The 72,089-nt window shown below is 40.7% G+C and overlaps 1 protein-coding gene and 1 long non-coding RNA gene across 2 annotated transcripts; both read right to left on the reverse strand.

Moving 5' to 3' along the window:
- Nucleotides 1–3,784: 3,784 nt before the first annotated feature.
- On the reverse strand, nt 3,785–35,840 carry LOC137288108 (uncharacterized). The gene is made up of 4 exons (XM_067820544.1): nt 35,207–35,840; nt 8,540–8,840; nt 5,170–5,477; nt 3,785–4,305 (listed from the first exon to the last, which is right to left on the reverse strand). Exons 1-4 carry the CDS (start codon nt 35,838–35,840, stop codon nt 3,785–3,787), a joined length of 1,764 nt encoding a protein of 587 aa, XP_067676645.1.
- A 4,833-nt stretch (nt 35,841–40,673) lies between these two features.
- Nucleotides 40,674–42,612, reverse strand: LOC137282116 (uncharacterized). Its single transcript, XR_010956791.1, has 3 exons — nt 42,571–42,612; nt 41,170–41,301; nt 40,674–40,884 (listed from the first exon to the last, which is right to left on the reverse strand). It is a non-coding gene; the product is annotated as an uncharacterized lncRNA (long non-coding RNA).
- Nucleotides 42,613–72,089: the final 29,477 nt, after the last annotated feature.

Here is a 72,089-nt window from a genome sequence, read left to right on the forward strand (position 1 = left end):
ATAATGGCAGAATGTCATTCATTTAGTAATTTACACCTTCAACGGATATAATTCACTGGATATATTTAGTCGGGTGGGTTGGCTCACAAGTTCAACACTGATGAAGTCTTTTCGAGTCTCCAGATTTATGAGGGCCATGGTCCATTCTGTTCCGGGTATAGTTGCCTTATGGACGACAGTAAACATATAGAGGTTGATAAGGGTTTCGTAAAGTGTGGAGAGAGGAGTCAACACTAAAGTACACTACGTCTAAAGCTTCGTGCATGGACACCCATAGTAACCTTCGTCGGAATCAACTCAGTATATATACCACTAAATGTAAACCTACTACATATACTTCCAATACATACAAAGAGATGACATGCCGAGCTAAAAAACACACGTGGAGCTTTACCAAATTGCTTCATATTGCAGTATCATGTCCCATCTCTTGTGCATTTCTGCAAATATATAATAAGTTGATTTTCAAGCACAGGCAAGACAGTAATTACGAAAGAGTGATACTTATGTTAGGATGTTAGGAGCAGGTGTTTGACATCCAGATCCATTGTTCTGGAGGTTTCGTCTCTTTCTTACGGAAGCGCTGAAGGGACATGAGTATGAGAATTTTTGTTAATATATATCGTGCGCACGAGATACTATAGCGTGCGCATGATATAATATAGCGTGCACACGATTTACGAAAGCGTGCGCACGTTATACAAAATGAAAGGAGACACGTATTTTTAAATGTTAAATCGTGCGCACGAGATACTATAGCGTGCGCACGGTATAGTATAGTGTGCGCACGATTTAACAAAACGTGCGAGCGTGCGCACGATTTTACATAGCGTGCGCACGATATGATATAGTAATTTAACATTTAAAAATACGTGTCTCCTTTCATTTTGTGCGCACGCTATGTTATATAGTGCGCACGCTTTATTATATCGTGCGCACGCTTTATCATATCGTGCGCACGCTTTGGTATATCGTGCGCACGTTTTCGTATAACGTGCGCACGCTTTCGTAAATCGTGTGCACGCTATATTATATCGTGCGCACATTTTAGTATCTCGTGCGCACGAAATATATATTAAAAAAATTCTCATACTCATGTCCCTTCAGCGCTTCCGTACTTTCTGGAATCGTTTACAGTGGAAAGTGTTAAGCAGTACTGCAGGAATCTCCCCAAAACACAATATTCAAGTATTGGTCTGCCCAGTCCATAAGAGAAAAAGTAGACATCGCTTAATGTATATCATTGAGATACACGCTCAGCAAAACCGTCACGGCTGCCACCCCATCCTTTTAGTCGTTGAATACTACAAGCTCTAGTAATTCTTGCAGGCACTTTATAGGAACTATACTGAACCGCAAAAGAAACGCAAGTCGGTTTTCAAAAATCTTACACTGCTATCTTGGGTACTCATAACCTTAATTGATTGAAAAAACAACAGACACATGATTGATGATGAAATGGTGCATGATTTCTGATGGAAAATTCATCTCTGGTAACAAAAAAATAAGCACCCATAAACAGTAAAAATGACAAAACAGAGTCTCGTAATCAGTAACGTGTGTGACCGCCATTGCTGTCGACACAGGCAGTACAGCGACGTCTAATCGAGTCAACAAGTCTCTGGAAGAAGGCTTGTGGCAGTTGATTCCATTCCCTTGTCAACCGTGCTTCCGAATCCCTCAGGTTTTGAGGTGGACCAGCTGTGTGCATTCTTCTTCCAATTTCTTCCCGCACGTGTTCTATCGGTGCCATATCGGGGGACAGAGAGGGTCAGGGCAGCACAGGAATGCTGTTAGCTCTCAGAAAGTCCATGGAGACCCGTGCCGTGTGAGGACGACCATTGTCTTGCTGGAAGATTTGGAGAGGACGCTGTGCTTGGAAAAGGGGTACAACGTGTTGTTGGGAACTTGATCTCTGTAAACGACAGCAGTCACACGTTGACGAAACACAGGTGGTGTTCTGTGGTGGTAGCTGAAGCCTCCCTAGACCATCAGACTTCCTCCTGCCTAGCGGTCAGCCTCCACAACGCAACGTTGGCGTCGTCTCCATACACGTACTCGGCCGTCGGCGTGAGACATGTTGAACCTGGATTCCTCAATTGTTGACACTGCAATTGTTGACGCCGCCATCGTTGATGTTGTCTGGCCCACTGCAAGCGTTGTTGGCGGTGACGCTAAAATCGGCCTTACATAAGGACGTCGACATCTGATGCCTGCTGCCCTCAGTCGACGACGAACGGTGTCTGCAGAGATGTGGTGACGTGGTCCTTGGATGGTTGAAGCCGTCTGCGTCGCTCTTTGTTGTCGGTTACGAAGGTGAGTAACCCGGATGTGGCTATCTTGAGTTGGCGCTGTTACTCTCGGCCGTCCAGATCTTGGTCGATCCTTAATATTTCCCGTCTGTTGATTCCTTGCCGAGAGCCTTGTGATTGTCGCAATGTGACATTGGAAGTGCCTGGCGACCGCAGTTGCTGTGGATCCGGCCTGCAACATCCCAATGGCGATCCCTGTTTGCTGTTGAGTTACACTTGGCATCTTTTCTCAGCTATCTCCCGTTACATTTGGTAATGTGCGATGTTTCTGAATGGCGTACCTTATAAAGGGCCCATCAAGCACGAAAAGCACATGTTTTGTGAGCAGCACGAAAATGTCATGCAAAAAGCAAAAATGCATCTCTAAGGTCGCGTTTGCGCAATTTCACCAAGAAAAAACGGAAACAACATTAAAGTCATCGTGGGGACCGTGGTTTGATAATAGTTTAATATGCTTTACTGCGAGAAAAGTATTGAACTGAATGTTTGCAATAAAATGAACTTGCGTTTCTTTTACGGTTCAGTATATTTTCTTAGTTCGTAACGAAATAGCTATTCCCTAAGTATGACGCGAGTGACTCAAAACGTATACTGTTTAAACAACGTAAATTGTTTCCTTCCAAGAACGTGTCCTGTCTTGCGTGAAGACTCACTATCCACCCCCACCCCACTATACACCCTACACAGATGCATCCCCAACTCTTACGTTTGTATGTATTGCTAAGGACCATCCCACTTCAGACACTTATATCTTCTTCACTGGTGTTCACTACCATATCAGGTGTTGTGCAAGGTGCTGTGACGGACAATCACAGACTATAAAACTACAAAAGAGCAGGTCGTTCGTTCATTTTTGACCCTGATACCGGTTATCTATCCAGTTAACTGATATTACGAAAACAACTTTCGTAATTTCAACAGCTGTCAGCTACTTTGGCTGGCAATCAACGAACCTAACCACACGATTCATGAAGTCACCCCTGATCACAGCATTGGGGTCTCTGGTTAGTGTGTAGTCTATACTGACAACACATGACATATATCTACACCTACATATGTACACCTGCACAATGAAGAAACAATCTGACCCATGTATATGGCCAAGTATTGGTAACCAGAATAACTGACATTATTTACATCATAAGGAATTCCCAACGTATTTCACTGTACCTACAATCTTACACGGTGTGGCTTTTCATTCCATGACTATACCTACAGAGTAATGAAACCATGTCCCTATCTAACCTCGCAATGTTCCTGCAATATCACGGTGGGCGACACCAGAAAGGGGCTTCTCGGATTTTGGGGAATCGAACCCTGGTCTTCAGCGTGACGAAAAAACTGATAACCACTAGGCTATCTCACTGCCCCTCAATTCAGTAGCAAAAAGATGAACTAGATTGAAATTTAATTGAATTCCGAAACTTGAAACAGAGCAAATCATACTGTTGATGCAATAAAATGATGATTTATCATACTGATGTAGTATCACTCATTGTTGTCGTATACTCCAGCTTGTTTACAGAGGCATAAAGTTCATTAACAAATGTTTGATCATCTTCTGGGACAATCTTCTGTACAATGACACCTATCTCCTTCTTAGGCCTATCTGCAGATAGTGCAGATAATTCAACAGATTCATCCTTTGGTGGCCAAGGAGATGTGTGTTCACCGTTAGTGACGACATCTGCGACACTAGCATAACCTCCTGCATCGATCACATCTACCTTGTGGGATCGACCTGGACCAGATGGTGGTTGTATAGAGTTATTCACTTCCACGACAGCATAAGCAGCACATGTGGGTTGCCCCACAGTTATGTATGGAGGCGAACAAGATTGAACTGACGAGCGTGGTTTTATACGATTTACCTTTCTCTTAACGACAAACACGATGACGATGGCGACGACGACGATTAGAACCAGACTGCCAACTACAGAAGCAGAAATGATTAGCACTGAGGATGTCGCTACTTGGTCCACTGGTTTTCTTTCTGTAACATAGGGGAAGTTTAAGTAAGAGCATGATATATAATTTCAAATAGACCCAAAAGTGATATGAGATGAAATGTGGAAGAGGTTGTGGTTCACATCACATCAAAATATGATCAACACGACGAGGGCACCCCGTGGCAATGTTAAGGAGTATATATAAACATCTGCTACACTAAGCCGTCACCCGAGAACCACCCGCCGTCGCCGCATATGCAGAAATTGGGACACGCGACCGTGTAGTCGATCGAAAGAAGGCAAGACATTGTGATGAAGGCAACGTAATAAATATGAATTGTTTTGTAAATTGGCAAGGACTGATATGAAACGTGACAGTGAATTGTTGTAAGTAAAGTCACGCCATGGAAATACGATTTTTTAATTAATACACGCAGCGTCGTGTCCAAGGGTTGCGAGGATAAGTTGAATCAGATTACTGTGTTATTCATGCACAATGAGTACAGTTATAGTACGTGGGCATCGTACAGTTCTGAGCCTACAATACTTCTGGTATGTGCAAGGTAAAAATCATCGTTTGATATTGAAAATAGTTTTTATCATTCACACAAAGGTAATATTGACATGTAGGTTTGAATAAATAAATTATTTTACAATATCATGCAATTACGTTCATAACGCACAATGGACACAATGTGTGAAGCCCATCTCCGGTGCCCAGCATTTAGATTCTGGGCATGATGTAAGGATACACTGCACATGGAATACAATTAACAACAAACCAAATAGTGACAGGATAGTGGTAACCCGTGGCAGGATATCGTTACATATAAGCATTATTGTGTTTTGGCACGGGACATATGTTTGTGGTTTTAGGATCTCTCACTCAAGAAACACACATTACTCACTGTTGTTGAGTCGGGTCACACCGCCGCAGCAGAGATTCCAGTGCTGCACTTGACAGTTGAATAGCAGCCTTACCCCACCCAAGTGTGTTTCAGTCACATTGAATGTTATTGGTGAAAGACCCCGGTCACCAGCATGTAGTAATTGCGAGACGTCACCTGTCTGCAGTGTGAAGTTTGAATCTACAGAACAGTAGGAGCCCCGGATATCGTAATACGCAGTAACATCCACGGTCAATGTCACTTCCTCGTGCAGGGTTAGAACCTCTGTGTCGTTGTCACTGGTGATGTTACATTCCGGTTTCTTTTGGCTGTTAAATGAAATGGCTAAACTAAGAAGCCACGATAGTATAATACTGACGTTCAGTACATGTTGCTATAAGGATGTAAACATAAAATCATATATCTATGGATATTTACTACCCATAAATTGAAAGATTCAAGATGTTTATATGCACGCATGCATATATAGTATGTATGTATGTATGTGTGTGTGTGCGTGCGTGCGTGCGTGTGTGTACCAAAACACAACATATATGTATACATATAGAGACCATTTTGAATATGACATAGGTACTGAAGATGTGACGATCGCTAAAAACAAAAGTAACTTCACACCTAAAGCTGGTAAAAATAAAGCCCCTGATAAAGTCCTTGAGCAATATAAGGAATTGCCTTTCACAGAACATTCTTATAAAGGTAGATCTAACATTTCAGGTAAAAACAGAAAGCCTTAAACTCGTTCTCCAAAATGAATTCATTGTGAATCAAAAGTCCGATAAAGACGGAGCCTGTGACAGTTTTCATGGACACTAACTATTAACTGCAGCTGTCACTAGACATTCTTACACATGGTATATATTAAGCTTCCAGAAAGCTCGGAAAAACCAGTAATCTTCAATCTTAAAAAAATATATATATACTTGACTCCTATTCCAGTAAATAAAAAAAGATTACTTGATTAATTTCGAATCAAATGAATGTATCTTCTACAGACTTCCTCAAATTCACAAAAGTGCGGTTATTAAGTTCAGTAAAAGTCTATCACCCAATCTGCGAATGATTTAAAATTACGACCTATTATTGCGGGGCCACAATGTCCAACACATAGGTTAAGCAATTTTGAAGATATATACTCTCTCAAAAACGAAACGCACCTAGGTTCATCTGGGAACAAAATATCGGTATTTTGATCACAGTAAATAAACCCCTCACAGATATCAAGCTTTGTATGATGAGAGTCAATGGGAAGCTTCCCCAAATGAAGGTACGTTTATGTCACGACAACCCCAGCGCTGCACCGGAACCGGCTTTAATGTCAGTGCCGGTTGTGACCTCCGTTTGCTTGGAGCAATCATTGGGATCCCCTGGGCATACACGGATTAAGTGTTCGGATCCGCATCCAGGGCTTTCTAGTCCAGTCATCCTACAATGCTTGCCGTAGTTTGTGAAGCGTCTGACGTCGTTAAAGCCGTCGATCAAGATAATCCCAGAGGTGTTCAAGTGGTTTAAAATCTGGGGATACAGAGAGCCATGGAATCACGGTTATATTCTGGCTGGTGAAGAAGTTCATTGTGATGCGTACTGTATGAGGTGTGCCGTTATCCTGCTGAAAATTTTGTATCTGTTCGTAAACGGGAAAGATTTTACCTCTTTAATGAATGGCGGTAAGATTTCCCTCTATAAGCATTTAGTCAGTTCTTTGGGTTTTAAGAAAACATTTTCGCCCACACCGTTGCCCATCCAAATCTGTCAACCTACGTGTTTATGATTACTGTTTTTACCAGGTGATGTGTTTTGGTGACTACTCATTTAAACATGTACTAGTATTCAATATAATTTGGTGTCATAATATTTTTATAGTCTGACTGGGACTAAAGTGGGTTGAAAAATTACCCGTGCGTTTCTTTTTTCACCCAACACGTCAAAACCCATTTACAGTTTAATACTGATTTCCTCAATAGTCTCCCCAAATCAGTAGAGGGGGGAAACTTGGTAAGTTTTGTTGTTAATCTCTACACCAATAGTCCACATGATCTAGGAATATAAGCTATGAGCTACTGGCTACAAAAACGTCTGTCTGTGATTCCAGATCGAATACCTAAGCAATTCATTACCGAAAGAATAAAGCTCATCCTGAACAATAGCACTTTTCGTTTTGATGGTTCCCATTATAAACAAGTTAATGGTACTGCACAAATATGGCTCCTACCTATGCAACCTTTGTTCTAGGATACTTAGAGGAACTATATTCTAAAATAGAAGAGACGTTTGGCGAACTATTTAATTTCAACATCAATGAAGAGATTCTTAGATGACTGCTGTTTTATTCTCTGGAAACGAAGTGAAAGTGATTTGGAATTTGATTTCCAACATGCTACACAATTTACACCCACGTTTGTCTTTTACGAGAGAGATAAACAGTAAACATCTTCCTTTCCTTGATGTGCACGGTTCAATATCAAACAACATTGTAAAAGGATATACAATATATAGTAACAGATTCAAAACAGTATCTAGACTACAACTGATGTCACCCACGCCACACAACAGACAGTGTTCTTTACTCTTTAGCGCGAAGAAAATGCAGCATAGTTTCAAATCCAGACCGTGTAGACTTCAGGCTAAATGAATTAAAAGTTTTATTTAACACAGAAACAACGAGACAAGTAGTGAACTATTCTCTTGCTAAAGCAAAACAATTGAACAGAAGTGAACTGCTAAACATTAAGGAAAAAATCATGAATTGTCCTTCCAATTGTATACACCTTAAACCCTCGAAATCCTTAACTATTTACTAACGTTTGTGAACCTCGCCTGTCCGTACAAAAAAATCGACATTTTAAAAGATAAACTATCAGAGGGCAAGTTGATTAAAAGCAATGGTCATGGAAAGATTATCAAGCAAATTTTGAAGATGGCAAACTTTGTAAAAGCCTTGTTAAAAAACATAATCTGTAACAAAATGCGAGAGATCACATTGTGATACACGCCAATATCTAATAGAGGGAAATGTATACCAGTTCAAAACTTATCAAATCTTCGAAGTACATGAAAAGATGACAGGCGCACCTCAGAATCTCATATATGTCATAAAGTGCACCGGATGCGGCGAGGGGTATATCGGACAGACGGGAGATAAACTGCGTTCAAGAGGGAGAGTTCACAAACAGTAAATTCTTGACCGACAACTAACAGTACTTATAAACAGAATAGAATGTATTGCAAAAATCTAGTTTAGAACAGTTTACTGAAGTGAGAGGATAGTAACTCAAAACGTTTGATGGTTACTACATTATTTTCCTATATTTAGAAGCTAGATCAACAACAGCTTATACACTTGGTTATATGTCTCTTTTGGATACGTTAAGACTAACCGAATTTAGTCACCCCAGCACACTCTATACTCCACTGACTGCTGTCACATCTAAACAGCAGTCCTACTTTGCCCAGATGGGAGTCCGTCACATTTAGTGTTACTGATGAGGTGTTATCCGTGACACTTGGTACAGAGTCAGCTTCCGTCAGCAGGGTTGTTACATTTCCGGTCAGGAGGGAGATGTTGTGGGCGGTGGAGCAGTGGTAGTCTCGAACGTCCACCATAAGGGACAGATCCTGGTACTGGACAAGTGAGTTAGTGTTCTGCTTTCTGGTGATGCTACACGTTGGTGTCTCTGAAACATTCAAACTTTAGAAATGATAGCATAGTTTGAATAAATGAAAGTAGAGTAAACAAATTTAATAAATGTTTCATTGACATTTATCACTGAAGTATATGAACTGACCATTCACAAACGTATTGAAACATGTACTTAGCAAACCCATTGCTACAGCCTTCGCGTGTTCATTTGTGTCTTGTGACACCAGTGGCAAACAGCATTTGTGTTAAATGAACGCGAATTTTGATTCTAGTTTGGAACAGACACGTCAGTTATTGGCACATGTGCCGTCATCAGTCAGGACATTTCGGGTAGTATCGAGTACTTAAGACAGTTTGGCACCCGTGGCGAGCCACCTCCTCATGGTGGGTGCTGGGTAACGCCAAGAGCTCGCCGACACCCCCGTTGTGGACCCGGGGGGATATTTGGTCCACCAACCCGTTTGCCGTGGGTTGCGGCCCTGTGTCGGCGGAGGAGGGGATCCTGGTGGTTGAGGGCAATAGGGACCTGTAACCGTGTTCCTCTTGCTCAATATACCACTTTGGCCCTGACTTCGCCTAGACGGGTGGTCGAATGGGCCCGGTTCGACCAATCGGCTGGTCATGCCAAGCCCTGTGCATGGACTGTGTATGTGTCATTGCACAAATATTATTTTGAATTGTTCGAATTTTCTTGGCACTACTTTTGATCTCTAACGTTTTGGATTGTGAAATATGATAATATGAATTTTGCCTAGAGTCTCATGCCCGAAGGCGGTGGCTCATGGGCCAATCTGGTAGATCAATTATTTATAATTCTTCTGCTGGAGTATATCATCTGAGTATCCTTGGTGCTGCAAGTCGGAGGCCCACTTTTTAGTTTTTAGCATTGTCCTTGTGATACTCCGTGGTGGGTGGGGAGCTCAGATGATGAACCATATTAAAGTGACTATGGCTTACACAACCCCCATTAAAAGAAACAAGCGTCAACTTGACAATGATGATGATGAACTACGACCGTCTATTCCGTCCGTTGAATACTGGCCACGATTTCTAGTGATCGAGACTCTTGACAAATCACCTTTCAAATTAAACCCATTTGCGGTATCTAAAGGTATACATGGCATAGCAAGTGAGGTACGAAATATCAGACGACTGCGTTCAGGTTCCCTACTTGTAGAATGTAGCAGGAAACAGCAATCAACCAACCTGTTGTCAACTGAGCTCTTTGTTGGAGTCCCGGTTTCAGTTACTCCACACAAGACTCTGAACACGAGCAAAGGCATTGTTAGAGACCGAGATCAATTGTTTGCAGATATGACTGAGTTTGACATCGTATCAGAAATGAAAGATCAAGGGGTGACTTTTGTTAAAAGATTTACAACTCGGATAAACTCAGAAACAAAACCTACTAACACATATCTCTTCCACTTCTCTTCTCCAAGTATTCCAAAATCAGTAAGAGCAGGATATTGTAATATCAGTGTTGACACTTACATCCCCAACCCGCTCAGGTGTTTTAAGTGTCAGAAATATGGACACGGTGTAAATACTTGCACATTGTCTGTTGTGTGTGCTCACTGTGGTGAGAAAACACACACAACAGAAGATTGTGACAGTGACTATAAAAAATGCACCAACTGCTCAGGCGATCATTCGTCATTTTCTAAACAATGTCCAATTTGGAAAGAGCAAATGGAGATAAATAGAATAAAGTTTACTCAAAATATCTCCTTTTCCGAGGCAAAAAACTGGTAAAGAGATCTGATCTTCCAGAAAGTTATGCTACAGTAGCAAAAACATCATCTGAGTCAAGCTCAAAAAGAACAAAATCATCCACAGGCTGCCAAACTACCTTGACATGGGTGAATTGCGATTCTCCACAGCTTTTGTACCCTGCTATATCATCTCAGACTGAGGAATCACTTCCTAGTACCTCAAAGTCGTCTTCTGATCACAAATCATCATCATCTCAGTCACTCTCGAAGTCTAAATCGACAGCTGACAGTCAGCAAACTGTTAAAAGTAAATCTAAGCCTAAGTCTGATGCCTCAAAACAACAAAGTGGCAGAGCTCCTAAAGGGTCACAAAATAGAATTCAATTGTTCAACAAATATGGGTCTCTTGAAGACATGGACGTTTCTGAAAACGTCCATTCTAGGGCACATAGCTTGTCGCCCTCCAAAAGAGTGCGGGGTAGATCCCCAATAAATCCCCCTAAAAGATAGTTTATTCCAATAATATTGTACAGTGGAACTGCAGAGGACTGAGGACTAATTTACATGAATTGCAGTTATTAGTCCAGGATTTTACACCTTCAGCGTTATGTCTCCAAGAGACATATTTAAAACAAACAGATACATTTGACCTTCGTCATTTTAATGCATATCATTGTTTTTCACCTCCGGGTGATAGGGCCACTGGCGGATCATCCATTCTAGTCAAACAAAACGTTATTCAAAGCCCTGTTTCACTTAATACTAATATGCAGGCTGTTGCAGTGAGAATTACTTTACATGTAGCGTTTACGCTATGCTCTCTCTATATTTCACCATCTTCAGCTTTTGCCAAAACTGATCTGCAAGCTCTACATGATCAGCTCCCGAAGCCCTGTATTATAATGGGAGATTTAAATGGGCACAACCCACTCTGGGGTAGTGTAAATACAAACACTAGAGGTAAATTGTTGGAGGACTTTTGTTCTGACAATGACTTATGTATTTATAATGATGGTTCCAACACATACTTACACCCTGGTACAGGGACTTATTCTGTTCTCGACTTGTCATTGACAAATTCCGAACTATTAAATGAATTCGAATGGTCAGTCCACAATGACCTGTGTGGAAGTGACCATTTTCCTACTATATTAAAAGCTGTAACTCCATCCGATGTTCCTCCATCATCAAGACGAAATTTTAAAAAGGCTAACTGGGCTTTGTATCAAACACTGTGTGCTGAAAAACCTAAACCTGAACGTTTTATTGACGTTCCTGATGCTATTAAATGTTTTTCTGATGAACTGAATTCCATAGCTGATGAGTGTATACCAAAGTCCTCTGTAGTTCCACACATAAGAAAACCATGGTTCAACGATGAATGCAAACAAGCTAGGAAGGCGAGGAAAAAAGCTGAACATTATTTCCGTCGCCATCCTATGGTCCATAATTTCAATAAATTTAAGATCTTAAATGCTAAAGCAAGGCGTACTTTTAAACAGAACAAACGCCAATCTTGGCAACATTATGTATCCAAAATAAATTCTCGGACACCCATGTCCAAGGTGTGGAACATGGTCCAGAAAATAAAAGGCAAAGGTACTAAATCTACGGTCCATCATCTTAAACATGGAGATCAATTACTTACTGATAAATCAGATATTGCGAATAAACTGGGCGAAACTCTTGCTAAACATTCTTCCTCTTCTAATTATATACCTAAATTTCAGCAATATCAAAAACAACAAGAAAAGAAAACTATTAATTTCAATTCTGATAATGGGGAAGATTATAATGAAACATTTTCTATTCATGAACTCCATACTGCTCTTGATCAAGCTCATGATACTGCTACAGGAGCTGATAACATACATTATCAACTCCTGAAGCACTTACCAGAATCCTGTTTAGAGACGCTCTTATCAATATTTGATGATATTTGGACTTCCGGGAAATTTCCTTCTTCATGGCGTGATGCCATAGTAGTACCAATACCTAAACCTGGACGTGATCATACGGATCCGTCCAATTATCGACCTATTTCACTAACTAGCTGTGTTTGCAAGACCATGGAACGCATGATAAATAATCGACTTGTTTGGTACTTGGAAACAAATAATCTTATCACAGATATACAATGTGGTTTCCGTAAAAACAGAAGTACTGTCGATCACTTAGTGCGACTGGAATCATTTGTGAAGAACGCACTCATTAATAAACAACATGCTGTGTCTATCTTTTTTGATCTTGAGAAGGCATATGACACAACCTGGAAATATGGCATTCTGAGAGATTTACATGATTTCGCTTTGCGAGGTCGTTTGCCTGAATTCATTGCTAATTTTTTAAATAACAGGCAATTTCAAGTCCGTGTGGATTCTACCCTGTCTGATCATTATAATCAGGATCAGGGTGTTCCACAAGGCAGTATTTTGTCTGTCACTCTTTTTAGCGTCAAGATCAACAGTTTATCTAAAGTTTTAAACGATTTAATCGATGGATATTTATTTGTGGATGATTTTAATATTTTTTGCCGCGGTAAGAATATGCATACTATTGAACGGCAACTGCAGCTGTGTTTAAACAAAATAGATAAATGGTGTCTTGAAAACGGTTTTACATTTTCAAAATCAAAAACCAATTCTATACACTTCTGTCGTAAATACAAACCCCATAAAGAACCAGAGTTATTTCTCAGTGGTACCCCCATCAAAGTCGTCAAGGAGGCCAAGTTCTTGGGACTTATTTTCGACTCACATTTGACCTTTTTGCCACATATTAAATCCCTTAAAGCCAAATGCCTGAAGGCACTCGATTTATTAAAGGTTGTTTCAAATTCAAAATGGGGAGGGGATCAATCTACCCTTCTTCACTTATATAGATCACTGATCCGATCTAAACTTGATTACGGCTCCATCGTATATGGTGGAGCTTGTCAAAGCAACCTAAAACTACTTGATCCTGTTCACCACCAAGGCCTAAGACTTTGTCTTGGTTCTTTTAGAACCTCTCCTATCGACAGTCTATACGTCGAAGCTGATGAGCCTTCTCTCAACTTACGTCGTATCAAACTATCTTTACAATACATTACAAAATTAGCTTCTAATGAGTCTAACCCAGCATTTAATTGTGTTTTTAATCCTCTCTATGAGGATTTGTACAACAAAAAGTCTTCCCTTGTTCCGCCTCTTGGGCTCAGAATTAAGCCATTTCTTGCTGCTTCCAGCATTGAGCTGAACTATATAGCTCCTTCCCGTCTTCTTTCTTCTCCTCCTTGGCAGTTGGTTAGGCCACATGTTGACCTAACATTAACATCACTTAAAAAATCAGAAACGAATGAATTACAGTATAAACAAGAATATAATCAACTGAAACATAAATATAGCAATTATAAATCCTTATTTACAGATGGGTCCAAGGACGGTGGCGCAGTCGCTTGTGCCACTGTCACTGGATCCAAAACAATATCTTCTAGGTTACCAGACAATAGTTCTATTTTTACAGCTGAAGCTAACGCCATATTAACAGCTCTAAAATATATTCAAAGACACCCTAAACGTAAACAATATATAATCTATTCTGATTCTCTTTCTTTCCTTCAAGCTATTAAAAATGTATCATGTAAACATCCACTTTTAATTGAAATAATTGAATTGTATAATAACCTTGCTACTGGCCAGTACGACATCGTCTTCTGTTGGTTACCAAGCCACGTAGGCATTTCTGGTAACGCAATGGCTGATCTTGCTGCCAAGGCAGCACTCAACAAATCTGTGACACCACTTCTTATTCCTTACAGTGATTACAAAGCCACCATTAGATCTTATATCCGTGGTCTGATGCAGAAGAAGTGGGACACCCAAGTAGGTATCAATAAATTACATGAAATAAAACCGTATATTGGTTACACCTACTTGGGTTGTCAGTCCAGATTTGAAGAGGTTATTTTAAGATGATGTCGTATTGGCCATACTAGATACACTCACGAATATATACTTCAAGGTGAGGATCCTCCGTTTTGTATCCCTTGTGATGAAGGAATCACAGTCAAGCATATCTTGCTTGACTGTATTGATTTTGCCATCACAAGGGATAAATATTTTAATGTCAAAACAATGAAGGATCTTTTTAATGTTAATTATCATTTAATTATTGAATTTTTAAAGGAAATAGAATTATTACATAAATTTTGAATAATATGTTTTGTAAATAGAAAGCTGATATTTTAACCATGGTGGTAAGAATTGTCAACTGCGATTGTTCGTGGCTGTACCCTCAAAGGGGGTTAAAGTAGCGTAAAATTATTGTCCCCCTGAGAGGATACGTAAGTCCCAAAACTTTCAAAGTGAAATCTAAACTGACCAATTTTTAATCGTAGTATTTTTGTCATTTTAAATTTCGGCTACATTTTCCTACAATCACCAACGGCTGAGGGGATGGTGTAAATCCAGCTAGGGTCCATGCAGGTAGCAAAATTAATGTAAGTCCCCATGGTCCCTAGTACGGTGATCTACCTTCAGTTGTTGGCGATATACAGCCCGTATTTTATATTGTATTGTCCAAATAGTGGTATTCGTTTTAACTCTCCACACTAGTTTTAATTGTAACTGTGATATTCTAGTTGTTTTACTGTCCTTTGACGACAGGTGTTTATAATGTATACATATTTCATTTCAATATAGAAATGTTCTCGTCACGATATGGCTGCAATATTGCCGATGTGACGTTAAATATTAACTCACTCACTCACTCACTCCAAAATCATTGAAGGCTGGTTACTGCAACATCAAGGTTGACCTGTACATTCCGAACCCGCTGAGATGTTTTAAATGCCCAGAAGTACGGCCATGGTGTAAATACTTGTACATTGTCCGTTGTGTGTGCTCACTGTGGTGAGAAGACACACACAACAGAAGATTGTACTAGTGCTCAGGCAACCATTCCTCATTTTCTGAACAATGTCCTGTTTGGAAAGAGCAAATGGAAATAAACAAAATCAAATTTACTCAAAATATCTCTTTTTCTGAGGCCAAACTTCTTGTAAAAAGATCTGATCTTCTAGAAAGTTATGCTGCAGTAGCATAATCAGCAACCGAGTCACGCTCTAAAATAACAAAATCATCCATAGGCTGCCAAACTACCTTGACTTGGGTCAGTTGCGATTCTCCACAGCTTTTATACCCTGCTATATCATCACAGACTGAGGAATCACTTCCTAGTACCTCAAAGTCGTCTTCTGATCAGAAATCATCATCATCTCAGTCACATTCAAAATCTCAATCGACAGCTGATAGTGAACAAACGGTGAAAAGTAAACCGAAGCCACAGCCTGATGCTTCAACACAACAAAGTGGCAGAGCTCCTAAAGGATCACAAAATAAAATTCAATTGTACAATAAGTATGGGTCTCTTGAAGATATGGACGTTTCTGAAAACGCCCATTCTAGGGCACATAACTTGTCGCCCTCCAAAAGAGTGCGGGGTAGATCCCCAATAAATCCCCCCAAAAGATAGTTTATTCCAATAATATTCTACAGTGGAACTGTAGAGGATTGAGGACTAATTTACATGAATTACAGCTATTAGCCAAAATTTTACACCTTCAGCGATATCTCTCCAGGAGACATATTTAAAACAAACAGATACATTTGACCTTCGTCATTTTAATGCATATCATTGTTTTTCACCTCCGAGTGATAGAGCCACTGGCGGGTCATCCGTTCTAGTCAGACAAAACGTTATTCAAAGCCCTGTTTCACTGAATACTAATATGCAGGCTGTTGCTGTGAGAATTACTTTACATGTAGCGTTTCCGCTATGCTCACTCTATATTTCGCCGTCTTCGACATTTGCCAAAACTGATCTTCAAGCCCTGTGTGAGCAACTCCCGAAGCCCTGTATTATAATGGGAGATTTAAATGGGCACAACCCACTCTGGGGTAGTGTAACTACAAACACTAAAAGTAAGTTCTTGGAGGACTTTTGTTCTGACAATGATTTATGTATCTATAATGATGGTTCCAGCACATATGTACACCCTGGTACAGGGACCTATTCTGTTCTTGACTTGTCATTGACAAATTCAGAACTACTAAATGAATTCGAATGGTCAGTCCACGATGATCTCTGTGGAAGTGACCATTTTCCTACTATGTTAAAAGCTGTAACTCCATCCGATGTTCCTCCATCATCAAGACGAAATTTTAAGAAGGCTAACTGGGCTTTATATGAAACACCGTGTTCCAAAAAAATTAAACCTGAACTTTTTGTAGACGTTCCCGATGCTATTAAATGCTTTTCTGATGAACTGAATTCCATAGCTGATGAGTGTATACCAAAGTCCTCTTCAGTTCCACACAAAAGAAAACCATGGTTCAAAGATGAGAGCAAACAAGCTAGGAAGGCAAGGAAAAAAGCAGAACATTATTTCCGTCGCCATCCTATGGTGCATAATTTAAATAAATTTAAAATTTTAAATGCTAAAGCACGGCGTACTTTTAAACAGAACAAACGCCAATCTTGGCAAAATTATGTATCTAAAACAAATTCTCGGACACCCATGTCCAATGTATGGAACATGGTCCAAAAAATTAAAGGCAAAGGTACTAAATCTACTGTCCATCATCTGAAACATGGAGATCAGTTACTTACTGATAAATCAGATATTGCAAATGAACTGGGCGAAACCCTCAGTGGTACCCCAATCAAAGTGGTCAAGGAGGCCAAGTTCTTGGGACTTATTTTCGACTCACATTTGACCTTTTTGCCACATATTAAATCCCTTAAAGCCAAATGCCTGAAGGCACTCGATCTATTAAAGGTTGTTTCAAATTCAAAATGGGGAGGGGATCAAACTACCCTCCTTCACTTATATAGATCACTCGTGCGATCAAAACTTGATTACGGCTCCATCGTATATGGTGGAGCTTGTCAAAGCAACCTAAAACTACTTGATCCTGTTCACCACCAAGGCCTAAGACTTTGTTTCGGTTCTTTTAGAACCTCTCCTATTGACAGTCTATACGTCGAAGCTGATGAGCCTTCTCTCAACTTACGTCGTATCAAACTATCTTTACAATATATTACAAAATTAGCTTCTAATGAGTCTAATCCCGCATTTAATTGTGTCTTTAATCCTCTCTAGGAGGATTTGTACAACAAAACGTCTTCCCTTCTTCCGCCTCTTGGGCTCAGAATTAAGCCATTTCTTGCTGCTTCTAGCATTGAGCTGGAATATATAGCTCCTTTCCGTCTTCTTTTTTCTCCCCCTTGGCAGTTGGTTAGACCACAGGTTGACCTAACATTAACTACATTTAAAAAATCAGAAACCAATGAATTACAGTATAAACAAGAACATAGTCAACTGAAACATAAATATAACAATTATACATCCTTATTTACAGATGGGTCCAAGGAAGGTGGAGCAGTTGCTTGCGCTACTGTCATTGGATCCAAAACAATATCTTCTAGATTACCAGACAATAGTTCTATTTTTACAGCAGAAGCTAACGCCATATTAACAGCCCTTAAATATATTCAAAGACACCCTAAACGTAAACAGTATATAATCTATTCTGACTCTTTTTCTTGCCTTCAGGCTATTAAAAATATTTCTTGTAAACATCCACTTTTATTTGAAATAATTGAATTGTATAATAATCTTGCGACTGGCCCATACGACATCCTCTTTTGTTGGTTACCCAGCCACGTTGGCATTTCTGGTAACACAATGGCCGATCTTGCTGTAAAGGCAGCACTCAACAAATCTGTGACACCACTTCTTATTCCTTACAATGATTACAAAGCTAGCATTAGAACTTACATCCGTGATCTGATGCAGAAGAAGTGGGACACCCAAGTAGGTATACATAAATTGCATGAAATCAAACCGTATATTGGTTACACCTACTTGGGTTGTCAATCCAGATTTGAAGAGGCTATTTTAAGACGATGTCGTATTGGCCATACACTATATACTCCTGTATACTTGTTAAAAGGTGAGGATCCTCCGTTTTGTATCCCTTGTGATGAGAGAATCACAGTCAAGCATATCCTGCTTGACTGTATTGAATTCTCCATCACAAGGGATAAATATTTCAATGTCAAAACTGTCAAGGATCTTTTTAACACTGTTAATTCTCATTTAATCATTGTTTTTTTTTTAAAGGAAATTGATTTCTTGGTTGAATTATGAGTAGTATGTGCTGTAAATAGATGTATTTTAATGATTGGTAGTTTATATTAGTAACTTGAATTGTTAGTGGCTGTACCCTCAAGGGAGGTTGAAGTATTGTAAAATTATTGTCCTCCTGAGAGGGTACGTAAGTCCAAAAACATTCACAGTTAATTTAAATCTACCAAGTTTTTAATTGTAGTATTCTTGTTGTTTTAATTTTGGCTAACCTTTCGTACAATCGCCAGCAGCTGAGGGGATGATGTAAATCCAACTAGGGTCCATGTATCTAGCAAAGGTAGTGTAAGTCCCCATGGTCCCTAGTGTGGTGATCTACCTTCAGTTGTTGGCGATCTATAGTCTGTTTTTATATTGTATTGTCTAAATAGTGCTATTAGTTTTAACTTTCCATACTAGTTTCAATTACAATTGTGATATGCTAGTTGTTCTACTGTCCTTCGTTGACAGACTTTTACAACATGCATATATTTCATTTAAGTGTTCATTCAAGTGTTCTCGTCACGATATGGCTGAGATATTGCCGACGTGACGTTAAATATTAACTCACTCACTCACTAAGACAGTTTAACGAATGAGTAGGGTTGATCGTCTTTCAAGACAAGAACATATGTTGCTGAGGATTTAACGTGTATATAGATAGATGCATTAAACCTAACGTCAGTCAATTCAAATTCGTGTATTTGAGTTCATTTCAAATTCAGTAAAAACTTATAGCAAATATTAGGCGTCCGAACAAGAATATATGTTGTCGGTGAACTGCTCTTTTGACTACATAGGTTACTTAAAGAAATCCTGACAACGGTCCTTTTCTCAAAGCTTTGGTGTCGCATTGTCATCACAATTGTACCATTTGCTTCTTTTGAAAAGGGGAAGCATGACCCCTGACATGGTTATTGAGACGCATCACTGCGCCATGATCGACCACGCGACAAGGAAACAATCTGTAATATGTAATTCACGTCAGAGAGGGTCTGACTTTAAAACCGCAAACTGAATGTCGTTTAAGGGTTACCTAAATATCCAGTTCTGCAGATCCTTTTTTGAAAGTAGGTAAACAACTAAAATATATACACAAAATAGAAAACCTTTTATAAATTGACACTATGCTAGCTTTGATTAACAGGACAGTTACTGTGAGTTAATAATAACAAGCCTGGCCTCAAAACACAGAGCTCTGATTCAACGGATGTAAGGTCAAACATTCATGATCAATACAAACCTTTGGCATCTTTTGAAATTATACCTCTTCTGTCCGAACATTGGGAAAAATTATATTGAAATATACTTACTGACAACGGTCAGAATACACTTGCCGCCACCATCAATTCCAGCAGTACATAACCATTCTCCAGCATCTGTTGTTTCTACACGAGAAATGTTGAGGACTGAGTGAGTGTTGTTGGTGACAGAGGCCGATACGTTCCGAGTCTTACATGATCCATTTGACAAATTACATTCAGCAACGCCAATTCCACTGGGGTTGAAATACACGTGTTGCACATTTGCCCCTACACAGATCAGCTGTCCAGACGACCCCAGATAGTTGGAATGTGAGCAGATGAGTACAGCAGAAACTGTGGAGAATATTTCAGAAGTGTGGATTACTGATTGTTTGTTTCTCAACTCTTTTGGAATTTCTCAGGTATTACATTATCGTAAATACAAAATAACCTTTGCATCGATTTTCATTTAAAATGACTCGTTAGTATGTCATTTACTGAAACGATTTCCCTAAATGTGTTGAACTGACCGCAAAGTGATTGTATCAGCAACACAAAGGTCTTGTGTACGGCTGTGTTGGCTGTCATCCTGGAAATGGACAATTCAAAAACTGTTCAAATGAACTATTAAATAAGGGGGCGTATCATATATACCCGTTGTGGAGGTCAACATCTATAATCTAACGAACGTCACGTTTTGGTGTAAATTCGTACTCCGCCATAACCTATTAAAGAAACCAATGAAGGAGCATGAATTTACTCCGAAATATTGTGTTCCTTATTACAGTGGTGACATAAAAAAAAGTTCGTCTAATGTGAATCATTACAAACGTTACAGTGCTGAAAGAAGTCACCAACACTCGACAAACGTATGACCCCAAGCACAAATCTTTGAGTTAGAAGATCCATGAGCAGCATTAACATTTCGCTCGACATCTTGTGTTTAGTGTACATATTACGAATGTAAGAACATTGCAATCGATCGTCCCAAATAATTAATCAGAATCCATTACAAATCAGAGATATGGCCGTGGACATGAAGTACGTAGTGCCACGTTGCACAAACGGTACATGTGGAACCTTCGTCAGGCTGCCTGAAAAGAATTGGAGCACCTTGGGCAAAAGACAAAAGCACAATTTGCTAACCCTTAGCTGGAATATAGCCCTTGCATGTTACTTACGTGCGGCTTATTACTAAATGATTGTCGCATGCGCAAGGAGTAACAATTGCTGCAAGATAGCATTCAGAAAGTGCGTCCCGTTGGTTCGAGGATGAACTTATGCTTAACCAGTGGATGGGATCTGTATATATTCTGGATGTATATATATCTTTCAAAATCACGTTGTTTCCAATGCTACATGAATATGTACATTCAGAGTTCGGACGTATGGACAGCCTTCCCGGAAAATACAATTCAATTTATTGGCAGACCAACAATGATATTTACAAGCACTGAAAACATTACAGGAGGAAAACATATCCAAGCATTGTAATGGGCATAGCCACAGGTACAGGACATCTGATTAAATGTGCTATTGCAGAAAAATACATTAAGAGTCTAGAAGGAATGTCTTAAGTAAGGATGTTGAAGGCAAGAATCTAACATAATCGAAACAAAGGTTTGTCGGAGGGTATTTATAAATAACTACTAATAAAGACCACCTGACAATACAACCCAAACATTCTACCAAGTGATCATATACTGAGGAAGTAAACTCTCACGTTCGTATGTATCACCAACTAGTGACTCTCTCAAACAAAGAACCACCTATGCAAAGTGCACAATTGAAACACAATTAATGACTCCTGACATTGTTCAAATATATATTTTAGACACAGTGCACAGTTAAAATAGTTGAAAATTTTGAAAGTAACATGAATGTACTTGTACTTGACTTATATTATATGACTAAAATTGTCCAGATAGGTACTTCACGCCACCGTCTTTACCGGAAGGTGTCATTGGTGCTATTGTGGCCTAGGTTATTTAACCCTCATACATTTGTAATATCTGACAAGATGGTGGGTAGGATATTACATGAGAGGTACGTTCGAGTAAATAAGACCATTCGTGTTATATTCTCCTCACAACACATTCTACTGGGATTAACATGTCGAGGAGAACGAAAAGGGATTGTTGGGTCATTTTAACTTCATTTCTGAATTGCCGATTGTCTTCATGCTGTCAAACATACGTTTAGAAGGCCACGCTTCTATTTCATACAGGTGCTTAATCAATGCTGACTGGAGAGTTATACAATATCCACTCAGAAATGAGGATCATGATATTCGTCCATGGGTGGAGACGAAATTTGAAAAATATAATATGCTTACCTGAGTCATGACTTCCATGGAACGTGCATCCTATTTACCCTCTCCTATTACTATTCGTTCAGTGGCTATCATCACAATTTGCCTCATATTCTGACGTATCCCTTTTGAATACAACAGTGAAACGGTGAAATCCTCTGTTTGACTCACGTGATGTCTAACCAGTGTATGCGTACCCAACCGACGTCTTTCGAGAGACCCTACCAACGTTGCGAGATGGTGTCAAATGTAAAACATTGAACTGCTTCCCTGTTCAAGTCATGCTCACATCTGAGTTGCCACAAACATGAACATAATGGCGGAAGGGAGGTAACTCTTCGGAATAGAGCATGTTACAGAAATACAGCCATTTTTTGAAAGGGTAACGGATTCTAAAGTACAGAATACAATCAACTGAATCAATCAGTACCGCTCATGATTTGTCTGACATATCAATACAATTTTATGCCTTGCACGAAGAGCAACTGTTGCGAGGGTGTGCACCTGCAGACTTGTGCAAAGTACACCCTTAAACTTGCCACCAAGTCATCACCTAAATGAATAGCCAGATTGGTGGATTGGACACGAGAGAGAAAGTTTGCAAATTATCCCTCAATGAAACACCCAAACACAATAACGTTTCACTCCGAAACCGGCACTTCACAATAAAGTGTTGATATCTGCTCCTATAATCAATGCATAATTTATTACTCTAGCATGAGTTGGAATTTCGTCGCATAGCCTTACATACAGTCTCTGTGGCTTGCTTGGCAACACCCTGAGAAGACACGTGTCAATAACATTACATCATGATTACAGATTACTTTGCCCCAATTGAAAATGGCTACTGTGGCCACGTTTGTAGCATACAGTCGTAGTGTAATGTAGATCATAGAGGCATCTTGCCCCCCTCACAGTCATGCGAAGTTTTCAGAAACGCTCAGTTAACTACCGGAAACGCTATCCACGAATATATCACTGGACTAATAAAATCTAACACAAGCTGAAACTACTAACACCAATAATGGGAGACGTATAATTATTGACAGGCTTCAGCATCCGTTATGAGCAAAACGTGATGTACTCTCAGTTTTGAATTTCAAAATAAAATTACTTATCTGGTTACACCGATCCTCATAATGTGATAAAAACGGATCCAGAATAAAACTGAGCTCTTTGTCTATGTTGAGATAAGAAAATCATCATTGGCTGACAAGAGGCATGTAAATGCTGCATGAATAATGGTTGCGCGATTTCTGTCAAGGCAGCAGAAATCCGGCAAGCGACTGCAACACGCCACACCTGCTGTGTTAATTCATGTGTATGCCAAACGCCAACTGAAGCGTTAGCCTCCAAACCTATTGAATTTCTGAAAACTATCATCCATGCAGGTAGCAAAGGTAATGTAATTCCCCATGGTCCCTAGTATGGTGATCTACCCTCACTTTGGTGACCTATAGCTCGTGTTCTATATTGTCTTGTCTTGTCTTCTCTGATCACTGTGTTTTAGTTTTACGTGCTAGTTTTATGTTCATATCTGTGATAGTCTAGTACTTTACTGTCCTTCGATGGCAGGTTTTTATGTTCCAAATTTATTAATTCTAATCTTGATATAAATTAAATTGTTCACGTCATGATATGGCTGCAATATTGCAGAGGTGACGCTAAATATTAACTCACTCATTCACTCACTACTGAAAACTATCAAATATATGTTAGAAGTTAAAAGCTGAACAATACAGCTTTATGCAAATCATAAAAAATCTCAAAAACATCCTCCTTGAGGTGACGTACACCTTTTTCAGAAGTGTTAAATTGTCCTATTTTCAGGGTATCGTTTCTTCTTGGCGTTTAGTGAATATGAATTAATATCACGATTGAATGTTGTTTCTTTCAGTGAATGCCGTAAAGTGCTATTCCATACAACACTTAAACAATTGTACTTGCAGTATTGCAATACAATAATTTACATCTCACATTTTTATAATTCAGGGATTGTCACCATGCCATACGATGAAAGAGTATGTGTTCAGTGTTGATGTTACCAGTGTGTATTTCCTGTATGTTTTGTTATTAATTCAGTAATAATTATTATTGGGTCGCAATGTTTAGTGTTTTGAATATTAAATATGATGGTTCACATTTCGTTTTAATAGCTGTCAACACTTTTAGCATTCTGGTTTTTCGGAATTTATCTGCTGCTAGTTTTCGATAGTCACTTCCGGGATACTGTTTCGAGAGTGTTCTACAGTGTTGACTACGTTCGTTTGTGCCCGAACATTCGGGAAATGACTTTGTATATATATATAAAGGCTCGTTGCCGTGCGGAGGGGGACACTCACACTTATTTACATCACATTACATTACATGATAATCGAAACCCGTCAACGCCAGACCTATATTATCTGCTACACCGATTGCTGTGTTGACGTTCTGCCATAGTTGATTCTCTCTCTCACCAGGACTTTGGTGAGTTTGCTATATTGTATTTTGTGACCCACTGACTTAGATTTTGTCTCTCTTGAATTGTATTTGTAATCAGCATTCTTATGTTGACTTGCAATTGTGACTTTGTATACCTTGCTCTCGTTGTATAACAATATAGAATTTGAACGTAAACTACTTGTCTTCTTTCTGTTTTGCTGGTTCACAGGGGATTTCTTACATAGTTTGTCACGGGAAATTCTTAACCGTAACAAAATTGGGGGCTCGTCTGGGATAGAATTCATTTGACATTTGAGAATTTTTTGTGAAATATATTCCAAATTTCTGCAATTTAGCAACAAGTTAATTGTGGAACCAGCAAAATGGTGTTTGAATTTGAGACGTTTGTATCGTCCCCTGACTCTGAGACAATTAGTCAGTTGAGGAAGTCAGATTTATGGTGCCAGAGACAGGTTCAAACCAGTTGGAAATTGCTCTGAAAAAACGTGAAAACCCTTCTCAGACCTCACATTCGTCCTCATTTGACATTGCAAAGCATGCTAGGCTTGTACCTCCTTTTAATGAGAAAGAAGTTGACAAATATTTTCTACATTTTGAGAAAGTTGCTGAAAATCTCAAGTGGCCTAGGGAGTCATGGACTGTGCTATTGCAAACTGTTTTGAAGGGTAAAGCTCAGGATGCTTATTCAGGTTTGTCAGTACAGCAAAGCTCAGATTATGATCTTGTCAAGAAACACTTTTGAGTTATTGCCTGAGACGTATCGTCTGAAATTCAGAAATGCTCACAAAAGGGACAATGAGACTTTTGTAGAATTTGCCAGAGAAAAGGAAACATTGTTTGATAGGTGGTGTGGGTCTATGGAGGTCACAGATTTTGATGCGTTGAGACAGTTAGTGTTTATGGAAGATTTCAAGCAGAGTGTTCATGCTGACCTTAAGACATATTTGGATGAACAAAAGGTTGATGACTTACGTAAGCCAGCAATGTTTGCAGATGATTATTGTTTGACTCACTGAGTTCTTTTAAGTCTCAGGGTAATACAAAGTTTTCTGGCTAAAAGGGCTTTTCCCCGGTTAAGACTTCAGAACATGCAGGTTACAGTGGTGTTAGAACAGGTTAAATTCTAGTGGCAAGCAGTCACATACTTTTCAGTCTACGCCTAAGACTACCAGTGGTTCTGAGTGAGTGAGTTAATATTTAACGTCACATCGGCAATATTTCAGCCATATCCTGACGAGAACATTTTGATATTGAAATGAAATATGTATACATTATAATCACCTGTCGTCAAAGGACAGTAAAACAACTAGAATATCACAGTTACAATTAAAACTAGTGTGGAGAGGTAAAACAACTACCACTATTTGGACAATACAATATAAAATACGGGCTGTAGATCGCCAACAACTGAAGGTAGATCACCATACTAGGGACCATGGGGACTTACATCACTTCTGCTACCTGCATGGTCCCTAGCTGGATTTACACCATCCTCCCAGCTGCTGGTGATTGTATGCAAGATTAGATACAAATTAAAATGACAGAAACACTACGACTAAAAAACAGGAAGATCAAATTTGACTTGAAATGTTTTGGGACTTACGTACCCTCTCAGGAGGACAATAATTTTACAGTGCTTTAACCCCCCTCGAGGATACAGCCTCTAACACTCTAAGTTCCGAATTCGAAATTCCAAGCATAAAATATATATATATTTACAATTCATTTAGCAATTCTAATTCTTTTAAAAATTCAATAATTAAATGATAACTAACTTTATTAAAAAGATCCTTCAAAGTTTTTGAACTAAAATATTTATCCCTTGTGATGGAATATTCCACACAGTCAAGCAGGACATGCTTGACTGTGATTCTTTCATCACAAGGGATACAAAACGGAGGATCTTCACCTTTTAATAGATACTCGTGAGTATACCTCGTATGGCCAATGCGACATCGTCGCATGATGACCTCTTCAAATCTGGACTGACAACCCAAGTAAGTATAACCGATATAAGGTTTTATGTCATGTAATTTATTGATACCTACCTGGGTGTCCCACTTCTTCTGCATCAGATCACGGATATAAGATCTTATTATAGCTTTATAATCAGAGTATGGAATAAGAAGTGGTGTCACAGATTTGTTGAGTGCTGCCTTAGCAGCAAGATCGGCCATTGTGTTACCAGAAATGCCTACGTGACTAGGTAACCAACAAAGGACGATGTCGCACTGGCCAGTAGCAAGATTATTGTACAATTCAATAATTTCTATTAAACGTGGATGTTTACAAGAAATGTTTTTAATAGCCTGAAGGCAAAAAAGAGAGTCGGAATATATTATATACTGTTTACGTTTCGAGTGTCTTTGAATATATTTAAGGGCTGTTAATATGGCGTTAGCTTCTGCTGTAAAAATAGAACTATTGTCTGGTCATCTAGAAGATATTGTTTTGGATCCAATGACAGTAGCACAAGCAACTGCACCACCGTCCTTGGACCCATCTGTAAATAAGGATTTATAATTGCTGTATTTATGTTTCAATTGATTATATTCTTGTTTATACTGTAATTCATTCGTTTCTGATTTTTAAAATGTCGTTAATGTTAGGTCAACTTGTGGCCTAACCAATTGCCAAGGAGGAGAAGAAAGAAGACGGGAAGGCGATATACTTTCGAGGTCTATACCGGCAGAGGAAATAAATGGTTTAATTCTGTGCCCAAGAGGTGGAACAAGAGAAGACTTTTTGTCATACAAATCCTTATAAAGCGTATTGAAGACACAGTTATAGGCAACGTTAGATTCATTAGAATATAATTTAGTAATGTATTGTAATGACAATTTTATACGACGTTGAGGAAGAGATGGTCCATCGGCCTAAACGTAGAGACTGTCGATAGGTGAAGTTCTGAAAGACCCAAGACAAAGTCTTAAGCCTTGATGGTGGACAGAATCAAGAATTGATCCCCTCCCCATTTAGAATTTGACACCACTTTCAACAAATCAAGTGCTTTCAGGCACTTAGTTTTCAGAGATTTAATATGGGGCAGAAACGTTAGGTGTGAGTCAAATATTAGACCCAAGAATTTGGCCTCCTTGACAACTTTAATGGGAGTAGCATCTAGAGATAGTTCATGGTCTTTATGCGGTTTGTATTTACGACAAAAATGTATACAGTTAGTTTTCGATTTAGAAAATTTAAAGCCGTTTGCAAGACACCATTTATCTATTTTGTTCAAACACAGCTGCAGTTGCCGTTCAATAGTATGCATATTTTTCCCACGACAAAAAATATTAAAATCATCCACAAATAACGATCCATCAATTGAATCGTTTAAAACTTTAGATAAACTGTTGATCTTTATACTAAAAAGTGTGACTGACAAAATACTGCCTTGTGGAACACCCTGATCCTGACTGTAATGATCAGACAGGGTAGAACCCACTCGGACTTGAAATTGTCTGTTGTTTAAAAATTTGGCTATGAACTCAGGCAAACGACCTCGCAAACCGAAATCATGTAAATCTCTCAAAATCCCATATTTCCAGGTTGTGTCATATGCCTTCTCAAGATCAAAAAAGATAGACACAGCATGTTGTTTATTAATCAGCGCGTTCTTCACAAATGATTCTAAACGCACTAAGTGATCGACTGTACTTCTGTTTTTTCGGAAACCACATTGTATGTCTGCGATAAGGTTATTGGTTTCCAAGTACCAAACAAGTCGATTATTTATCATGCGTTCCATGGTCTTGCAAACACAGCTAGTTAGTGAAATAGGTCGATAATTGGATGGATCCGTATGATCACGTCCAGGTTTAGGTATTGGTACTACTATGGCGTCACGCCATGACGGAGGAAAGTTACCAGATGTCCAAATATCATCAAAAATAATAAGAAGAGTTTCTAGGCAGGATTCTGGTAAGTGCTTCAGGAGTTGATAATGTATGTTATCAGCTCCTGTAGCAGTGTCATGAGCTTGATCAAGAGCAGTATGGAGCTCATGAATAGAAAAAAGTTTCATTATAATCTTCCCCATTATCAGAATTGAAATTAATAGTTTTCTTTTCTTGTTGTTTTTGATACTGCTGGAATTTAGGTAAATAATTAGAAGAGGAAGAGTGTTTAGCGAGGGTTTCGCCCAGTTTATTTGCGATATCTGATTTATCAGTAAGTAAATGATCTCCATGTTTAAGATGATGGACAGTAGATTTAGTACCTTTGCCTTTAATTTTTTGGACCATGTTCCATACCTTGGACATTGGTGTCCGAGAATTTATTTTGGATACATAATTTTGCCAAGATTGGCGTTTGTTCTGTTTAAAAGTACGCCGTGCTTTAGCATTTCAAATTTTAAATTTATTGAATTTATGCACCATAGGATGGCGACGGAAATAATGTTCTGCTTTTTTCCTTGCCTTCCTAGCTTGTTTGCACTCATCGTTGAACCATGGTTTTCTTATGTGTGGAACTGCAGAGGACTTAGGTATACACTCATCAGCTATGTAAATCAGTTCATCAGAAAAGCATTTAATAGCATTGGGAACGTCAATAAAACGTTCAGGTTTAAGTTTTTCAGCACACAGTGTTTCATATAAAGCCCAGTTAGCCTTTTTAAAATTTCGTCTTGATGATGGAGGAACATCAGATGGAGTTACAGCTTTTAATATAGTAGGAAAATGGTCACTTCCACAGAGATCATCGTGGACTGACCATTCGAATTCATTCAGTAGTTCTGAATTTGTCAATGACAAGTCAAGAGCAGAATAGGTCCGTGTACCAGGGGGTAAATATGTGCTGGAACCATCATTATAAATACATAAATCATTGCCAGAACAAAAGTCCTCCAATAACTTACCTTTAGTGTTTGTAGTTACACTACCCCAGAGTTGGCTATGCCCTGTTAAATCTCCCATTATATATACAGGGCTTCGGGAGTTGGTCATACAGGGCTTGAAGATCAATTTTGGCAAATGTCGAAGATGGCGAAATATAGAGGGAGCATAGCGTAAACGCTACATGTAAAGTAATTCTCACTGCAACAGCCTGCATATTAGTATTTAGTGAAACAGGGCTTTGAATAACGTTTTGTCTGACTAGAACGGATGACCCGCCAGTGGCTCTATCACCCGGAGGTGAAAAAGAATGATATGCACTAAAATGACGAAGGTCAAATGTATCTGTTTGTTTTAAATATGTCTCTTGGAGACATATCGCTGAAGGTGTAAAATCTTGGACTAATAGCTGTAATTCATGTAAATTAGTCCTCAATCCTCTGCAGTTCCACTGTAGAATATTATTGGAATAAACTATCTTTTAGGGGGATTTATTGGGGATCTACCCCGCACTCTTTTGGAGGGCGACAGGCTATGTGCCCTAGAATGGACGTTTTCAGAAACGTCCATGTCTTCAAGAGACCCGTATTTATTAAACAGTTGAATTTTGTTCTGTGACCCTTTAGGAGCTCTGCCACTTTGCTGTTTTGAAGCATCAGGCTTTGGCTTCGGTTTACTTTTCACAGTGTGTTGACTATCAGCTGTCGATTGAGACTTTGAGTGTGACTGAGATGATGATTTGTGATCAGAAGACGACTTTGATGTACTAGGAAGTGATTCCTCAGTCTGTGATGATATAGCAGTGCACAAATGCTGTGGAGAATCACAATTTACCCAAGTCAAGGTAGTTTGGCACCCTGTGGTTGATGTTGTTTTAGAGCTACACCCCGATGATATTTTTGTTACTGTAGCATAACTTTCCGAAAGTTTAGATCTCTTTACCAGTTTTTTGGCCTCAGAAAAAGAGATATTTTGTGTAAATTTTATTTTATTGATCTCCATTTGCTCTTTCCAAATAGGACACTGTTTAGAAAATGACGAATGGTCGCCTGAGCAATTGGTACATTTTTTATAGTCACTGTCACAATCTTCTGTTGTGTGTGTCTTCTCACCACAGTGAGCACACACAACAGACAATGTGCAAGTATTTACGCCGTGTCCATATTTCTGGCATTTAAAACACCTGAGCGGGTTGGGGATGTAGGTATCAACTTGTATGTTGCAGTAGCCTGCCTTCACTGATTTGGGAGCATTAGGACATGAAAAAGTAAACAGATAGGTGTTCGTTTTGATGGTTTCACTGTTTCTCCGAGTTGAAAAGCGCTTGACGAAGAGTACACCTTGATCCTTCATTTCAGATCCTATATCAAGTTCCGACATATCATCAAACAATCGGTCTCGATCTCTAACGATACCTTTGCTTGAATTCAAGGTTTTGTGTGCAGAAACCGTGACCGGAATACCCACGAAAGATTTGATGTTCAGCAAATTAGTTGCTTGTTGCTTTTTTCCGCACTCTACTAACAGGGCACCTGAACGTAAGCGTCTTATGTTCTTCACATCCCCTGCAATACCTTGAATACCCTTTGATACAGCAAAGGGGTTCAACTTTAATGGTGTCTTGTCAGGAGTCTCAATAACAATGAAACGCGGCCAATACTCAATCGACGATGCAGACGGTCTATGGTCAGTATCAACAGGGTCAATATCAAGTGGACGTTTTGTTTTTTTTGTTGGGTTCTCATAAGCCATGGTTAGTTTAAATGATTCATCATCCGAGCTCCCCACCCACCACGGAGTATCACAAGGACAATGCTAAAGTAAGCGGGCCTCCAGCTTACAGCACCAAGGATACTCGGATGATATACTCCAGCCTTCTGGGCATACGACTCTAGGCAAAAATATGAATTAGTAAAATTTGAAATTCAGAAGATCCAAAAATCGGCCAAGACCTAATAATATCCATCTTACGATTCTCTAAATTTTGTGTAACATTACATACAGTAATGCTCAGGGCTTGGTGTGACCAGCCGATTGGTTGAATCGGGCCCATTCAACCTCCCGTCTAGGTGAAGTCAGGGCCGAAGTGGTGTGTTGAGCAATAGGAACACTGGTCTTGCTCCCATTGCCCTCAACCACCAGGATCCCCTCCTCCACCGACACAGGGCCGCAACCCATGGCAAACGGGTTGGTGGACCAAATATCCCCCCGGGTCCACTACGGGGATGTCGGCGAGCTCTTGGCGTTACCCAGCACCCACCACGAGGAGGTGGCTCGCCACGGGTGCCCCAATATAGGGTTTTATTTCATGTAATTTATTAATACCCACTTGGGTGTCCCACTGCTTCTGCATTAGATCACGGATATAAGATCTAATTGTAGCTTTATAGTCTGAGTATGGAATCAGAAGTGGTGTCACAGATTTATTGAGTGCTGCCTTAGCGGCAAGATCGGCCATTGTGTTGCCAGAAATGCCAACGTGGCTGGGTAACCAACAAAACACGATGTCGCATTGGCTAGTAGCAAGAACATTATATAACTCAATAATTTCTGTTAAAAGTGGATGGTTACAAGATATGTTTTTAATAGCCTGAAGACAAGAAAGAGAGTCTGAATAGATTATATACTGTTTATATTTAGGATGTCTTTGAATATATTTAAGAGCTGTTAGTATTGCGTTTGCTTCTGCTGTAAAAATAGAGCTATCATTAGGTATTCTAGAAGAGATTGTTCTGGATCCAATGACAGTGGCACAAGCTACTGCGCCACCATCCTTGGACCCATCTGTGAAGAAGGATTTGTATGTATTATATTTATGTTTTAATTGAATGAATTCTTGTTTATATTGTAGTTCATTAGTATCTGATTTTTTAAACATTGTCAGTGTTAGGTCAACTTGTGGCCTCACCATTTGCCAAGGGGGAGAAGAAAAAAGCCGGGAAGGAGAAATATTCTTCAGCTCAATGCCGGCAGCAGAAATGAATTGCTGGATTCTCATCCCAAGAGGTGGAACAAGTGAAGTTTTTTTTATTATACAAATCCTCATAAAGAGGATTAAAAACGCAGTTATGAGCAGGATTGGATTCATTCAAGACAATTTGATACGGTGAAGTTTTAGAGATGGTTCATCGGCCTCAACGTAGAGACTGTCAATGGGAGATGTTCTGAAAGATCCAAGACATAGCCTCAGACCTTGGTGATGTACAGAATCTAATAGCTTCAGGTTGCTTTTGGAGGCTCCACCATACACAATGGAACCGTAATCAAATTTCGATCGAACCAGAGATCTATATAAGTGAAGGAGGGTAGTTTGGTCCCCTCCCCACTTTGAATTGGAAACAACTTTTAACAAATCGAGTGCCTTCAGACATTTGGCTTTGAGGTACTTAATGTGGGGCAGAAAGGTTAGATGCGAGTCAAAGATGAGACCAAGAAACTTAGCCTCCTTCACAACTTTGATGGGTGTGCCATTTAATGATAATTCGGGGTCTTTATGGGGTTTGTATTTCCTATAAAAATGTATACAATTGGTTTTAGTTTTAGAAAATTTAAACCCGTTTTCCAGACACCATTTATGAATTTTGTTTAGACAAATTTGTAACTGTCTCTCAATAGTTCGCATATTTTTACCACGGCAAGAAATATTAAAATCATCCACAAATAATGATCCATCAATTGAATCACTTAAAACCTTTGAAAGACTATTTATTTTAATACTAAACAGCGTGACCGACAAAATACTACCTTGTGGGACACCCTGATCCTGATTATAATGAGAAGACAGGGTTGAACCCACTCGGACTTGAAACTTCCTGTCGGTTAAAAACTGTGATATAAAGAGAGGCAAACGACCTCGCAAACCAAAATCATGTAAATCCTTTAAAATGCCATGCTTCTACGTAGTATCGTATGCTTTCTCAAGATCAAAAAATATAGATACTGCGTGTTGTTTGGTGATAATAGCATTTTTGACGAAGGATTCTAAACGTACTAAATGATCAATAGTACTTCGATTCTTCCGAAAACCACATTGAATATTTGTAATGAGGTTATTAGTTTCCAAATACCAAATTAATCTGTTATTTACCATTCGTTCCATGGTTTTACAGACGCAGCTGGTTAAAGATATCGGTCTGTAATTTGATGGGTCCGTGTGATCCCGGCCAGGTTTTGGTATTGGCACTACAATGGCATTACGCCACGAAGGAGGAAAAATTCCAGACGTCCATATTTTGTCAAATATATCTAAAAGTGTGACTAGACATGGTTCAGGCAAGTGTTTCAATAGCTGGTAATGAACATTATCATCACCTGCTGCAGTATCATGAGCTTGATCAAGAGCCGTATGGAGCTCATGTAACGAAAACACTTCATTATAGTCTTCACCATTATTGGAATCGAAATGAACTTTTGTCTTTTCCTGGTGTTTCTGATACCTCTGAAACTCAGGAACATAATTTGCTGATGATGAGTTTTTGGCAAGAGTTTCGCCAATTTTATTTGCAATGTCTGCTTTGTTAGTTATTAATTTGTCACCATCTTTAAGATGGTGAACTTCAGATTTTGAACCTTTGCCTTTTATTCGCTGAACCATGTTCCACACCTTAGACATGGGTGTACGTGAATTAATTTTTGAAACATAGTTCCTCCAAGATTGGCGCTTGTTTTGCTTATACGTACGTCGTGTCTTAGCACTAGTAATTTTAACGTTGTTGAAGTTATGAACAGTAGGATGTCTGCGAAAATATTTTTCTGCTTTCTTCCTACGTTTTCTTGCCTGTTTGCATTCGTCAGTAAACCATGGTTTACGAATATGAGGAGTTGCAGAGGACTTAGGAATGGTTTGATCAGCAATTTCATTCAGTTGTGTTGAGAACATCAAGATGGGATCCGGCACATCACTGAAGTGATCAGGTGTTAATTTTTCAACGCATAATTGCTCATATACAGGCCAATTTGCCTTAGTGAAATTCCACCGGGATGAAGGTGGATTGTCACCTGGTGTTATAGATTTCAGGAGCGTAGGGAAGTGATCGCTTCTGCAAAGGTCATCATGTACAGACCATTCAAATTCATTGACAATGTTCGACTCTGTGAGAGTTAGGTCAAGTGCAGAATACGTTCCAGTGGCTGGATGCAAGTAAGTATTGGAATCATCATTGAAAACACATAAATTATTATCGGAAATAAAATCTTCAATAACTTTCCTTTTATTGTTTGTATTTGTACTACCCCATAGAGGGTTGTGCCCATTTAAGTCGCCCATAATGATGCAGGGCTTTGGGAGCTGGTCATACAAACTTTGAAGGTCAGTTTGACGAAGAACTGATGAAGGTGGTACATGCAGTGAGCACAAAGTAAGAGCAATGTGCAAGGTCAGACGGATAGCAACAGCTTGAAGATTAGTATTCAGCGGAACGGCACTATGAATCATGTCCTGTCTGACAAGGATACTAGATCCTCCTGTAGCTTTGTCCACATGGGGAGAAAATAAATGGTAGCAACTATATTGTCTTACGTTAAAAACATCAGTATGTTTCAGATACGTCTCCTGTAGACACAATGCTGAAGGTTTAAAGTCCTGTAACAATAGAAGAATCTCATTATAATTCTTCCTAAGTCCTCTGCAATTCCATTGTATTAGTGTATCATTTAGGATGTATTATCGGTGACAGTTCACGACCCTTTTTCTTAGGAGAATGGCTCCGAGAGCGGGTTGTCAGAGGAGGTGACACCTCCATGTCATCTAAAAGATCAAATCTGTTTACAAGTGACACAGAGCCTCTTTGTCCTTTAGGAAGACGGTCACTTGTATTTTGCTTCTTAGAGTAATCTACATTTACATTCTTCTTCTTGATAATCGGTGTAGGAGGTGACACCTCCATGTCATCTAAAAGATCAAATCTGTTTACAAGTGACACAGAGCCTCTTTGTCCTTTAGGAAGACGGTCACTTGTATTTTGCTTCTTAGAGTAATCTACATTTACATTCTTCTTCTTGATAATCGGTGTAGGTGCTGTTTGAGTTTCAGAGGATTGTAAAGTTTTTCGTGAGGAAGAAACAGAAGGAAGATCCTGAATACTCATAGGTGTCTGAGCTGTCAGCCAAGTCAGGTCTGTTTGGCAATCAATAGATTTAGTGGAAGGTCTCATCACCTCTGCATATGTTGGCTTACCTCTCAATGCAGTGCTACCAGATGGTGTAGCTGAAGTTGCCAACTTCCTTGCTTCTGAAAAACGTATGTTCTTCTCAGTTTCAATACGTTGGACACTCATTTCAAACTGCCATACCGGACATTCTTTAGAAGACGACATGTGAGATCCAGAACAATTTACACATTTGATTTCAGACGAACACGTGCTGCTGTCGTGATCTTTACCAGCACAGCGTGAACAAGAAGCATGATTCTTACAAGTGTTCTGCCCATGGCCAAACTTCTGACAGTGAAAACATCTCAGTGGATTTGGAACATACATGTCAATTTTCATAGAGAAGCATCCTACGTTAATTGATTGAGGTAAACTGGGTACATCAAACGTAAGCAAGTAAGTAAGTAATCCACGGCAAACGGGTTGGTGGACACCCCCGGGTCCACAACGGGGGTGTCGGCGAGCTCTTGGCGTTACAAAGGACCAACCACGAGGAGGTGGCTCGCCACCGGTGCCCAGTGGTTCTGATCCTGTTTGTGCGTATTGTAAGAAGCCAAGTCATTTGGTGTCTGCATGTTACAAACTCCAGTTTAAAAATCAGGCTACAGGTTCCCCAAATGCTTTTGTGTCCATCGCACCTAAGCCCTTCTTTCCAGGTGGTTCTGGGGAGAGTTTTGTCTGTGAGAGTAAGTCTCCAGATTCTGTAGTTCGGAAGGAGTTTTTGCCCTTTGTGTATAAGGGTTCTGTGTCACTTATGGGAAATAATTCTACCCCACGACCCCTTATTATCTTGAGGGATACTGGAGCTCTTCAATCTCCGATTTTGAAGGATATTTTGCCTTTTTGTGATGATTCTTCAGCTGACTCAGATGTTTTGCTTCAGGTTATAGGTAGCAATTCTTCTGCTCCTCTCCATTTTGTGAATTTGACCTCAGATCAGGTGAAAGTTGGTGTTCTTGACTCTCTCGCAGTTCCGGGTGTCGATTTGTTGATCGGAAATGATCTCACAGGGTGCAAAGTTGGCTCTGATCCTATTGTCACTGTTTTTCCGGACAGTTCAGTTAGTACAGAAAAAGTGGAGGATGAATTTCTGGGTATTTTTCCCTCTTGTGCAGTCACTCATTCAAGGTCAAAAGGCAATTTCTTCCAAGACTTCTTTGCAAAATGATACCATTTATGATTTGTCAGGTACATTCATGGATCATTCTTTGTGTGAGGTGGAGATGTATGACTTATCTTCAGAGAGTACTAGGTCTTCAGGACTTCTTGATAAGTCAGATAGTTTGTCAGGTGCTCAACATGTTCTTTCCAGAGAGCAGCTTATTAGTGCACAGGGTGAGGATGTTGACGTGCAGAAGTTGGCTAGTAAGGCTGTTTCTTTTGAAGAGGTTAGCAAGATTCCAGTTTGTTATTACTACAAGGATGGTGTTCTGATGAGGAAATATAGGTCGCCGGATGTTCCTGCTGAGGATGAATGGAAATTGTACCATCAAATTGTGGTACTGAAAGTATTTCAAAAACATGTACTTTCACTGGCACATGAAGGTCCCATGGCAGGCCATTTGGGTGCAAACAAAACTTGTGAGAAACTTTGGTACATTTCTTTTGGTCCAGTTTGAGACATGATGTGGCTGAATTTTGTAAGAGTGAGTGAGTGAGTGAGTTAATATTTAACGTCACATTGGCAATATTTCAGCCATATCGTGACGAGACCATTTTTTATACTGAAATGAAATATGTATACATTATAAAAACCTGTCGTCAAAGGACAGTAAGACCACTAGAATATCACATTTAGAATTAAAACTAGTGTGGAGAGTTAAAACAAATACCACTATTTGGACAATACAACATAAAATACGGGCTATAGATCGCCAACAACTGAAGGTAGATCACCATACTAGGGACCATGGGGACTTACAGTACCTTTGCTACCTGCATGGACCCAAGATGGATTTACACCATCCCCTCAGCCATTGGCGATTATACTGAAAGTTAGCCATTAAAAACAACAAATATACTACGATTAAAAGTTTGGTCGTACTAAATTTACATAGAATGTTTTGGACTTACGTACCCTGTCAGGAGGACAATAATTTTACAATACTGCAACCCCCCTCAAGGGCACAGCCACTAACAATCTCAGTTATTAATCTAGACTACCAATAGTAAAATATTTAACTATTTACAATTCTGATAACAAATGTATTTCTTTTAAAAATGCAATTATTAAATGAGAGCTGGTATTATTAAAAAGATCCTTCATAGTTCGTGAACTAAAATACTGATCCCTTGTGATGGAATACTCAACACAGTCAAGCAGGATATGCTTGACTGTGATTCTTTCATCACAAGGGATGCCGAACGGAGGATCCTCACCTTTCAATAGGTATTCATGAGTATATCGTGTATGGCCAATACGACATCGCCGCAAAATGACCTCATCAAATCTGGACTGACAACCCAAGTGGGTATACCCAATATATGGTTTCATTGCATGTAATTTATTTACATCCACTTAGGTGTCCCACTTCTTCTGCATCAGATCACGGACATACGATCTAATAGTAGCTTTACAATCAGTGTAGGGAATAAGAAGTGGTGTCACAGATTTGTTGAGTGCTGCCTTAGCAGCACGATCGGCCATTGCGTTTCCAGAAATGCCTACATGGCTGGGTAACCAACAAAAGACGATGCCGTATTGGCCAGCAGCAAGGTTATTATACAATTCAATAATTTCTATTAAAAGTGGATGTTTACAAGAAATATTGTTAATCGCCTGAAGGCAAGAAAGAGAATCTGAAAAGATGATATATTGTTTACACTTAGGATGTCTATTGATATATTTTAAGGCTGTTAATATGGCGTTTGCTTCCGCCGTGAAAATAGAGCTGTTATCAGGCAATCGGGAAGATATTGTTTTGGATCCAATGACAGTGGCACAAGCTACAGCGCCACCACCCTTGGATCCATCAGTAAATAAGGATTTATATTTATTATATTTAGTACGTAATTGACTAAATTCTTGTTTATATTTTAGTTCATTAGTTTCTGATTTTTTAAAAGTGGTCAAGGTTAGGTCCACCTGGGGCCTAACAAATTGCCAAGGAGGGGAAGAAGGAGACGGGAAGGAGCTATACTACCCAGCTCAATGCTGGCAGCAGAAATAAGTGGTTTTATTCTTAAACCAAGAGGCGGAACAAAAGAAGATCTCCTATTGTACAAATCCTCGTAGAGAGGATTGAAGACACAGTTATATGCAGGGTTTGACTCACTGGAATATAATTTTGTCGTATACTGTAGAGCTAATTTTATACGGCGTTGTTCAAGAGATGGTTCATCAGCCTCGACATAGAGGCTGTGAACAGGTGAAGTTCGAAAGGACCCAAGGCAAAGTCTTAGACCTTGATGATGGACAGAATGTAATAGTTTTAGGTTACTTTTGCAGGCTCCACCATATACAACTGAGCCATAATCAAGCTTCGAGCGGACAAGAGATCTGTATAGGTGTAGGAGGGTAGCTTGATCCCCTCCCCACTTTGAATTTGACACGACTTTCAATAAATCAAGTGCATTCAGGCATTTAGTTTTTAAGGATTTGATATGAGGAAGAAAGGTTAAATGGGAGTCGAAAATCAGACCTAAGAATTTGGCCTCCTTGACAACTTTTATGGGAGTGCCATTTAAAAAGAGTTCTGGGTCTTTATGAGGTTTATATTTACGGCAGAAATGTATGCAATTAGTTTTGAATGTAGAAAATTTAAAGCCGTTTTCAAGACACCATTTATCTATTTTGTTTAAGCACAACTGCAGTTGCCGTTCGATAGTATGCATATTTTTCCCACGACAAGAAATACTAAAATCATCCACAAAAAGTGATCCATTGATTGAATCATGTAAAACCTTAGATAAACTGTTGATCTTGATACTAAATAAGGTAACAGACAAAATACTGCCTTGTGGTACTCCCTGATCCTGATTATAATGATCAGACAGTGTAGTACCCACTCGGACTTGAAACTGTCTGTCTTCTAAAAACTGTGATATGTATTGGGGTAGACGACCCCTTAAACCAAAATCAGGAAGATCTTTCAAAATACCGTACTTCCACGTCGTATCGTATGCCTTTTCTAGATCGAAAAATATGGACACAGCATGTTGTTTATTTATCATGGAATTTTTAATGAAAGACTCTAAACGTACTAAATGGTCAATGGTACTTCGATTTTTGCCACATTGAATGTCAGAGATAAGGTTGTTGGTTTCCAGGTACCAGACCAAACGATTATTAACCATACGTTCCATTGTCTTACACACACAGCTAGTTAAGGATATTGGTCTGTAATTAGTTGGATCTGAGTGATCCCGGCCAGGTTTAGGAATAGGAATGACAATAGATTTTCGCCATGACGATGGGAAAGTCCCAGAAGTCCAAATATTGTCAAATATAGTCAGCAAAGTTTCTAAACACGATTCAGGTACACAGCAAAAATAACTTGGTTTCCGTTCTTGCGGAAACCTGATGGATACTGGGTAATGTAGGTTTCCGCTAGGTTTCAGTTTCAGGAAACGCGCAATGAGAGTTTACGCATAGTTTCCACAACTGAAACTAACAAGTCTTAGTTTCCGTCATGTTTCCGTCAACTGAAACTGTAGTTGGAAGTTTCCATTTAGTTTCAGTTTACTGAAACCTTTATAGCTGGAGTGAGTACGTTTCTGGTCTTGCGGAAACCTTGTGGATCTTGGGTAATGTAGGTTTCCGCTAGGTTTCTGTACAAGGAAGATGACAATGAGAGTTCGCTGTTTACAAAGCTGAAATACGTTGTATTATCTTGTTTGTTTTATTTGAACAAAAAACTCTGGAAATGTTATGATTCAACTGTTTCATTTCTTAGAAAAGCTCACATTTTAATGCAACAGGGTAGTTGCAGTAGTACACAATTCGCTGTATTAAGAAACTGGGGCGCTCAAAGAAGAGTAACAGAATTCTCTCCACACAAGCATTGCTCAGGAAGTAGGCACACTGAATGAAGACGAGCTAGCCACTACACAAAGTGCTTTGTTTTTCTGTAGATGTTTGTTGGTGTATGCGAGTCCTGGTTAATATCTGGCGAAACATCTGAATCCGAATCAATCAGGCTCTCACATTGTGGTGGTAATAGGTCGCAAACCTTGAATGTGCTGTTAATATCTTGGTCACTGTCAGTGTCTTTAAAGGAAAAGGACATTCAGTTTGAATCATCAATTCAACTGAGAGACAATTCACTGAAGAAAAGCTTGTAAAATCTAACATTTCCAATGAATGAAACACAGCAATATATATGATAATGCAGATAACATGTATTACAAATATTAAATACGTATTACCATTTGCTCACTTTCAGTTATTACAGTTACATGTATGATACATACATTAAATATATTAAACATGGATAGCAAAGTGACAGTGCAAACTCGATTTTTAGTGAAATCTAAAAATTCTTTGATGACTAACCTGATGAAACATTTGTCATTCACCCGAAAAATCTTTACAAACTAACAAACATCTTGTCGTTACGGAGATGGAGATAACGTGTTTTTCTTGAAAGAGGCGTCTGGCAGTGAGGACAGAAAAGCCGTATTTCTCCTGGAATTTAACATTTCTGTATATGTTACGCTTGAATCCATGTACGGTTACACTTTGAGTGAAGTCAAAAAGGTTTGTTGTATGTATTTACATAGTGTCTGCTTCATTATAAAGCTGTATGAATAATATTGTTATAAAAGAGATTCCCTTACCGGGCATATAACAGATAATATAGCGTGAATTATAAATACCAATGAAGGCGTCTTGTCATTCTCCGAGTTTGTTGGTCCACAATCCATATCTGTAAATCAAATAACTGACACAATTATTCTTTCAGAAATATGAAACTTGAGGTGTGATGATAATGTCAATGCATTGTAGGGCTAACACATGCAACATGTACTGATGGACAAGGTTTTAATGGTTATAAAACAAATATCAAATCATCAAACTGATTAACTGGTACAGCTGGATACACAGAACTGACACAGAACATAAGATACTAGATAATTTGATGAACTAATAAATGTATGATGTGACTTGGTTGAAATATTTCTGGAGTACAGATTGTATGAAAAGATATAACGAAGACATATATACGGAATATCTCTGGATACCCATGTTAAAACAAATATTGTAGAAACCAACCATATTCCTGAAACTTATTTCTCGTGATTTTAGGCTGTCTTTCTTGACAATTACTTGTCGCAATGTCCACAAAGAACTGTGCCCCTGCGGCAGAAAGTGCCACGAATAGTCTACAGAAATTATGCATGTACAAATCATAGCCAAAGGGTCAGTGGGATTGTGCTTCATTCTTCATTCACATTGACAAATGAATTAAGGTTTGAAAGAAATTGTGACACATCACCAAATTATTTAGTAATAGTAGTAAAGGTATTCATCAAGTTAACGTAAAGGGTAGATATATAACTGTATAACTGAAAAGAACAAACAATGTATATATTTCTAACCCCCGTGCATGTTTTGAGCACTGTGCGTAAATTACTTACATGGTACGTGGGGGGACGGGGGGGGGGGGGGGGTCTATCCAGCAGAAATATATCCGGATACTACCTTCTCCTGGCAGGATTTTAGAAAATAACTTATTTGCCACAATAAAGTTTCCCATGAGTGCTAAATCAGTAGGACTTATGACGCTCGGGCCTGTTAAAGTAAGGTGAACATGTTTTCACAATTAATCACTGTTAATAATCACAAGGCCTACATATTGATGCTTGACACTGAGAAAAAACAATCAGTGACGCTAATGCGATGAAAAGACTGCTAAAACCATAACTGCCCACTGTTGTCACTTTGAGTACTTACATTCAATCCGCTGAAGTCCACTTTTCACACTCCCCTTTGATGTCGGCAATGTAAACAGTAGTATATACAATGGGGGTTCTGGACCACTTTCAAGAAATGTCTCTACAAAGCCTTATTTACTAAATAAGGCTTTGGTTGGGACCTTAGCTCTTGCTACTATTACCCCTACTACTTAACGTGTGTTGGAGGTAACACTGTGCCGTACGGTACGATTAATAATTCTTCTCTTACAAACCCCCTACCCGGCCCATCCCTCAAGTAGTACAAGTTAGGTTCGTCGGCTTTCATATCCACTTTATCTATGTTGTAAGTTTTGACTGACCATATAGGATCGGTGGCCCACTTACGGCTATTGCCCTCGTGTTCCCCCGGCTGGTATAGATACCTCACTAAGGCCCTATCTGGTATCTGTTTCTCCTTCCCACGCAATGGAGCGGCCGACTCTGCAACTATTGATTTTAGTTTGATAGCGTCTGCTGGTTTCTTACCGGTGAGACGGGTGACTTCATGGTTGATTGCCGACACCACCTTGGGTAACCTCGTGACCCATTCAGTCGATCGTTTTCCAGGGGTGGCCATCTCCCTAGCATACTGATGGCCAAACAAGCGCTCAGCCAAAGTCCTATTAAATCTCTCAACTATGGCTTGGCTGCGATGGGCTCCGGCCGTGCCACGCCTGACCTTTGTATCGTGTTTGGCTAGCAGTTGTGACACGGCACCCATGAACTCCCGTCCGGGGTCAACTTGCAGCTCTGTTGGCCACGTGAGCGGACTGCGTTTGTATATGCGTTCGAATCCTCTGGCTACCTGGGCCGAATCTTTCGTGGTCAATGGTTCGGCTTCCTTGTAACGACTGGCTACGTCCACTACGGTTAAGGCATACTTGTACCTCTTGTCGTGGGGTAGGAACAGTAGGTCTGCCTGGTGAACGCTATTAGGTATGTTAATACCGAACCTCCTTCTAGGCACGTAGCGTGGTGCCGGCAAATAGATCTGCCACAGGGCTTGTTTTTCAAGCCACGCTTTGGCTTCCTCCGGGGGTACTCGCGCTATTTTAGCTAGCTTATCTACTGCGCTAGCTCCTTTCCAGTACCCACGCAGGCTGTAGTAAATAGCCTCAAATTTTTTCATGTCCATACGCGTATGTGTTTATCCCATCAATAGCTATCCAACGTTTCGTGTCCATAGGCGACAGGGACGTCTTGTTTATAGTCAGTCCGTATATCTTATGCCCATCACTTCTAAGTGTGTTCATTTTATGTCTAAAGGTACGGGTCTTGAACAGGGCTTCCTTGAATCTGGCGTGTTTCATGTGTTGTTTCACCACATACTTCTTAACCCCCTTAGCCTTCCGGATCTCACTATTGTCGGCTTTCAGTATGGAGTACATCTTAGGTCTCAAACCTATGTACTCGGCTATGGGCGTGCCAGCACACTCGTCCTTCATCTTACCTAGGACCTTTTTATTTACCGTACTGTGTAGGGCATGGGTCTTAGGGTAGTCGCTGGTGTCGTATAAATCGAGGTGTTTTTTCATGTCCTCGTACACGTCCTCGGTTCGAATCTCCATCAGCAGGGAATCCGTGTCAGTGTACAGCACTTCACACCTGTCACCGTACTGTTTCTTGAGCTCGTTGTAGTAAAAGTCGTACATCAGGTGTTTGGATAAATCGAGGATGCTCATCCCCACGTAAACAGGCCGCTTGAATTTTATGTGGCTTTTCTTCATGTGTAGGGCAACCAGGTTGTCTGTGAATATCTTACTACGGTTGAATGCCGGACTGGCTATCAATCTCCTGAGCTTGTCTTCCTCACTCGACCGAACCAGCTTCACGGTCACGCGTTTCCTCAGGTTCTCCATAGTCTTACCAAACACCGAGTTGTTCATGAGCTTGTAGAGATTTTTCTCAAAATCACTGGTGGCTTTTTTTCGTAGGTCTGTGTTCATTCTGATGTAGGGCTCCATCCATGGGCTCTGGTTGAACATGAGCACCCTGTGTATTTTGGTCAGCCTCATACCCAACGAAAGGTACAGCTGTAGGTTGCGATAGTGAACGATGTACTTGGTCTTATTCATTAAGTTAGGCACGAGTTTTTCAACGTCTGTCACACGCCCACCTGACAAGTTATGTTGGTACTCAGACATCCAGTCTGGGTTAACCCTCATACGTTCGGGGGCCAGGGGGTAGCTGTTGTGTGATGTGTGTAATTCCTTGGTATACTCTAAGTCAACCTCGAGGATATACCCTTTGTTTGAATCTGGTGCAACCCCCATAACATCAACGTGGGGTACCCATTCGAATCCCCCTGTAGGTAGATACTGGCTCATGGCCCAGCCGTACAGGTTGTTTGCGTCGAGGTAGAGAATGTGATTGGTTGGTTTGTTAGGATCGTAACCTTTCACATATTGATTATTTGCTTTCGCGTATCGTTTGGATACCATGGAAATCCCACCTCGCAAGCCTTTCTCAATGAATAGGTGCATGTCGTAATCTGTGAGCAATTCCAAATTAACTCCGGTCTTTTTAAGCAAGGCGTCCCACGACAGACCTGGGCTGGTGTAATACCATGCGGGATCGAGTTTATACTGCTTTAAACACGTCCAGCTAAACATCTCAAACACGTCGGCTAACAGCAGTACATCTGTCCTCAAGTACAGGTCGTGATAATCACCCAGGTTCTTACAACCCAGTTTATTCCATACGTTAGTCGCGTGTGAGTAATCATCTCGTGAGACGGACGCCTCATTCAGCTTGCTATAAAAACAGTCAATAGGGGGTAGTCTGGTCTCGGTGAACTTGGCCCAACTATCCATGTACTCATAGGGGTACACACCCTTCCTCATAAGCAGGGGTCTAGTCTCGGCGTCTGTGTATCGATCGGTGATAGGGAAGGTATTGTTGGCCTTGACCAGACTGTCGAGTGATGATAGGAGGAACTGAAACGAGTCAATGAACCTAAGTCCGTTTAAGCTGAAGGAGATGTATCTCTCCATGTTGTTGGGGATGCACGTTATATTACCATCGATTTTCGCGATGGCCTGCATGATCAAGTGTGAGTCGTACCCTCTCAAGTTGTGAAAGACAACGGGGATGTTTATTGTCTTAGGGTTGATTTTAAGCTTGAGGTTGCACGCGCTGTGAGCGGCGCCTCTATACTTACCAGTTATGTGACAGTGATCTCTCACCGAATCACCGTTAAGTGGTGAGTCACACACGTGACAGTTAGTGCTACTAGCGTGAGCTAGCTTGTCGACTCGGGTCAGACGCATGGGAGCGATTCTATACAATGCATTCCTAATAATTTTTTCTTCCTCCTGCAAACACTTTAGAAACCTTTCAGCCGCGTCAGGGCCCCTATACACTACCAGAGCTTTCGTTTCCCCGTCACAACGGACGACAATGTATCCAAACGAACAGGCTTTATGCTCTTGTGTCATGTGGGTAAAGGCACCACTGGGAGCCTCGCCGGCGGCAGCCACTAAGGCTTCGAAGTCGGCGTATATGATATAAGGCACAGACATTTGGTTCTTGTGGTTACTGAATTTTAGGATATTATCACCTTCCTTAGGCATGTCGACTCGTATGGCCGTCTGCCCCACACCTTGACAATCATCCCGGTGGGATTCTAATAAATCAGCTCGGGTGAAGCCATGTAGGCATCGTTCACAGAAGTGGGTCTTTTCTCTGTGTGCCGATTGGTCATACAACAGCCTGCTAAAGTGTTTTATCCATGTGTAGTGATACTTGTCACCTCGCTGGATCATGAATATATTGATAACTTGGCGATCCTTCACCGGGCTGACCCTGTGTACTATTGTTGTGTTACCTTCGTGCCCAAAGACATTTATAGCCAGATTATTCTGTTTTTCTACTTTAGTGATCTGGGATATGGGGGTGGGTTCATCTATACCATCCCAGTTGAGCTCATCGTCTTGGGGATAGCTAGAAAGCCTATCTGAATGAGTGCCAGCTGGAAATAAGGCTGACCTGATAGCTAACCTCAGGCAATCGTTTCCTCTATTCTTAACGTTTACTATGGCATGTTTGTTCCTATAGTAGGGAGGCAAGGCTAGGTATGACCCACCTCTGAACAGCACGTAGTTAGCTATGTCTAGATAGACATTATCGATTTTATCTACAGCCCACCCGGACCCCAAGTGTGTGTAGCGTTCTAGGTATTCTCGTATCTGCTGAAAACTGGTATCGATTGATGTATCAATGGTCTCTGTATGTGTGACGACCTCTTGTTGACCTCGGAAGTAAGGCTGAACATATTCAGTGGCCCCTGTGGGGCCCCCAACCTGCTTATCGAGCGACATTTTCACTGTGATCTGAAACTTGATACTTCCTAGGTTATTTAGTTCCTGGTTGACCTTATCAGCTATCAGAGGCTTGATATCTGTAATGTCTATGTTTCTATCAACGTGCATGCGCCAACCTCTCAAATAGTTGCCTACAGCGCGCTCAGTGCGCACGAACTGTAGGTCAATAGCTCTATTCTGTCGTAATAATTCTACAAGCTGTGGTTTTCTCATACGGGAATACCCGCCTAAACCTAAATCGTGTGCCTCGGCTTTCAGTTGTTTTACAGTGGGACGTGCTACGGGGGCATGTGATAACAATGCGGTTAACCCGGCTCTCCCCAGGTTTGAATAACCCGTGTATCCAAGCTGTTTTGCTTGAGCTTTTAATTGTTTTACTGAAGGAGGGGCTAAACCTAGTAACCTCAACAATGCTGACTTCCGCATTCGAGAATACCCGATCACACCTCTCTGTTTTGCGACCCGCTTGAGCTCGCGTACAGTAGTCATTGTGTTTACACCTAAGAGAACCAATGTCTAATTGCTTCACAGTAAAGGGAGGTAACCCTTTCACGCATTGGAGTCTATCTTGAGCAGTCGCCTACGTTCTTTTATATAGCCTTTTTTATTCTCGTAGATGAGTTGATGTCTGACTACGTTCGCTCCGTGAGCTTTACATAGACAGTAGTGTCCTTTAACCCCGATACCACACACAGAACACGTGTAGTTAGGACTTCCCATATGGAAACAACAGAACCCCTGATTACTTATATAAGTATTTTAATTTAATTGCTTCGCAACCAACGCAGTAGCTGCTATACCCAACACTATGAAGCCCAGTTCACGATTCATTTGTCCCTTGGATGGTGTGTAGTACTGAGCGAGTGTGGGTTTATTGAGCGGTTCCAATTGTTCACCAGTTAGTAGGTAGTATTCTTTCATTGCTTCATCAACATCGTTGAATGTTTGAACGGCATGGTTTTCACGCTGGAGTTGTTCGTTAATAAAATCGATCCTCTGGAGACGTTTTTTAGCGTACTCGGCCTGTGCTCTTTGTAATTTCTCAGTAGCGAGATCGTGCCGATTCCTTTCTTCCTGTATTTCAGCCGCGTGATCATCTCGTTTCGAGAAGAGGAAATTACTCCCGGAAAATGCCAGGGCATTCACTAACGCCCCACCGACCATCATAGCTATCGTGGCCATCCCTATATTTATTTCATTATATTATCAGGTTTGATCCCTTGTTTCACTAGGATGTCTTTTGTGGCCATCGCCATACCAAGGTTCATTATGAGCATACCCATATCCTGCAGGTTGAAATCTAGCTTGATAGTTGGTTGTTTAAGCACCATTTTAGTCAACCGAGCGTACCCTACTGCTAGACTGGCGACCACTGTGGCGTGGTATGCGTCGTTAACGAACGTTTTCCCCTCAGACATTATGTATATGATATAAAATATTAAAATTATAACATGATATGCGGGTCAATAGTGGGGGTGGGGGGCTCACTGTTGGGTGGGGGCTCACTGTGGGAGGGTACCCCCACGTATAACCACGAGATAGCCAAGGCAGCAGTTACACCTACAGCCAACAACAGTCGGGGGTTGGTCACTTTATGTTGGTTACACCACCGTTTTTTACCGGCAGCTACTCTCTTAGGATTCTTCTGTCTGGTTACTGTTGGGGGTACCCCCACTGGGGTCACTTCCCTCACTGGTTCCTGTGAAGGGGTCTCCACCGTCACCTCGGGAGGGGTTTCCCTCACTGGTTCCTGTGTCACTTCCGTCACCTCGGGAGCAGCATCCATCTATACTATTATTATTATTCTTTCTCTCAAATTGACAATGTTTTGCCGTGATAATCGCCGCCGTCACTGGAGCCAACAACATACCATATTTGTGGTACAGCCCGCAGCTGATAGAGCTCACGGCGTGTTCGATAAAAGGGTCTTTCTCGAGGTCCTCCCACAGGTAAAGTCGGCGCTCTGGTGGAATGGGAAGGAAGTGTGATACAATACCGGTGTATATCTGGGTCATAGCCGATCCTATTGTCTTTGTCATTTCTGCTCCGAGCCGGGACTCGTATCTAGCGTACAGCTTATCGATTTCTTCGGCTGACATTTTGTGAATTTTATCCGGAGTGTAGTCTCCAAAGTAATGTTTGGCTTTGCCGCCAACAGCCAACGCCACCAGTTTCTCTCGCTTGGGGGAATCCCCCACAGTGGGAGTACCCCCCAACTGTTCGAGCAATTCCTCACACTCCATCTTATAATATAACAAGTAAGATTTAGTTTTAACTATATAATACCCGATACAGACAAAACACAGAGAAATGAAGGTTAAGTTGCACACGACAAATACTTCAAATATCATAGCTATGCTTAGCATTTGCTTAGCTTTGCTTAGCTTTGCTTAGCTTTGCTTAGCATACTATATATGCTACTGGTTGGTAGGTCTTTAGCACGAGCTTAGCGTGTTTAGTTTCAGCGAGCTGTTTCTTCACCCGTTCCCGTTCTAATTTGCTCATCACATCGTTCTCTCTCAAACACTCCTCGAACGAATCCCTGTCCTTGCAGTGAAATAAGGCCACCCATCGCGTCTGCTCCCTGAGGTCTTTCAACACCGAGTTGAACTTCTGCGTTAGCACCCAGACGCTGTGATTTGCATGCCGGCCGGAGAAGGCCAGGTACGATAGCATGTCTCTCTTTTTTGTTATCTCGCGATTAGCGCTGCAGTCGTCCAGTATGAACAGCGTCGGTTCCCCTTTAAATTTCTCGTGAAGAGCTTTCAACCAGTCCTGCAGGCGTGTTCCAGGGTCGATTTTGTGTACGTCCGGGTCCGTCATCACAGAGAGGTCGCGCGTACGTTTTATTCATGCTCAGAGTAGGGCACATGATAACGATGTTATCGAACACATCCTTGTAGTAACCCTCCAACATATCCAACACGAAAACGGTCTTCCCACAGCCAGTCTGCCCGCACACTATGGCGCAGTGTGGGTCAGTGGGGAGTTGTGGGTACCCCTGGGGGGTGTGGGGGGACTGTTTATTGTTGGGGGGTGTGGGGGGGTACCCCCCATCAGTAGATGGCTTGCACGAATCTCCCATTGTCTATATTAAGTTGCGCGTCCATAATAACGTACAGATATAATTTCAACTTACCAGCGGGTTGAGCCTTCTTAGTAATCTGGATGGTTATCCCTTCGCTGCCGTTATCTATACGGCGCCCGCTACCGTGCAGTTTATCATCATCCGTGGATCGCATGTCCAACCATAGGGCGTACTTGGTGGTCAGGTATTCACCGATCTGTACAGAGCCGAGGTCCAGGTCCTTTGTTATGTAATCCCCCACTGGTAGCTTTTTTATCTCATCCCACTGCTGGTGTGGTCTCATACCATGACTGAACAGCTGGTTGGGCACGCCCTCGATGGTCACTTCCACCTTTTCAATCTCGGGGTTGAAAAACTTCTCGCTGTCCCTCCGGAATGGATCGTAATACTCCACGGGGACGACCAGGATACCTTTCATCGATCGCGCCGGCACGTTCAGGTTGATATTCCACACAGTGTCGCTCTTATCTCGCACGACTGATCTATGCCTCAGTACGCGATCGTACAGGATAGCCATCTTCCCAGAGTACTGGCTTCGAACCTGCCTGGCCAGCTCCGGGCTAGTGACCATGTCGAACTCCAGAGAGATGTTGTCTATGGCATAACTGGCCTCATCACCGTTCGGCGTACGCACTACTTTGCTATAGTCGTTAAACGTGAGCTCGTATTCGAGCCTATCACCCAGCGCGGCCTGGTAAAACGGCGCGTGTCCCGTGAGCAACTCGAAGTCGAGCGGCACGCAGAATCGATTCCCGTATGCTCGAGCGATGGCCTTTTCACCGTCCGATAGCTTGTCTTGCTGGTCTTGCGTGAAGACATACCCTATGCGCGCCCGGGTTGATTTGCTGATGCCCTGGTACACATCATTGACTCGTTCTCCCTCGCTTTTCCAGAGATCCCTGTAGCAGTGAAACACGTCGCTGTCGTCGATGCTCAGCACCTCGTTACCGCTGATCTTGACGGTCGTTTTCTTGATGATAGCTCGACCCACGTTCCGCACTAGCTCGCGTTTGTCGTTGTCAGAGGTCAACGTGATATTGAACGCCAGTCGAACAGTGCCTGGTACAATGAGGTCATTCTCACCAAGGTTTGGAAATCTAACCAGCAGAGTTTGATTCTGGTCTATCTTGCTGGGATTGTTGGTGATGGTCACCGACTGTCGCACGGCTCTGGCGCCTAATGGCTCTCTCAATCTTCTGAAAGGATCTAATTTTCTGCCGTACATTGTTATATAAATGAAATATATTTTTAATACTAATGGATGAAGACATACCTATGGATGATATGTGGGACGATAGTGCCCAGGCATTCAATGATGACCTGGAGACCTCATTCTCGCAAAGTGATGAGCTCCTTAAAGGCGCCGTCGACGATTATTACAACGCAGTTGAAAATAAATCCAAACTCAAGCCGTTGGGAAGGAACTATTCCGATTTTACCCTCAGCAATGGCACGCTGCGTTTGAAGTCTCGCCCGGAGATCGATCTCATGAATAAACGCACTAGAGAACCGCTTGCTTTATCAACATTGGCCGGTAAATATGGGATTGACTTTATCCGCGATGAACTAGGCTTAGAATATTACGGTGGCGCGCGACCTAAGATTCCTCCGAAGTTAGTTCAAGGTCTGGAAGGTATCAGGGACGCCCCATCGGATCAAAACATGACTTATGATATTAAAGAAGTGTTGACCGACTACGAGAACAAACCCTTCCCGGGTCTCGAATTTACCGTTCGGGAACTGAGGGGGTTGGACCTGTTGATGCAAACCATTCGTGGTCAGCTCTGGAAAAGCACGGCCAAAATGAGTGAGATAGACGACCACATCGCCTATGAAAAGAAAAAACTCGGTGAAACTGAGGACGAGTCTATGAAAGCCACCATCGAGGAACGAATACGTAATTTGGAAGATGAAAGGCAGACCTGGTTGGAGACAGCGTCCGGCTACAAAGAAAAGCTTAGATCCCAGGTCAGCCGTGTGCGGGAAACCATCAATCAAGTCCTCCACCGAGACACCACGTTAGCAGATAGGATTCGGATATTATTCCGGGAGCAAGGGATCACCATCGCCAGTATTCTGACTGCATTGGGTTTCATCATATCAACCCTGGTGGTGTCACTGGTGGGAGGAACCCCTGTGGGGCCTGCCGGCGGCGGGGGAACTCCAAGTAGCGGTGGGGGTGTTAAAGACTGGATAAAAAAACTCGGGGAAGGCCTAGCTAAACTGGCTGGTAAAGCCGCCGAAGCCCTTCCCGGCATCCTGGGTAGCATCGTCTCGTGGTTGTTGAGCGCTCTGTCTAAAACTGCCATGTGGCTCAGTCAAAACCTGTGGGCAGCCATCGTCGCTGTGGCGGGTCTGGTGTACGTAGCGGCTAAGAAATCTTTAACCAAATAAGTCCCAAAGTTACCCCACCAACCACCAGGGCCGTTTTATTATCAATATGCTGCCGATAGGGGGGTACCCCCACATGCATATGGGGGTGTGTGGGGGCACATGAACTTTAGACTCCGGGGGTGGCGCCACTATACCCTTTTCACGTGGTGGGATGTGTGGGATATAGGGGGTGTTAATATCGGGGTTGATACCCAACTTTTGGTCCGCCGTGGCTATGACTATTTTGTTGTTATAACCCACCACTTTTTTTATTCTCAGTTGCATATCACTCGGAGCCATGTACAGCCCCACGCCGAACACGTAATTGACTTTCGATCTGGCGTATTCTAACACGTTTTGGTAACGGTCGATGGCCCTCGGGAGATCAACTGGAGAATTGATAGCATCCTCAACGTTGGAAACGAATTGTGTCTGAGCGTCGTACGCAGTTCCCTTACCGAGGATGTTGGAACGCGTCATCAACTGCGCACCCAACAGCGCCCACACGTACTTTCGAATCGAGTCGTTCAAGCGTATTGTACCAGCACGAGTGAATCCTTTCGATGTTTTTTAGATCATTTTAGTCCAGGCTGTGGCTGCATCAGGATTGGTTTGCTTTATACAGCTGACATGGATCTTTTCATTCGTTGTGGGGCCTGTAAATTTATGACGGTTTGGGTTGTATGAACCATCTTTAGAACCGGCATAATATGTTCCGGACCTGTAGAAGTACACGAGAACTATACCGAGACCATGGTTCACACCAGGAAGGCAAAAGTCTTTATTCGTTGGAATCTCAAACTCCCCACAAATACGTTCATAAGCGCGTCTATCATAGCCGTTATTCGTCATACTCCACCCTATATCTTGGGGAAGAGGAGCCTTTATTTCCTTTAATATTCGTCTCGTTTGATAATAAATATGAAACAAAATAACCGCCTTACTCAGTTCGTCTATACCGTAGTCTGGTGTCACACCCGACCCTGTCGTCGCACACCACACAGCAAAGTTGAGTTGGTTCTGCCAAAACTGCATTGGGTTTTGATTCCAGTTTACCACCGCCTGATCGTTATTAACGGACACGATATATTTTTCAAAGATATCAATAAAGGTTGTTTTAAACCCCGTACCATCTGCATTCACCACGATTTTCAAGTGTGCTAAATCCATATTATAATATATAATTCATATATTATAATATGTACATAACACTTCCAGGAATAACGAGCGGTGAGGCCGTTCAGCTGACGCACGCGATCGATAACACGTCAGGTCAACTCGAAGTCGCACTCTGCGATATCACCTACCTACCGCAATGGACTAACATTAATATCAGCAACAATAAGCTGTTCGTCAGTGGAACTCGCAGCCAGATAACTGACGGCTACTACAGCGTGTGCTCTCTAAACGACGAGGTCTTCAAACCCCTGGGAGCCGAACTCAAGATGAACGACTCAAACGGTACAGTGGTGTTAATCAACAACGGAAGAACCTCCTTGAGGCTCGGCCGACCATTAGCGAGGATACTCGGTATGTCTCCTGACGAGATAAAACCAACAACAACCGTCACAGGCACGAAGTTACCCGACCTAGTACCGTACCGAGAGCTGTACATTCATCTCGATCAGGTGAGCACAACGTACAACATTCAAGGAGGTCACCCTTCCACTATACTGAGAGCAGTGCCGGTGAAAACTGAGAAATACAACGACGGTAGAACCGAGTCGTTTTCACCACGGCAGTATAAGAGATTAACCCAGGGCAACATACCTGAGCTGACAATATTGGTGTTAGATATAAATCATAATCCTGTAAATATAGGATACCTCAGCTTAACGCTTCATATAAAATGACCAGCGCACAAGGACCCGGAGTGAAAAAATGCGTCAATATCGGGATCTCCGACCTCGGAGACACACGCGGTTTCGACGCTCCCGGAGTAGATGGTAAATCGTACGCCTTGCAACTGAAAAACAACATTTACAAACGCGTTGAAATCCCCTCCGGTGGAACCCTAAGTGATATAGTAGATACCACAAGAGCAACAGTCAACACTAAGTACACCCTTGTCAACACCGGTGATAATAATTGGGTAATATACCCATCGTTCGGGGGTAAACTGTTCGACTTAGACGATGTTGAGAGCACTACCGTCGCCCGAAACAAGCCATATATGCTCGTCTTCACCGAAGATGACAAGTGGGTGTTGTTACCCGATAACAACTGGTTTATCAATATTAGACTCGTCTCTCCCTACGTGTTCACGGATAACAAAGACAACCACCTAAACAAAGTCGTGAACAATGGAACCATGCTCGTGGCTTACGTCCCAACTCAGAGACGTAGCGTAGTCGTCAGCCCAGTCCACACTGTGGCAGCCCACATGCTATCGAGTAAACCGGCCATACAAAACGTGAAATTGCAGTTGGTGTCTGAATTCGAAGGCATGGCCACTCTACTAGAGAGTCTAACGGCAAACGCAACACTGATCATCAAAGTCTACCTAGGGGAACCATCGGGGAATGATGTCGAGATCGTGAAGGGGATCAAACTCGGGTGGGGTAAACAACATCAGTATCAAGTTTGCAATGTTTACGTGCGGGTGGGTGTCGACTCCAAGACCAGTCTGCAGGGGGTCAACGTGATCGTGGAAAACAAGATATCACTAATCAATATCTTCCTGCCTGACAACATACACTTCATGGGTATGAAGTTAACCCCTGAATTATTATCAGAAAACCAGTTGGAAATTATATCGTAATAGTATAATAATGACCAGTCATCATCCCAACACTACGCTTAACGACCTAGGAGACACGGAGGGATTCGATCAGCCTGGTGAGGAAGATGAATTATATATCCTGCACTTCAAAGACAACGTGTACAGACGGGTGCCGTTACCAGATTTAAAAGAGCCCAAATGGCTGATCAACTTAACATTCACCTCACCTTATATCACATTAAATAATGGGGTTGTCTCTAAGATTAAGAACAACGGTATCTGGGCCGGGGATTTCATTCCGGAGAAGACATTAGTACACATAGCATCTACTGGTTACGAAAAAAAGGGGTTAAGTGCTTATGCAAACAATAAATTAACATTTAGCAGTAATCTTGATAGAATATCCTCCCCTTTCACCCTCATCATAGAAGTCTTCTTTACGTCTATATTCCATGGAACCTCCCCAATAGTACACCAAATTTTACCCGGGGTGTCAATACGCTGGTCTTACATAGACCAATATTGTCGTATTGTTATACAACGGGATACCACGGGTCCTATAAACCATTTAATAAGCCTCCGTGGGGTTTCTATTACAACAGGAAATTCTATTAGCCTCTCACCTATTGCCCTGACTAGTAGTCTAGAACTTGTAGACTTCAAATTCATTGATAGATTTTTAACTGAAACCCAATTAAAATATCTTTCAAAATATACATTATAGGATGGGTCTGTACCCAGTCGTAGAGGAAGTAGCGAAGACGCTGGAAACCGTAGATGGGTTCCGGTTGAGACAGTTATGTGATGTGAAACGTCAACTAGAACAAGACCGTGACACGCGGAAAGCACTATGTAAAAAGTACAATAGAGCTTTCAATATCGTGGACGGGGCTGACACTACCCTTATGGCAACCAGCATGGGACTAGGGGCGGCAGGCGTTGGGTTGTTAGCTACCATCGTGGCTGCACCTATAGTGCTAGGTATTGAAATAACAGCTGGGGTGGCAGGGTTGGCAGGGTTGGCGCTTAAGTTAGTATCACGCAGACTTAATCGTAAGGCATTGAAACACGACGAGATCAGGGTTCTGGCCGAAGCAAAGCTGAACACAGTGAGTGAGCGAATTTCCACGGCACTCTCTGACAGTAAGATCTCAGAAGAGGAGTTTCGTTCAATCCTATCTGACCTCAAAAAATATAACGGAATGAAACAAGATATTCGATCCAAGTCTCGTAAGTCTGCTATCAGCGAGGACAAGAAAAAAAAGTACATAGAACAGGGGATACAAAAAGCCCAGCAAGCCTTTATTATGAACACCAAAGAGATCGTAGGCGGTTCACGTTAAACTGTTTCATCGATATAAACGTGACATAGGCACAGACGTTAAGTAGTAGGGGGAACACGAGGACGATAGCCGTAAGCGGGCCACCGATCCTATATGGTCAGTCAAAACTTACAACATAGATAAAGTGGATATGAAAGCCGACGAACCTAACTTGTACTACTTGAGGGGTGGGCCGGGTAGGGGGTTTGTAAGAGAAGAATTATTAATCGTACCGTACGGCACAGTGTTACCTCCAACACACGTTAAGTAGTAGGGGTAATAGTAGCAAGAGCTAAGGTCCCAACCAAAGCCTTATTTAGTAAATAAGGCTTTGTAGAGACATTTCTTGAAAGTGGTCCAGAACCCCCATTGTATATACTACTTAAACAAATAAACGAATGGCGACAGGATCACGTCCACGCGAGACTATCTAATTGTTACAAAAACAACTCACAACAGGGTGTACCTTCCTCTTTTGTTGTAGAACGCGGAAATCTACTGTCAAATGGTCACATTAGATTTATTTTTAAAAAAACAATGACAAAACTGTGTATTTCCCGTGAGTGTTAGCGAGACGCCATCTTGTTTGGCGGGTAGGAACAAATTTGTTTTCCTAGCAATTGTTTTCAAAACTTTAAGCATAAGATGGCTGCGTCGTGTAAACTTTGCCATGGCCACCTCACTTTACCCAAAAGCACTCGGCGAAAGAATTCGCGACTTGGAGAAGAAAACAGAGAACGGATGCGAAAATCTCGGTGTACCTCGGATGTGTCAGGTAAGACCGAGGGTTATTTTATTGTCAAATAACGTTTAAAGAATTATTGCGTTAATGACAGAAATCGGATAGATTCTAAAGTTTATCCCGAGAATGTATATTTTCGCTCGTATTATTTTTAAATGTTATCGTAAAATCTAAGTAAAATAGGCCTGAAAAATAAGTTTGTGTATATTCCATTTCAATAGATCGACATGGTATAGATAAACCAAGCTTGTATTTGTAAGTAACTATCTTAGTACTAACCACAAGTATTTATTTAAGTTTAAAGGGGCAGAATTTTTATTTTAGTGCTCCTGTTAATAGTTTGCAACTCGGTTAACACTTGTACAAAAGGTGTTGGGGGGGGGGGGGGGGGGGGGAGGGGATGAAGTACGATCTGCATCACAAAGATCCGCCATATGTAGTGGTTCACTCATGGGTTTACTGGGTATTGCAAGATATATTTCACCAATTCAGATATTTTAAAGAATGATAAAAATGATGGGCTTTTACAATGGCAACATTTCGGTGCAATTTATTAAATGCAATCCTGGATCATTAGTGAAATGAAATTGTTTACCCCCAAATTCGCTCAGAGGGGTCAGATGTGTTTCTGAACTATTTGAGGCAAACACTAAATTCATATAAGAAACTGTTAGCTTTGCGTAGGATACATTTGAAATTTCATGTAATTTTTCAGTAATTTAAGACATATGTGTTGAGCATAATCATATATATATATATATATATATTCCCGTGTGGACCCGGGACAGAATGTGTCCACAGCACCCCATTGCTTGTCGTAAGAGGCGACTAAATTGGGCAACCTGTTTGCCGTGGGTTGCGTCCCGTGTCGGTGGAGGACGGGATCCTGGTGGTTGAGGGCAGTAGGGGACTGAACCATTTTGCTCCTATTGCTCAACACACCACTTCGGCCCTTACTTCATCTAGACGGGTGGTAGAATCGGCCCGATTCTATCAATCGGCTGGTCACGCCATGCCCTGTGCATAGAAACTATTTTCGCACATTTGATTTATTGGGCATTGGTCTTTTTGACGTCTAGTGTGTAATACCTTTTTGCTATATCTACTTGCCTAGAGTCCTATGCCAGAAGGCGGTGGCTCATGGGCCAATCTGGTGATGTGGACCTCTGTGTTCTATATGTCTCCAATTTCTTGCTAATAGCCGAACCAGCCTAGCATTTGAATTGGTAGACAAATGTAGCTACTCATGTCGTATTTACTGGAGTATACCACTCCTGTATCCTTAGTGTTTGCAGGCTGGAGTTCCACTGCAGTACAACACTGTCCTCGTTGACACTCGGTGGCGGGTGGGGAGCGGGAGTGCTGAATCTATTATCATCACCATGTCAATCACCCTTTCTGGTTCCACGAGAAACGACAAAAAAAGACGTTTAGAGCCTGATCATCTTTCTTGTAATGAAGATGTTTCAGGTCCAACACACCAAGAACCTTGGCCAAGATTCATAGTTATTGAATCTACCAATGGTGAACCACTCAAGATCAATCCATTTCTAGTATCAAAGACAATACAATCTATTTGTGGAGAGGTTAAGAACGTTTCACGTCTCAGAGGAGGTACACTTCTTGTTGAGTGTGCGCGACGACAGCAATCCATAAATTTATTGCAACAACATCAATTTGCCAACGTCAATGTTGCTGTCTCAGCTCATAGAACTCTGAACTCAAGTAGAGGCATTGTTAGGGATAGAGCCCATTGTCTGGCGGACATGTCCGAGGATGAAATAGTGGCTGAACTTAAGGATCAGAATGTAACTTCCGTCAAACGCTTTCCTGTTAAGAAACAGGATGGTAGCATTGTACCTGGCCACACTTACATGTTTACCTTTTCATGGTGCACTCTGCCAAAGTCAATCAAAGCCGGCTATTTCAATATCGGAGTGGAGGTGTATATCCCCACTCCACTCCGCTGCTATTCCTGTCAGAAGTTTGGACACGGGTCTAAGTCCTGTCGAAACACTCCTCGTTGTCATCGTTGTAGTGAACATCATCAGGACTCTGACTGCAGCAATGATATTAAATGTGCCAATTGTGGAAGCAGTCATCTTTCCTCTTCTAAATGTTGTCCTGAATGGCAAATGCAATCTAAGATACTTAAATTAAAGTATGAAACAAATATTTCCTTCATGGAGGCTAAAAACAAAGTCCTTAGCCAGAATCAACATAATCCCTCTCCCACTGTGACATACTCTGCTGCAGTCTCACGACGACCAGAAACAATCTCTACTTCGTGTCAAACGGATTTGACCTGGATGGCTTCTGAGAAACCTGTTCATGTGAATAGTACTTCTGGCAGTCAGGGCTTTTTTACAACGTCTGCCTCTCAGACTATTAGTCATGTATCAGGTGAAGTTGTTCAAACAGCTATAGATGTTGAAACGTCAAAAGGTGAAATGTCAAAATCGCAAAGAAAGCGTCTAAATCGTAGATCAAAGAAATCTCCTGCTGATACTCCTGTAGAGGTTCACAATTTGTTTGAGCCTTTGGAGATGGATGATACGCCATCTTCACAAAACCGAAATAACGGTACACCCTCCTCTCGTACACGTGAGAGGTCTCCAATAGAACCGCCATGAGTAACGCTACAAATGTAGTACAGTGGAATTGCAGAGGGCTTAGGAATAATTTTCACGAAGTCCAATTATTAGCTCAAGATTTAAACCCATCAGCATTTAGTCTACAGGAAACATTTCTTAAACGTGATGATAAGTTTGAAATGCGTCAGTACAACTCGTATCACTGTTTTTCACCTCCGGGGGATAAAGCAACCGGGGGTGCTTCCATTTTGGTGAGACAGGGTATCATTCATAGCCCTGTTCCTCTTACAACTAAACTTCAGGCTGTTGCTGTCCGACTAACCTTACACGTCACGATCACACTCTGTTCGTTGTACATACCACCATCCTCGACTCTTCAGCTATCAGAACTTCAGGATTTATATTCCCAATTGCCTGGACCCTGTGTTATAACGGGAGATCTCAACGGTCATAATCCTCTGTGGGGAAGCAACGATACGAACAATAAAGGTAAAATTCTTGAAGATTTTGTTTCTAATAATGACTTGTGCATATTTAACGACGGTTCGAACACATATCTACATCCAGCAACGGGTACATATTCAGTACTAGATTTGTCAATCACAGATCCAACCATACTTAATGAATTTTCATGGTCAGTCCACGGTGACCTGTGTGGTAGTGACCATTTTCCGACAGTAATCACTGCTAGAAATCCAACTGATGATCTGTCGACGTCAAGATGGAATTTTTCTAAAGCTAATTGCCCTTTATTTCAGACTAGTTGTACTAAAAACTTAAAACCAGAATTTTTCATGGACGCTCATGATGCAATCCAGTCATTTTCGGAGACACTGAAACAAATTGCTGATGATACTATTCCTAAGTCCTCTGTAAATCCACACATTCGTAAGCCATGGTTTGATAACGAATGTAAACAGGCCAGTAAAAGTAGGAAGAAAGCAGAAGACTATTTTCGCCGACACCCTACTGTTCACAATTTAGATAAAGTTAAAATTTTAAATGCCAAGGCTCGACGCACATTTAAGCAGAATAAACGTCAGTCTTGGAGAAAATATGTTTCCAAGATCAATTCACGCACACCTATTTCAAAGGTGTGGAATATGATACAAAGAATAAAGGGCAAAGGTTCCAAATCTACCGTTCAACATTTAAAGGATGGTGATAATTTATTAACGGATAAGGCTGACATTGCCAATAAGCTTGGTGAAACTCTCGCCAGGCACTCATCTTCATCCAATTATGTCCCTGAATTTCAAAAGCACCAGAAACAACAGGAGAAGAAAACAATCAATTTTAACTCGGACAATGGTGAAGATTATAATGAATTATTTTCACTGCATGAGCTCTATACCGCCCTTGAACAGGCTCATGATACAGCTACAGGGGCTGATGGTATCCATTATCAGCTCCTGAAGCATTTGCCCAAAACATGTTTGGAAGCGCTGCTTAATATATTTGATAATATCTGGACTACAGGTAATTTTCCAAATTCCTGGCGTAATGCCATTGTAGTCCCAATACCAAAGCCTGGTCGAGATCATACTGATCCATCTAATTATAGACCAATCTCCTTAACGAGTTGTGTATGTAAAACCATGGAGCGAATGGTAAATAATAGATTAACATGGTATCTTGAAACCAACAACCTGATTACAAATATTCAATGTGGTTTCAGGAAAAATCGCAGTACCATTGATCATTTGGTACGTTTAGAATCCTTTGTGAAAAATGCTATAGTAAATAAACAACATGCTGTATCAATTTTCTTTGATCTCGAGAAAGCTTATGATACCACGTGGAAGCATGGCATTTTAAAGGATTTACATGATTTTGGTTTGAGAGGTCGTTTACCTCTTTTTATATCACAGTTTTTACAAGACTGGCAATTTCAAGTCCGAGTGGGTTCTACCCTGTCTGATCATTACAATCAGGATCAGGGTGTCCCTCAAGGCAGTATTTTGTCTGTCACATTATTTATTATTAAGATCAACAGTCTATCAAAGGTTTTAAATGATTCAATTGATGGATCATTATTCGTGGATGATTTTAATATCTCTTGTCGTGGTAAAAATATGCACACCATTGAACGGCAATTACAGTTGTGTTTAAATAAAATAAATAACTGGTGTCTTGAAAACGGATTTAAATTTTCTAAATCCAAAACTAATTGTATACACTTCTGTAGAAAATATAAACCTCATAAGGACCCAGAGCTAACCTTAAATGGCTCTCCCATCAAGGTGGTAAAGGAGGCCAAGTTCTTGGGCTTAATTTTTGATTCCCATTTAACATTTCTGCCACATATTAAATCTCTTAAAGCTAAATGCCTCAAGGCGCTCGATTTGTTAAAAGTTGTATCCAATTCAAAGTGGGGAGGGGATCAGACTACTCTCCTTCACTTATATAGATCACTTGTCCGCTCTAAACTTGACTATGGCTCAATTGTATATGGTGGAGCCTGCAAAAGTAACCTTAAACTTTTAGATTCAGTGCATCATCAAGGTCTAAGACTTTGTCTTGGCTCCTTTCGAACGTTCCCATTGAGAGCCTCTTCGTCGAGGCTGATGAGCCATCCCTTGACCAACGCCGTATAAAATTAGCCTTACAGTACGTGACAAAACTACATTCCAATCAGTCAAACCCTGCCTATAACTGCATCTTTAATCCCCTTTTTGAGGAACGGTACAACAGAAAAACTTCTCTTGTTCCGCCTTTAGGCCACAGAATTAAATCGTTTATTTCTGCTGCCGGCATTGAGCTGGACAATATAGCACCTTCCCGTCTTCTTTCTTCTCCTCCTTGGCAGTTAGTTAGGCCACAAGTCGACCTAACACTAGCCACATTTAAAAAAAACAGAAACTAATGAATTACAACATAAACAAGAATTTAATCAATTGAAACATAGATATAGCAATTATAAATCCTTATTTACAGATGGGTCCAAGGATGGTGGCGCAGTGGCTTGTGCCACTGTCATTGGATCCAGAACAATATCTTCTAGATTACCAGATAATAGTTCTATTTTTACAGCAGAAACAAACGCCATATTATCGGCTCTCAAATATATTCAAAGACACACTAAACAGAAACAATATATCATCTTTTCAGATTCTCTTTCTTGCCTTCAGGCGATTAACAATATTTCTTGTAAACATCCACTTTTAATTGATATTATTGAATTGTGTAATAATCTTGCTACTGGCCAATGCGACATCGTCTTTTGTTGGTTACCCAGTCACGTAGGCATTTCTGGTAACGCAATGGCCGATCTTGCTGCTAAGGCAGCACTCAACAAATCTGTGACACCACTTCTTATTCCCTACACTGATTACAAAGCTACCATTAGATCTTATACCCGTGATCTGATGCAGAAGAAGTGGGGCACCCAAGTGGGTGTAAATAAATTACATGGAATTTTATTATCGGTAGTCTAGATTAATAAGTGAGATTTTAGTGGCTGTGCCCTTGAGGGGGGTTGAAGTATTGTAAACGTATTGTCCTCCTGAGAGGGTACGTAAGTCCAAAACATTCTATGTAAATTTAGTACGACCAAACTTTTAATCGTAGTATATTTGTTGTTTTTAATAATGGCTAACTTTCAGCATAATCGCCAACGGCTGAGGGGATGGTGTAAATCCATCTGGGGTCCATGCAGGAAGCAAATGTACTGTAAGTCCCCATGGTCCTTAGTATGGTGATCTACCTTCAGTTGTTGGCAACCTATAGCTCATTTTTATATTGTACTGTCCTCTATAGATACATTGTTTTAGGTCTATTCACTAGTTTTATATTTTATTCTGTGATATTCTAGTCCCTAGTATGGTGATCTACCTTCAGTTGTTGGCGATCTACAGCCCGTATTTTATGTTGTATTGTCCGAATAGTGGTAATTGTTTTAACTCTCCACACTAGTTTTAATTGTAAATGTGATGCTCTAGTGGTTTTACTGTCCTTTGACGACAGGATTTTATAATGTATACATATTTCATTTCAGTATCAAAATGGTCTCGTCACGATATGGCTGAAATATTGCCAATGTGACGTTAAGTATTAACTCACTCACTCATATATATATATATATATATATATATATATATATATATACCAGTTATATATATACCTGTTATATATATACCTGTTATATTTAACGTATTTGATTTAATCTTTTAGGCTGTTGTGAGAAAAATCTTGACACGACTGCTCCTGGAGGATCACCCTTGTCTATCGAAGGTATGTGCTCATGTTACTAGGTAATTTCACTTTGAATATTTCATTAATTCACTTCCCTACGTACGTTTTCTCAAAATGAAAAATACATGAAAGTATCATTTGCAGATAGATTTGAATAGCCGGTAAACTAAATCAGTTTCACATTACACCTGTGTGAAATTGCCATCAAACTGACCCCTTGATTTTACAATGCTTAATTGCTGCAAGGTTATGTCATGTGATATAACTAAACTTCTTTTATCATGATCTTTATGTCAGTTACCGGTTACATAACTTTGGCACACAGCATGTGCATAGAATTTGCACGAAATAACACAAAGGATGGTTAGCCTTTTTGGAAGTTATTTTAAATCATTTAACTACAAAATGGTAAACTTTCAGAACAATATATGTATTCAAAGTGATAAATCTGTAGTTTACTTGGTTGTATAATTTTCACTGACGATCTTTAATTTTAATTAGACATTGTGTTGAAGACAGATTTATGGATGTTAACTACAGTAACCCAGCCAGCATGGCATATACAACCTTTGCCTAACAGATGAACTAAAATGTGTGAAACATGCTGTATAGTACTTTAAACATTTATTTTCAGAAGCGCTTTGTAGAGTGTGGCGGAACAGGCGTGATGATCTCAGTGGACAAGAAACCGGAAAGAAAGTGTCACACAGAACAGCAGCAAAAAAACAAAACAAAACAAAACAAAAAACAAAAAGAATGAAATCCGTAAGTATATTTATTCGAATAATAACATGTAACAACTCTTCTCATTACAATGTCTGATGACAGATTCTAAGTTCCGGAAATATACATTTAAAATGTTTATGGATTATTGCTTTTTACATTCTTCAGATATGTAACACATGATTCAGATCATAATTTCATAAATCATAACATAAGAATCAAGTAAGTTAATGATGATATATAAACATGTTACTACACTTCAGTGACTACATGTCACTTCAGGGCAACAGATTGTGTGTCCATAAGAAAATAGGATATGTCATTAAATGTGATGAACTGCTTAACTTGTGTTGGGGTGATTAATCAAGTAAATAATGTTTCACGACACTTCCTTTTTAATAATTTGCAATCCATCTTGGCATTATGGTTTATCTGTTGATTGATTTTTGTTTAATTTTCAGAAAATTGCACTGCGCATGAAAAGCCTGAAAACTATTGACTGGCCAGATCGACGAAAGGAAAGGGTTTCAACTATACTTACCTTGGAAATGACTTCACCAGTTGTGAGTGATGAAGAAGATGCCAATTTATTGCTCTCTTACCCCTTTACCTGGGAATCTAAACTTAAGACGTCTGCACTGGACTCCGCCACAATTTTCAACGCCACCACCAAAGCTAAGGCCAACATGAAGACCAGGATGCGGCATCCAACCAGAATGACAGAGATATCCGCTGAAGGATGCCCAAGTGGGCTAGTAAATAGCTAATCGATCACATGAACGGAATTTTATCTGTGATCAATTAAATTTGAATTATTCTCAATGTAAAACTTTAATAGTTTTGATATTCTGATTGTATTTCAATTAATACAATTTTATTCAATCTTAATTTTTATCTATTTTCCAAGATACCTTTATTTACTTTAAATACATTTTTTGTACTTTCAATGTAACCTAAGTTCTTTATTGCATTTTATTTCATTGTTGTATTGTATTGCATGGTGTGTGTTATTATATGTTTAGCATTGACTGACTGGGATGTGTTTTTCTGTGTCAGCGTGAGGAGGTGCAGGAGGAGTCAAGGGATGCAACTGTTATAGCATGTTTTTAGAAATAGTTTTGTCATAAGTTACAAGTGTTGATCTGTTATCTAGTGCTATATCTTTTTATTATTTATTAGATATATGTTTGATCCATATTTATCTGAAAATAAAACAGTGAATCTTATTGTATCTTTTGTTTTTCTTTATATATGTATACTCGATGATTTTACACAAACTCCTTATATTGTCTTTGCCAACCAGGAGTAACAAGAATGTTATATGCAATGACACACATTGAATGACTCCTGTGAACCCGATTAAATGAAATGCTGTGGAAAGTTTTCTGGCAACAGAAACTCTGCGGAAACTATGTAGGTCAGTTTGTAACTGAAACTCTGCGGAAACCTGATGGAGTCTTGGTAACTGAAACTCTGCGGAAACCTGATGGAGTCTTGGTGACTGAAACCCTGCGGAAACCTGATGGATCTCTAACTTAACTGAAACTCAACGGAAACTTGTTGGAGCATGGGTAACGGATACCGTGCGGAAACCCTTAGAAAGTGGGTAATTGAAAGTTTCCGTCATTGCGAAAACTCAGTGTAAAAGAACGGAAACTCACTGGATTCTTGGTGGAAACTTAAGTTTCAGTCCACTTTCCGTCAGGTTTCTGCACTGCGGAAACCAGGTTATTTTTGCTGTGGTAGATGTTTAAGAAGCTGATAATGGATATTATCAGGCCCTGAAGCAGTGTCATGAGCTTGCCTAAGAGTCGTATGGAGTTCATGGATGGAAAAGATCTCATTATAATCCTCCCCGTTGTCTGAATTAAAATTGATTATCTTTTTTTCCTGCTGATCCTTAAATTTCTGAAAGGCTGGTAAATAATTGGACGAAGAGGAATGTTTAGCTAATGTTTCACCAATCTTATTAGCAATGTCAGATTTATCTGTTAGAAGAGTATCACCCTCCTTGATATGGTGAACACAACATTTAGACCCTTTGCCTTTAATCCTCTGCACCATATTCCATACCTTTGAAAGAGGTGTTCGTGAGTTAATGTTAGAAACATAATTTTGCCAAGACTGGCGTTTATTTCTTTTAAATGTGCGGCGAGCCTTGGCATTTGAAATCTTGAATTGATTTAAGTTATGGACTGTTGGATGTCGTCGGAAGTATCTTTCCGCCTTCTTCCTCGCCTTTCTAGCTTGCTTGCAGTCACTGTTAAACCATGGTTTGCGAATATGTGGAACCATAGAGGACTTGGGAATACAATCTTCAGCAATCATAGTCAGTTCATCAGAAAAAAACTTGAATAGGATCAGAAACATCCAGAAATATCTCGGGTTGTAATCTTTTATTACACAAGGTCTTGAATAAAGACCAGTCAGCTTTTTTAAAGTTCCACCTGGATGAAGGTGGGGCATCACTGGGGTTTACGGCTGAGAGAATAGTAGGAAAATGGTCACTTCCACAAAGGTCATCGTGGACTGACCATTCAAATTCATTATATAAAGTAGGCTCCGCAACCGAGAGATCCAGAGAAGAGTAAGAGCCAGTTGCCGGGTGAAGATATGTTTGAGAACCATCATTGAAAATACACAACTCATTATTGGAAAAGAAATCCTCAAGTATCTTTCCTTTTGCATTTGTGGTGGTACTACCCCAAAGTGGGTTATGACCATTTAAATCGCCCATGATTATACATGGTTTTGGAAGCTGGTCATAAAGCATCTGAATATCACGCTGCTGTATGGAAGATGATGGTGGGATATAAAGTGAACACAGAGTAATTACAACATGTAGAGTCACGCGGACAGCCACAGCTTGAAGATGGGTATCAAGTGAAATAGGACTATGAATCGTACCCCGACTCACCAAAATAGAAGAGCCTCCAGTGGCCCTATCACCACCTGGAGAATACCGATGATAACACTCATAATTCTTTAAATCGAATTTATCTGTGGATTTCAGATACGTCTCTTGTAAACACAGTGCAGATGGTCTGAAATCCTGAACCAAAATTTGTAAATCTGTGAAGTTGTTTCGTAATCCTCTACAGTTCCACTGTAATATGTGCGAAGACATCACCTTTTGGGGGCATTAATTGGGGATCGACCCCGCCCTTTCTTTGAGGGCGATAGGCTATGTGTCCTGTGCCGAATGTTATCAGACACATCCATTTCTTCAAGGGAGCCATATTTGTTAAACAACTGGATCTTGTTGTCAGATCCTTTAGATGGCCTGCCACTCTGTGACTTTTGGGACGATTCCGTCCTGGGTTTTGTTTTGTTTTTTACAACATGTTTTCCATTTGTTTCTGATGACGATGACTGAGATGACTGAGATGACAGTACGTTTTGACAAGTTGTTTGGGAGGAGGTAGATTCGAGGATAACAACTGAATCGGAAGTGAACGGCATTCGTTGAGGAGACTCTGTTGTTGTCCATGTGTAAACTGTTTGACATCCAATATCTTTACATGAAATATGCCGACTAGCAGGGTGCTGGGCAGACTGTGAAGTTGGTCGTGACAAGGCTGCGGAATAGGAAATGCGTGTGGATTGTTCTTCATCTAGAACGATTTTCTTCGCATCTTGAAATGAGATATTCCGTTCATATTTGATTTTAATTATTTTTGACTCACGCTTCCATGTTGGGCATTCCTTTGAAGACGACATATGATCACCGCCGCAGTTAACACATGAAGGATCGTTCGTACACACATTACTGTCTGCACAACTACCACCACAGCAATGGCAAGCAGCTGGTTTAGTACATGTGTTGGATCCATGGCCAAAACGTTGACACTTGTAGCATCTCAGTGGATTTGGAATATACATATCCACTTTGATACTACAATATCCTGCTTTAATCGAACTAGGAATTTTCGGAAGACCAAACGTGAAAAGATATGTGTTGGTCTTAAAGATTTCACCATGGCGTTTTGAAGAAAAGCGTTTCACAGCTACAACATGTTGGGTTTTCAGTTCTTGCAAAATGTCATCTTCTGTCATGTCAGCAAGGAGATGACCATTATCACGCACTATCCCTTTGCAGCTGTTCAGGGACCGATGCGGGGAAACCACCACTGGAATATTTGCGAGGGTCTTGATGGAAAGAAGACTAACGGCTTGTTTGTGTCGTCTACATTTTATCAATAGACACCCACTACGCAACCTTCTAGCATCTTCAACATCGCCAGCGATTCCTTGAATTGCCTTTTCAACAGCAAAATGATTTAGTTTCAATGGATTACCATCTACTGAAGTGATAACCAAAAATCTGGGCCAATTTTCATTAGTCACAGGAGGCGTTCGCAGTTCATCAGTATCATACAAATCATTAGATTCGTGTGAACGTTTTTTCATCGGGGGTTCCATGGTTGTAGTGATTTTGATTCATTCCCCTAGGTCCCCACCCACCACGGAGTGTCAACAAGGACGATGCCTTACGCCTGTGGATCTCCAACAGGCGACACCAGGGATACCAGGGGAGTATACTCAAGTAAAACCATCACAAAAATGGTTTACCAGATTGGCCCATGAGCCACCGCCTTCTGGCATGGGACTCTAGGCAGGATAATATAACCAATAAGGTACGCAGTAGATATCAAAATTGCCAATACCGAATAACAAGTACAATGTGCAATAACCAATAAGGTATGCAGTAGATGTCAAAATTGCCAAAACCCAATAAAATGTGCAAAAACATTCACCATGCACAGGGCTTGGCGTGACCAGCCGATTGATAGAACCGGGCCAGTTCTACCACCCGTCTAGGTGAAGTCAGGGCCAAAGTGGTGTGTTAAGCAACAGGAACATGGTTTCAAGATCCCATTGCCCTCAACCACCAGGATCCCTTCCTCCACCGACACGGGACGCAACCCACGGCAAACAGGTTGCCCAATTCGGTCGCTCCTTGCGACCAGCAATGGAGTGCTATGGACCTAGTTGACCCGGGTCCACACGGGGGGTTTGAAGAGCTCTTAGCGTTACCCAGCACCCACCACGAGGAGGTGGCTCTTCACGGGTGCCGAATTTTGTAAGACCTGTCATGCATGCCAAATTGTTGGAAAACCAAATCAGAAAATACCTTCTGCTCCCTTGAAACCTATACCGGCTTTTGAGAAACCTTTCAGTAGAGCTATTATTGATTGTGCTCGTCCACTACCTAAGACTAAGTCTGGTAATCAGTATTTGCTCATGTGTGCTTCTACCACGTTTACTGAAGCAATTCCGCTTCGTAGGATTGTTGCTCCTGAGATTGTCAAGGCTTTGATCAAGTTTTTCACGTTGGTTGGTTTGCTAGATGTTGTTCAGTCTGATCAGGGCTCAAATTTTATGTCTAAGGTATTTCAACAAGGTATGTACCAGTTAGGTATTAAGCAAGTTAAGTCTAGTGCTTATCATCTAGTGTCACAGGGAGCTTTAGAGAGGTTTCATCAAACTTTGAAAAATATTATCAAGACTTATTGTTTTGGAGACAGAGCTGTCAGAGAGTCAGTTCAGGAAAGTTTAGGGTTTAGCCCCTTTGAACTTGTACTTGGTCAAAGTGTGCGTGGGCCACTAAAACACTTAAAAGACTATGTGTCTACATTTAGGGACAGACTATCAAATGCATGTGAGTTGGCTAGAAGAAACTTGAAAGTTTCACACGGTAAAATGAAGCTTAACTATGACAAAAAGAGAGACATTTCACTTTTGGTGAGAAAGTGTTAGTTTTGCTTCCCATACCTGGTAAGCTAGATATCAAGGTCCATATGTTGTTGACAAAGAGGTTTGCGACACAGACTATGTCGTCTTGACACCTGGTCGTCGTAAGCAAAAGAGATTGTGTCATGTCAACATGATTAAGAAATATCATGACAGGTCAGAAACCAAACATGTCTATTGTATTGCCACACTCTCCCCAGTTACTGATTGTACTGAAGACAATTGTGAAAATGTTGACAACATTGATGATTGTGTTAGCAATGCAAAGTTTGATGATCTTAGTGATAATATTTCACCAAAGGTGAGAAATTCTGATGTGTTAGCTCACCTTGATGACAAACTATCACATTTATCTCCTGAACAGAAAGTTCAAATGCCAGATTTGTCAGAGTTCTCTCACTTATTTCCTGATGTGCCTGGTCGTCGTGATGTTGTTAGCCATGATATAGACGTAGGCGATGCTGTGCCTGTAAAACAGCACCCTTATGGGATGAATCCAGTGAACCATGAAATTCTACGGAAAGTGAGTGAGTGAGTGAGTTAGTATTTAACGTCATATCGGCAGTATTGCAGCCATATCGGGACCAGAACGATTAATTATAAAAATACAAATGAATTACTAGCACGGACATTGTAAAACCCTCTCAACGAAGGACAGTAAAACTGACTAGAATATCACAGAATAAAATATAAAACTAGTGAATAGACCTAAAACAATGTATCTATAGAGGACAGTACAATATAAAAATGAGCTATAGGTTGCCAACAACTGAAGGTAGATCACCATACTAAGGACCATGGGGACTTACAGTACATTTGCTTCCTGCATGGACCCTAGCTGGATTTACATCATCCCTTCAGCTGTTAGCAATTTAGACAAATCTAGCCATAAAGCAAAACCACACTTATTCTACGATTAAAAAGCTGGAAAACTGAAATTTACGTCAAATGTTTTTGGACTTACGTACCCTCTCAGGAGGACAATTATTTTACGGTACTTCAACCTCCTTTGAGGGCACAGCCACTAACGATTTGAGTTACTCATTTAATCTTCCAATTTTAAAATATTTATCTATTTACAGTTCGGTTAACAAATTTAATTCCTTTAAAAATGCAATAATTAAATGAGGACTAACACTGTTAAAAAGATCCTTCATAGTATGTGAATTAAAATACTGATCCCTTGTGATGGAATACTCAACACAGTCAACCAAGATATGCCTGACTGTGATTCTTTCATCACAAGGGATGCAGAACGGAGGATCCTCACCTTTCAAAAGGTATTCGTGTGTATATCTGGTGTGGCCAATACAACATCGCCGCATGATGACCTCTTCAAATCTGGACTGACAACCCAAGTAGGTGTAACCAATATAGGGTTTTATTGCATGTAATTTATTTATGCCCACTTGGGTGTCCCACTTCTTCTGCATCAGATCACGGATGTAAGTTCTAATGCTGGCTTTATAATCAGAGTATGGAATGAGAAGTGGTGTCACAGATTTGTTGAGTGCTGCCTTGGCAGCAAGATCGGCCATTGCGTTACCGGAAATACCTACGAGGCTGGGTAACCAACAAAAGACGATGTCGTATTGGTTTATTATACAATTCAATAATTTCTATTAAAAGTGGATGTTTACAAGAGATATTTGAGTAGCCTGAAGGCAAGAAAGAGAGTCGGAA

This window comes from Haliotis asinina, chromosome 1 (genome assembly GCF_037392515.1).
Source record: "Haliotis asinina isolate JCU_RB_2024 chromosome 1, JCU_Hal_asi_v2, whole genome shotgun sequence".
Classification (NCBI taxonomy): Eukaryota; Metazoa; Mollusca; class Gastropoda; order Lepetellida; family Haliotidae; genus Haliotis; species Haliotis asinina.

Bases quoted from the DNA above. Each gene is read 5' to 3' on its own strand.
- LOC137288108 (XM_067820544.1), bottom strand. From the start codon at position 35,840: ATGTCGTCTTCTAAAGAATGTCCGGTATGGCAGTTTGAAATGAGTGTC. The intron at 8,841-35,206 runs GTGAACTGTCAC...TGAATGTTTCAG, and splicing joins TTCTCCTAAGAAAAAGGGTC to AGACACCAACGTGTAGCATC. The intron at 5,478-8,539 runs GTCTTAACGTAT...TTCATTTAACAG, and splicing joins GGGGTGACTAAATTCGGTTA to CCAAAAGAAACCGGAATGTA.